This window comes from Falco rusticolus, chromosome 18 (assembly GCF_015220075.1).
Source record: "Falco rusticolus isolate bFalRus1 chromosome 18, bFalRus1.pri, whole genome shotgun sequence".
Classification (NCBI taxonomy): domain Eukaryota; kingdom Metazoa; phylum Chordata; class Aves; order Falconiformes; family Falconidae; genus Falco; species Falco rusticolus.
The window spans coordinates 3,173,079-3,238,928 of record NC_051204.1 but is presented as its reverse complement, the minus strand read 5'-3'; the positions used below and the strand labels follow the sequence as shown (position 1 = coordinate 3,238,928).

General features: G+C 61.7%; 7 protein-coding genes and 1 pseudogene across 8 annotated transcripts; 1 reads left to right on the top strand and 7 right to left on the bottom strand.

Annotated features, from left to right (window-relative positions):
• Positions 1-6,755: 6,755 nt before the first annotated feature.
• On the bottom strand, positions 6,756-11,290 carry DHX58 (DExH-box helicase 58). 2 transcript variants are annotated; one of them, XM_037411240.1, is made up of 12 exons: positions 11,078-11,290; positions 10,797-10,998; positions 10,520-10,710; positions 10,196-10,312; positions 9,807-9,933; positions 9,537-9,719; positions 9,195-9,451; positions 8,930-9,079; positions 8,520-8,681; positions 8,015-8,247; positions 7,669-7,765; positions 6,756-7,382 (listed from the first exon to the last, which is right to left on the bottom strand). In XM_037411240.1, the coding sequence occupies exons 1-12, from the start codon at positions 11,243-11,245 to the stop codon at positions 7,203-7,205; spliced, it is 2,067 nt and encodes a 688-aa protein (XP_037267137.1). In that variant the 5' UTR covers positions 11,246-11,290; the 3' UTR covers positions 6,756-7,202. The 2 variants fall into 2 exon arrangements, with proteins under 2 accessions (XP_037267137.1, XP_037267138.1); XM_037411241.1 differs by having other exon boundaries at positions 8,015-8,205; positions 11,078-11,245.
• Positions 11,291-11,613: 323 nt separating this feature from the next.
• Positions 11,614-18,926, bottom strand: KAT2A (lysine acetyltransferase 2A). The gene is made up of 18 exons (XM_037411239.1): positions 18,345-18,926; positions 17,358-17,481; positions 17,089-17,234; positions 16,626-16,715; positions 16,333-16,514; positions 15,853-16,044; positions 15,648-15,754; positions 15,396-15,503; positions 15,174-15,310; positions 14,831-15,039; positions 14,626-14,752; positions 14,233-14,343; positions 14,006-14,149; positions 13,756-13,870; positions 13,610-13,646; positions 13,423-13,486; positions 13,129-13,213; positions 11,614-12,897 (listed from the first exon to the last, which is right to left on the bottom strand). The coding sequence occupies exons 1-18, from the start codon at positions 18,582-18,584 to the stop codon at positions 12,704-12,706; spliced, it is 2,412 nt and encodes an 803-aa protein (XP_037267136.1). The 5' UTR covers positions 18,585-18,926; the 3' UTR covers positions 11,614-12,703.
• Positions 18,927-19,495: 569 nt separating this feature from the next.
• On the bottom strand, positions 19,496-20,615 carry LOC119158849 (heat shock protein 30C-like). The gene has a single exon (XM_037411242.1). The coding sequence runs from the start codon at positions 20,239-20,241 to the stop codon at positions 19,633-19,635; it is 609 nt and encodes a 202-aa protein (XP_037267139.1). The 5' UTR covers positions 20,242-20,615; the 3' UTR covers positions 19,496-19,632.
• Positions 20,616-20,967: 352 nt separating this feature from the next.
• LOC119158850 (heat shock protein beta-11-like) lies at positions 20,968-22,054 on the top strand. Its single transcript, XM_037411243.1, has one exon. The coding sequence runs from the start codon at positions 21,189-21,191 to the stop codon at positions 21,903-21,905; it is 717 nt and encodes a 238-aa protein (XP_037267140.1). The 5' UTR covers positions 20,968-21,188; the 3' UTR covers positions 21,906-22,054.
• Positions 22,055-24,011: 1,957 nt separating this feature from the next.
• Positions 24,012-38,548, bottom strand: RAB5C (RAB5C, member RAS oncogene family). The gene is made up of 6 exons (XM_037411210.1): positions 38,407-38,548; positions 28,721-28,965; positions 27,505-27,656; positions 26,489-26,611; positions 25,616-25,709; positions 24,012-25,196 (listed from the first exon to the last, which is right to left on the bottom strand). The coding sequence occupies exons 2-6, from the start codon at positions 28,884-28,886 to the stop codon at positions 25,081-25,083; spliced, it is 651 nt and encodes a 216-aa protein (XP_037267107.1). The 5' UTR covers positions 28,887-28,965; positions 38,407-38,548; the 3' UTR covers positions 24,012-25,080.
• A 95-nt stretch (positions 38,549-38,643) lies between these two features.
• KCNH4 (potassium voltage-gated channel subfamily H member 4) lies at positions 38,644-51,226 on the bottom strand. The gene is made up of 16 exons (XM_037411631.1): positions 51,057-51,226; positions 47,624-47,857; positions 47,362-47,493; positions 47,031-47,158; positions 45,778-46,021; positions 45,384-45,541; positions 43,761-43,968; positions 43,363-43,557; positions 42,899-43,098; positions 42,242-42,491; positions 41,924-42,138; positions 40,838-40,885; positions 40,357-40,724; positions 40,105-40,211; positions 39,926-40,002; positions 38,644-39,818 (listed from the first exon to the last, which is right to left on the bottom strand). The coding sequence occupies exons 1-16, from the start codon at positions 51,130-51,132 to the stop codon at positions 39,345-39,347; spliced, it is 3,114 nt and encodes a 1,037-aa protein (XP_037267528.1). The 5' UTR covers positions 51,133-51,226; the 3' UTR covers positions 38,644-39,344.
• Positions 51,227-52,060: 834 nt separating this feature from the next.
• On the bottom strand, positions 52,061-53,486 carry HCRT (hypocretin neuropeptide precursor). The gene is made up of 2 exons (XM_037411554.1): positions 53,301-53,486; positions 52,061-52,702 (listed from the first exon to the last, which is right to left on the bottom strand). Exons 1-2 carry the CDS (start codon positions 53,484-53,486, stop codon positions 52,238-52,240), a joined length of 651 nt encoding a protein of 216 aa, XP_037267451.1. The 3' UTR covers positions 52,061-52,237.
• A 1,123-nt stretch (positions 53,487-54,609) lies between these two features.
• Positions 54,610-60,639, bottom strand: LOC119158941 (annotated as a pseudogene).
• Positions 60,640-65,850: the final 5,211 nt, after the last annotated feature.

Here is a 65,850-nt window from a genome sequence, read left to right as displayed (position 1 = left end):
CTCCTGATTATCAGTGTCCCAGGGCCCCTTTCCAGTCTCTGTTTAATGCACCATTAATAATTCATTTCTCAGATAGCAAGAACGCAGCGCGAGGTTAGGGCTTTGTGACTAATAAGTACCAGAGCAACCCTCATCTCCAAGGGACAAATGAAGGGAACAAAAATAAAGCGAAAGAATCAAAGATATTGTGTTTTGTGGCCTTTAATCAAACACTGGATGAAGAGTTTGATTACTGAGGTGAAGAACACACAGGCAAACTCCTCCTTGGCAGCTGCAGGCTGCTGGGCTCCCACACCTCCCAGCACTGCTGCGGCCTCACCGGCACCGTCCCACCACCTTCCCTGGCAGCAGAGGGGGAAACTGAGGCACGCTGAGGCAAAACTCAGGTGGTCACCAAGCAAAAGCAGGGGCTATCCCATCCTGTCCCGCTCCCAGGGCAGGAGGTTTAGGTGCAAGGTGGATCTTTCCTCAAGCTGGAAGATCCCAGGCAGCCAGATCCCCCCAGCACCCAGCCCTGGTGGTCTAGAAACCAGAAAGCTTGGCTTTTTCCTGGAAACCCCTGGATGCTTCCCTGGAAGCCCTGAATGCTCCAGCCCCTCCATGGGGGCTTTGGGGATGGGTGGAAGGCACAGCCCAACCTGACCGAGGGGCTGCAACATCCCACTGCACCAGGGAGGGTACCCAACATCGAAGAACTTCCATGAACATGCACGTGGTGCCACACAGGATGGGAAGGAAAAGCAGCTTCTTGCTCTCTCCCACCACCACCACCATGCCCTGTTTGGGTAACAGCAGAGAAACTGTGAAAGGGAAACAAACCACCGAACAAAATTCATCCGCCAAAATAACCACGGCTGCAGGAGGAGAAACAGCCGGGTGCCATGCGAGGCGGGGTGTGATGGACTGGGGCACCCGGCGGTGAAAGAGGGCTGGGTAGCAGCGCTGGGGATGTCTCTGCAGTTGGCTGGGGCAACAGGCACGCCAGGATGAGGCTTTCCCAAGGCTGGGCATCCTGCGCTGCCCACCAAGGGGCAGGGAGAGGGGCAGAGCCAGCGCTGACCGCAGAGCGCGGCAAGGAGCCGCACGGCGTGTTGGCAGCTGCACATTAAGTGTGACGGGTTTCTGACAGATCCAATTATAAAGCCAGGTCTCAGCAGAATTGCAGCCCCGAGATTTAGCGCATGAAATTTTGTTTGGGAATTTTCCGATATTGCAGCTTGTGCCACGAGTCCCCGCGGGCACCAGGCTGTGCCAGCACCCATCAGGTCATCCCTGGGTCTCAAGCCCACCATGCTGCACCCCCTCCCTTCCCTGCATCCAGCCGATGCACAGCCCAAATGCAGAGAGTCATCTAAAAAATGGCAAGAATGAGAGAGGCAACACTATGGCAGCACAGAAGAGGGGGATACCCACAGCCTCCCCGAGCCTCTGCCTGACGGAGACGTGCCCTGGCCTCGGCCCCGGCTGCCACATGCCAGGATTGTCCCTGTCCCTGCCCAGCCCCAGGGACAGCGGGGCTGGGATCACACACGGGCTACAGGCTGTAAATCACTCGGGCTTCCAGTAGCTGAGGATCTGCTCAGCCTTTCGCCGCACAGCCCTAGGATGGTATTTTTAGCCTGGCTTCCTAGAAAAAGCAAGATGGGCACGTGCAGGGCAGCATCTGCCTGGGCATCAGCACCTGCCCAGGACCTTTCAGATGATTTCAGCCGATCAACCAGTCTTAGGCCCAGGGGGTTCCCTGGAGCATCCCGAAAAGCAGCGAGCCCAGAGGGGTCCCCACTGGTGAGGGGACAAGGCGGTTTGGCCGCGGGGCTGTGGCTTGGGGGAGGCAGCTGCAGGGAGAGGAGCTGAGTTGCATCTGCGCTGCTGCCAGGGAGCAGCCGTGGGGTTCTTTGAGTCCCGTCTCGAGTCGGAGAGAAGCTGGAGCCCATTGCTGGAGGAGAGAGAGATACGTGGCAAATCCATCTCAGGAATAACTCCCAACAGCATCTCCCCTCCTGGGCAGGAGAGGCCCCCGCACCAGCTCAGACCTGGAACCTCGGATGCCACAGGGGGAGATCTCTGCAGGGTTCCTTGGCCTTCTGATGAGGAATCCAATGACTGTGCCCCCCTCATTGCAGCCTCACGGCAGCCCACCCACAGCTGCTGAACCTCCCACTCTTCCCCAGGGCAATGCTTCTGCAGGCAGAGTGATGCTGCGCCCCCCGGGCACCGGCCGGCAACTGGTCCCATCCTCCTCAGCTGACTGGGGACTCGGCTGCCCTGGAAATGCTCCTCAGATGAAAGCAGCCGAATAACCTCCAGGGACCGAGGAGATTTGGGCCAAAGAGGACACGGGGATGGGAGGCTGGCAGTTCCCCTGCGGCACTTTGCTCTGAAGAGACTTCGAGTCTCTGTGCCAAGCACAGGGCTGGCTGCTCTGCCCCTGCCCCCAGAGCCGGGCGAGTTCTTTTTATCAAACACACAGCCTGGATTAGAGGGTTTGTTTTACTTTTTCTCTAGCAGCTGAGAGGGCAGCGCTGTGCCATGGTGCTGACAGAGGACCCTGTGCTCGCAGGTGGAGAGGAAGCCTGGGATGAAGGCTGGCTAGTCTGCAGCACCGCAGCCACCGGCTCAGAGCCACAGCACTGTTCCCTGACTCCAGAACCCGGGAGCTGTTGGGATGGCTCCGGAACCTGGGAGCTGTTGGGAAGACAGATTTGCTTTCACACCTGCAAAGCTGTTCCATCCTCTGCCGTCCACAGCTGAGCCCAGGCTGGCAGGAGCAGCAGGCAGGAAGGTGCTGGGGGGGCTCGGTGGCTGCCTGGGTGCTGGGAGCATCCCCCTCTCCAGCCCCAGCTTCTGTGCCCTCCGTGGGGGCATCCGATGAGCAGCTGCATCCCCTGCCCCAGCCCAGCGGATCAGCCCGGGCACACACACACACCTCACAGCTGGGCAACGGCTTGGTCTGATCCAGCACCCAGCACCCCGGGGCTGCAGCGGTTTACATGAGTGCCACCCAGCAGGGTCACCTCCCCAAGCCCCCTGGGACCAGCCCCTGGTCTTGGCATCCCCATCATGGTGCCGGTGGGGGACCATGCACGGCAGAGGCAGGGTTGCCCCCGCAATGCCCTGGGCACGTGCCTCTCTGTGCCGCTGGCACGGCTGGCATCGCCCAGCCACATGCCAGGGAGCTTTTTTAGCCTAAGCAGAATAAAACCAGAGTGATTATATTTCCTGTCTCCCTGCTCAGGGCGGGAGGGAAATTGTTTGATGCTAATCCCCTTGTTTAATCCACCAGCAACCTGACATGCTAACAGTCAAGATTAACTCCCGAATGGTTAGACATGCAGCTGTTGGTGGCGGGGACGGTGGAGCAGAACAAGACGAGGACGTCCCCATGCGCTTTTTGGGCTCCTACACGCTCCCAGCAGCAGAGGAGGGGGGGACTTAGGAGCAGCGTGGAGAGAGGGTTTTTGGTTTTCAGGATCGAGTTCCTCCGTGACGAGCAGTTTTCACCAGGCTGGAATTTCCCCTGGTACAGAAAGGGAGGCTCCAGCTGTCCCGGGAAAGGTCACCTCAGGGGCTGACTTGCTTCCAGGCTCTGGCAGAGCTACCATGCGACAGCAAGATTTTTAGATGTGCCTGGGAAGCAAAATTCAGGCCCCCATCCCCCATGATGCCACCGGCCTCATCCTGCTGCTGCCTCAGCCGGTGTCCACGCAGGGCCAGAGCTACAGGGGCAGGATGGAGCCAGCCCCCCCAGGGCAGGACCCCCAGCCCAGGGGAACTGGGATCCAGCCAGGGCATCGCTTTGAGACAGGTGCCCCAAGGATCCTGCTCCAGCTGCTCTGCGCCCTCCTTGCTGCAGACCTGTACCTGACTTGGAGTTTCAATTTGTCTGACTTGATCTCCAAGCCCTCGGTTCTTACTATTCCTCTCTCAGTTAAAGAGCCCTTTAATACCCAGCGGTTTTCTCCCTGGGAAGGTACTTGCACACTGTAATCAAGTCACATCTCAGGCTACTTTTCGATAAGCTAAACAGATTGAGCTAGAAGTCTCTGCTAAACACCCAGCCTCAGGAAAGGGCCAACCTGAGGTGCTGCCAAGCAGCCTGGAGCTTTCAGCTCTTCAGCTGGTGCATTGGAAGGTGAATTGTTGCTTTCTGATGCACAGATGAGAAATGAAATGGGCTGTATGAAAATAAGTTGTTGCGCTGCCCTTGCTTTGGTCCGTGAGCACACACGGCTGCCGGAGGCACGAGGGGTGCTGGGTCCTGGGGCTGTGCCCATCTCCACACCAAGTCCTGGCTTGGAAGCCTGTGGGAAGCTGGTGGAAAACTGAGCAGGTGGAAAACACCTTCGCCGCACTTTCGCCAACAAAACTTGCCGCAGCAGCTGTTTGCTGCGGGGCTAATGATGCCTGTCTCCACATACAGGCAGGGAGTTATGACGGCCGGGAACGTAAGTGCTTTGGGGAGCTGAGATAAGCAAAGATGCTCCAAGCCACAGGCTTAAATCCAGAGGTTATTGACAAGGGATGTGTCAGTGCACAAGAACCAGGCCAGCAGCCCGGCTACTGAAAGGGCAATTGGAGTGAAGTGGGGCTTCAGGCTTGTTTAATCCCAGGACAAGCCTGCCTGGCACTGCCTGAAGGGTCAGGTACATCTGTCTCCATCCGTGGGGGCACGGCCACGCTGTGCTGCAGGGAGGAGGGAGCGGGGTGGCACAGGGCAGGGTGCAGCCCCCTCGGGGGGACCCGGGCTGTGCAAGGAGTGGGGGGAGTAGGGGGCCCCCCAGCTGGGGGTCTGACCCACAGCAGGAGGAAGAGCGGTGCCAAGAGAAGACACTGTGCTGGGGGCGAGCCTGCCAGGAGTGGGCTGGGGCTGCGCTCGGGCAGCTCCACGACACACAGACCTGGTCAAACATGGACTTTCAGCCTCCCTGAGCCCCTGGGGCTCCAAAGCCAGTTTATCAGCACACGCCAGACCTGATCGATGCGGGAGTGACCTGAATGGCTGATCAGAGGGGAGCAGCCACTGCCTCTGCCCTGGTCTGAGGGATGCAGCGACAACACGCACTTGGAGAAGGCTGCCCTGGCAGCCAGGGTGGACTAACGGGGGTCACAGGAATGCACAGCCCTCACACACCCTCACACAGGCTGGCCTGGCCATGAGCAGCCTGGGGACTCAGCCACACGAGTCTGGCTCTGAAGGACGCTGGCTCTGAAGGACGCTGGCCAAGGTCGCAGCACTGAGAGCTGCAGCTCAGCTGCTCCCTGCCGCCAGACCCAAGGTGACCGAGCCCCCGGGAAGGAGAAGCCAGATGGGCTGGCGTTAAAGCAGGGATGCAGAGGGAGGAACAAGCAGAGGCTGGATGCAGACCCATTTGCAAAAACCCACAGAGTCCCACAGAGTGCTGTTCTCCTGGCCCTGTACCCCACAGGGTCAGGCTCAAAAATGGGCAAGTTTGGGTCAATATTGCAGAAATTCTGGTTTGGGGCACCAAAGCGGACAGCCAGGTCCATCTAGGCTGGTGAGAGGTCGCACCACCCAGTGCTGCAGGCACCCACGAGTTCACGCACAGCCTGGATTCTCCCAGCACAAACCAGGGCAATTTGAGCTTAGCAAAACGCTCTGGGGTCCCTGCAGGAGGGATCCTGCCTGGGGAGAGGTAGGAGAAGCCATCCCAGCCCGCAGAGAGCTACAAATAACTCAAACGGCCTCATTACCCAGTTTTTGATGAACAAGAGTTTGGTTGGATGTTTTCCCCGGGGGATAATCACCTGAAACTGGGCTACGCCTCATTAGGGCAGAAGATGCTGCTCCAAAGCCAGGCAGGAGTGGCAGGGGGCTCCCAGCCCAGGGTCCCCGCCGGCAGCATCCCCAGCCCCGGGCCCGGAGGCTGGTGACCCCTGTGCCCTCGCCTGCAGCCCCCGCTGCGAGCCGCCCCTCGCCCGCCGCGGGAGCTCCTGGCGCCCACCGGGAGCACGGAGGGACCGCGAACCCCCCCGCCCCGAGCCACCGCGTTGCTTACCGGAGCGGGAGACCCCCGGGCTGGCACCCACACGCGTGGCCGGGTCCCGCGGGGAGGGGGCACGCACGGAGCGGCGGGTGCGAGCGCCGCAGCCCCCCGCCCGGCACGGGCTGAGCATCCCCCCGCCCGTGGACGGCCCCCTCGGGGCCCGCTGCCCCGCGCCCCCCGCCCGCGGCTCCCCGGGCATCGCCCGTTGCCCGCAGCCGGGCCGGGGCTTCCCTCTAGCGACCGGCGGCGGGAGAGCACGGCGGGGCCGGGGCTGCAGCACCCGCGCCGGGCCGCAGGGACGCCGAGCCCCCCGCCCCGACCCCCCCGGCCCCGAGCTCTGGGGGCCCCGCCGCTCCCTCAGCATCCCCGGCTCGAAGGGGCCCGGCGAGCCCAGCGCGCCCGGGGTGGCCCCAGCTGAGCCCCGCGGGGACCCCCCAGCTGCCGGGGCAGGGACCCCCGGGCATTTCTGCCAAGGTCAAACCCACCCGCAGCTCCATGCGAGTCCTGCAGGACTGAGCCGCCCCGGAGGCGCTAGGGCTCATTCTGCGCCCCAGGGAGGTTTGGTCTCGGGTGGGTCCACTGTCTGCAGCCACCCGGGGCACCCACAGGTGCCTCCCCGGGGACCCCTGCGCTGCCACGGTGGGCGGTGGGGTCTGGCTCTCCCGCAGGCAATGGGGGGGTCGGGCTGGGTGCAAGGGCTGTCCCAGACGGAGCCCACCGGCTCTCACAAGTGAAGCTGCCGACACTTCCCCCAGCCCCAGCGCACACCCGTTTTTAATAGAGGGACATCGGGAGCACAAAGCGGACCAGAGGCTGCCGGAGAAACGCTGGGCCATGTCCTGAGCCCCTGTGAAATGGCTGGTTCTCCTGGCAGGGTTGTGGAGACACCCCCCGTGCCCCACAGTGCTGGAGGGCAGGAGGGGGAACGCAGCGCCATGGGGAGCAGCTGCCAGCAGGGAAAGATTGCCAGTGCTTTCCCATCCCAGTGTCTCATCCTGCCTGCATGGGTGCAGCAAAGCCTCCCCCTGCAGTTGCAGCTGTAGCAAGGGATGTGCTGCAGCAGATCAGTCCAGCGAGGAACAAGGGAGCACTGACTGCATGAGCCTGGAGGGAAGGTCCCACGCCGAGGGCGATGGGAAGGGTCCTGCTGTCCCAGAAAGCGGCCTGGGAATAGTCGTCTTCTGAGCAGAGTCTGTGCTACAAGAGCTGGCCGTGGATGCTAGAGCAGTACTCCACATAGTCAAACTCCTTGACGGGGAATGTCACACTGCTCCACTTCTTGTACTTCTTCTTCTCAGCCGGCGTCTCCACCACGAAGTTTTTGATGGAGAGGATGGGCAGCTTCACCTGCCGGTAGATCATCTCCATTCCCCACTCCTGTGTGGGCAGGGAGGGGACAGTCACGCAGCCTGCAGCGCAGCAGCCCCAGGCTGCAGGGCCACACAGCCCTGGGATGGAGGCAGCTCCTTGCTGCCAGGTCACATCCCCTTCGGAGACAGCTGCCCGTGTCCACGTCCTGCATGTGCAGCAGGCACGTCACACGGGCACGTGTCAAAGGGACATACAGCTCCATCCCTCAGCCAGGAGCTGGGGAACAAGGCACAGCCCCTCCTGTCCCTCCAGTTCCAACTGGGCTGCAGCCACGGGGGGTTGCCACACTCACCTGGCTGCACTCACTGCACATGATGCGACAGCCGGGCTCCCAGTCTTTGAAAGCCCGCTGGAACTGTATTTTCCCAGAGGAAACTCTGTAATACAACCTGCAAGGAACCGAAAGACACTCTAAGGACAATGGTCCAGGGGACAGAAATAGGGCAGCACATGTGCTCCCATAGTCACAAAGTCCACAAATCCCCCACGATCTCCCTGGACCACTGTCCCCAAGAAAAAGCTGGCAGCAAGCTGCTGCCACCCCCTGCCCGTCCTGGGGGGAAAGTGGGGCAGCTCATGCAAGCGATGCCTGCCAGCTGGTCTGCACTCGCTCGCCCCCGCCAGCGCCCAGCTCCTACCCGAAGTTGGGGTTGATGTTAACGTGGTGCATGCCCTCCACGGTGCGGATGTCGCTGCCGCGGCACACTGCCATGTTGCAGTTGACGCAGTAGAGGTAAACAGCGTCCGGGTCGTGCAGCTGCCTCCTCTCACTGATCCTGGCTTCCTTCATTAGCCAGCTGGCAACAGCAATTCGCTGCAGCTCGCTGATCTGCAGAGGGCCCGGAGGGGGAGGGCAGAGGTCAGGGCAGGGCTACGGGCACAGACAGATGGCAGGCATGGCAAGACACACAGCCACAGAGAGATGCACCGTCCCAGAGAGTGCAAGCTGCGTGGCAGGACAGACAGGACAGGGTGGGCACACGCTGCCCTGTGCACCTGATGCTACCCCCTCCCAGGAGCCGGTGCTGCTCCAAGGGGAGAGCAGGCAGCCAAAACCAGGGCGCAGAAGGCAGTGCCCAAGCATCAGACGCGGGCAGCAGCTGCCTGGCCCTCCTGGTGCCCAGGGCAGCACCCAGCGCTCACCTTGAGGCGGTACTCCTGCTCAGGCATGGCTTGCACTGCTCTGATGGCCCTCTCCATGAGCTCCACGAGGTCCTCGTTGAGCAGCTCACGGAAGACCTCTCTGCTGTTGGCTTTGGCGAGGACGGAGTAGACACTGTTCTCGGCACGGGCACGGCCCCGGGCCTGCAGCAGAAGTGCCAAATGCTGCAGTCAGCAGAGGAGGGACATGGCTGGCCCCCCCTGCCTCCACCGCACCACCCGTGGGGATGGATCCACCCTGTGCACTCCTCCGTGCCTTGCCAAGGAGATGCTCTGCCAGGGGCTGGGTTCACCCCCAGGGAGCTGCCAGCAGCTGTGGGATGCGACTGTGTCCCATCCTGGTGGCTTTGGGGCATCTGCGCAGAGTGGCCAGAGGGAGCCCAGGCAGGTACCTGCATCATGGCGATCTCATTGGTCATCAGCCCATAGCGAACCACGATGTTGCACTCAGGGATATCCAGGCCCTCCTCAGCCACGCTGGTGGAGAAGAGCAGGTTGAGGGCTCCCTTGCGGAACAGGTTGATCACATCCTGCTGCTCGTTCTGGGGGAAGAGGAGGGAGATGCTTCAGCAGCTGCGCAGGGCTCCGAGCCCCGGGGCAGCACCCACAAAGCGTGCGGAGAAGGGTCGGTCCAGCTCCATCCCACCCTCCACTCACCTGCGTCATGTGCCTGGTCTGGTTGCTGTAGCCGGCGCCGGTGAGGACAGCGGCCCTGATGTGCTGCCCGCAGAGCGCGGCCGTGTCCTGCAGCCAGCTGAGCAGGCTGTGGGCACTCTGCCGGGTCTTGGTGAAGACGATGCCGCGAGAAGTTCCCAGGGGTTGGAAATGTTCCTGCAGGATCTCCTCCAGCTTGCCCAGCCTGGGGTTCTCATAGCGCTGGTCCCCAGCGAGCGCCCGCAGGGTCGCCCTGTTCTCTGTGCAGGCAAGCGGGGTGTCATGGGGGCCCCCCACCCCCTGAATGCAGCCAGCACCGACCCCCCGCCCAGGCCCCTCTGTTACCCTCAAACAGTGCAGTGAGGAACTGTTCGGTGGGGTCCTTGGTGTCCCTCTCGGTGGCATAGAACTGCTGGAGGCACTGGAAGGCGTCGATCATCCGCACCGTGTCGTTGATCAGCAACGCGTCGTTGTACTTGCGCAAGTGCAGTGCACACACCCGCATCTTGCGACAAAAGGTCTCGGCGCCTGGCAAGGGCCGGGTGTGCCATGGTCACGGCATGTCCCCGTGGCTGCCAGCTCTGCCCTGCTGCACCCGCCCTGCCGCCTCCTCACCTCTCTTCTCCAGCTCCACGATGTGCTGCTCGTAAATCTGCGTGCCGAAGTCCTGAGGCAGGCCAGGCATCTCCATGTACTGCTGGATCTGCTCCATCATCTCCTTCAGCTGCTCACCAAAGGGGTCCTGGGAGCAGAGAGGGGCTCAGGACCCGAGGAACTGGAAACACTGTTCTGCATGGTCTCGGAGGCACAGCCCAGAGTGCCTGGGCTGGGGTTGGGGGCTTGTTTGCGTGGCAGCACCCAGATGGTTATTGGATCCCTCTGCACCAAAGCTCTGGATCAACCAATTCCTCGCACTGGCATGAGCTAAGCAGACAGGGGGACGCAGCCCCCCAGCTCAGCAGGGCTTGGGGGTCTCGTCTTCCAGCCCCTACAGCTGCCCTCACCTGCGCTCTCTCTTGGCACAGGTCATACTGCTTCGTGGGCTGGGGGACGTGGCTCTGCAGGTGCTGCGCCTCCTCCTGCGCCGACGCGATTTTCTCAACGTCCAGGTTAGCGCAGATCTGAGGGCGAGACCCCACTTCCAGCCCTGAGCCCGGCAGCCCAGGGTGACACGGTGCTCGCTGGCAGCCCCGTAAATTTAGGGACATCTGCCCTGGGCCACCCAGCTTATCAACACCCACCCCGAGGAACACCCTGCTACACCCAGGGGAAGCTGTGCCAGGTCGCTGTGCCCTGTCTTGGCACAGGATGGGGGGCACAGGACCCACCTGCAGGATGTGCTCTACAGCCCCCTCAAAGGAGGTTGCCCCCCCGGTGCCAGGGGATGCCGTCAGTCCCAGGACCTGTGGCAGATCCTGCTGCCCACTGAGCTTGCGCTGGAGATAATTCAGCATGATTTTGTTGTAGACGGCTTCCTTCTGCGTGTGGTGACACTCGTCTATCACCAGCAGTGAGAAATCTGCACCGGGTGAGAGAGGGGAGCGAGGTGAGCCCCCCAGCCCAGCCCAGCCGTGGGGAGAGCGTCGCCTGGGGTCCTGTGCCCACCTGTCAGCTCCACGTGCATGTCCTCCTCCTCGCTGACCAGCGCGTTGTGCAGGATCTGGGCCGTGCAGATGACAACATCGCTCTGCTTCACCATGCAGGCGAAGAAGGACTTCTGGCTGCTGTCCCCACTGATGGCCGTCACCCTGAAGGTGTCCTGCAGCGCATGGAACTCCTTCTTGGCGTGCTGGTCCACCAGATGCACCTGCGCGCAAGAGACCCCCCTGCTCAGCACCAGCCCAGCACCACAACCCAGTGATCCCCAGGGCAGGGTTGGGGGGCACCTTGTTGACCAGCACGGCCACCCTGCCGCCCACCCGGCTCTCCAGGTGCTGCTGGCAGACGTAGACGGCGGCGCGGGTCTTGCCGGCACCCGTGGGCAGCCAGATGATGGTGTTGCAGCCCCCAAGGGCCGGGGCCACCGCTTCCAGCTGGTACCCCCGCAGCTCCATCCCTGCCGGCCGCAGCTGGGAAACGAAACTGGGGGCGGCGCATCCCGCTGGAGCCCCAGCCAGGGGGGGCCCCGCCGGCCGCGCTGCCAGCCCGAGCCCAGCCGCTCGTGAACCCCCCTCCGGGAGCCCCAGCCACGGGCAGAAACCGAAACAGAAACCGGGGAGCTCCCACAGCCGCCCCACTGCAGCACCCCCCAACCCCGCTCCCCAGCCCCCCCAGTTCAGCCCAGTACGCCCAGCCCAGGGGCTCTCCACTCCGAGCTGCTCCTGTCCCTCTCCCTTGCCTCAAACACCCCCCACAACCCAGGCTGCAGGGCCAGACTCCAGGATGCAGCTAGGTCTGCACAAGGACATTTATTTAAAAAAAAAAAAGAAAAAAAAAAAAAAAGACAACGTACAACAAAAAAAAAAAACCAACCCAGAAAACAAAACAAAACCAACAGTCAAGTGGAATGGGTGGCAGAGATGTGTGGAGGGGGCTGGTCCCACCCCAGTGAGCCACAGAGCATCACCAGTGCCCACCCAGTGATGACAGCAGGGGGAGGACGGGGCAAGGCAGCAAGGGACCAAGCGAGAGTGGGGGACAAACCAATGCTGGGGCCAGGCGCTCCCCAGCCCAGCACCCAAGGGGTATGGCAACACGGCTCACGAGGCGCAAGGAGAGGGCAGGGGGGGGAAGGTGGTGGGCAGGAGCCATCCCTGCACCCCAGTGCAGAGGCTGGCTACCGGCTGGGGCAGAGCAGGGGGTGCAGGGACCACGGCAGCGCCAGGCACCCCACAGCCCCAGCAGCCAGGGCTGCCAGCACCCCCCCAACCCCTGGCCACGCAAGGGGCAGGCCTGGCTGGCAGCAGGAGCAGGCAGAGCTGCCCTCACGGGGAGGGAAGAGCTGATAGAGGCAGCAGGAGCTGGGGGGTGCAAGGGCAGAGCACCCCCTCCCAAGCAGGACCCTGGACGACAAGCAGCATCCCTGCCCCCAGCCCGGGGCGGGCAGGGCTGAGCCCTGCCGTACATTCAATACGAGGGGCAGAAGCTGCCTGTGTGTGGACGGGAGAAGAAAACCAAAGCACTTGTGTGCCCCTGCCCCATCACCGAGAGCCAGGGCAGAAGGCACGACCCTGGGGAGGAGAGAAGCGCCGGTGCTGGGCAGGGTGGGGGTCCCAGCCCCCTGGGAGAGGCAGGAACTCAACGCTGCCCCTGCCCTGGGCAGATCCTGATGAGGTGGCTCCAGCCCCGCTGCTAACAGCCCCCAGGACAGACAGCCAACAGCTCGGGGATAAGAGCACCAGGCACCCCCCAGCCCCCTCGCCCCCCCAGAAGGAAGGGCCAGCTCCCCCAGGCTGCTCAGCAGCAATAACCCCTCCAGCAGCCCCTGCCCATGCAGCAGGGCTGGGTCCCACAGGCAGCCCCGTCCCTCCCGTGGTGGGGCTGGTGGCCAAGGCAGGTCCAGGCCAGCTCCCCTACTTGTCGATGAGCCCCCCCTCCTTGAGCTTGAAGTAGAAGAACTTCTCCAGGGTGTTGGCACACTTGCAGTAGTCGCTGTCAGGCGGGTTGTACTCGCGGCAGTTGGTGATGATGCGCTGCAGGTCGGCGATGAACAGCTTCTTGGTGACGTAGTAGCGGTTCTTCAGGCGCTCTGTCATGGTCTTCAGGTCTGGGGGTGGGGAAGGGTCAGGTTCCCCAAGCCTCTGCACCCCCCCAGCCATGGAACTGGACACCAAGGGTCCTGGCTCATCCCTCTCTCTTCTGGACTGCCCCAGGGCTCCCAGCACCCCATCATCCCAACCATGACTCTCCAGCAGACCCTGTGATGGGGGGTTGGGGGGGGGTGTCGTCAGCCCTCTCCCCACCATCCTGCCCCGGGGGTCTGGGCACAACCACCTACCGATGGGGAAGCGGATGATTTCGTAGTAATCCGGCGCCTCCGACTTCTTCACAGGCTCCATGAAGGGCCACGCGCTGGGGTGGGTCTGGGGAGAGGGTGGGGGGCCGGTTACAGGAGAAAGCACACGCAGCACCTGCCTGCACCAGCACAGAGGAGTCCTGCTCCCCCTGCGCCTGGGTCACCCCCCTGCCCCCCCAAGGGCAGAGCCCAGGACAGCCTGGCCCAGGGGAAGCAGCTCCGAGAGCTGTCAGGGGGATGGGCACCGCAGAGCAGAGGGTCCCCTCCTGCCCGCACCTTGATCTGGGCCAGGAGGTTCTTCAGGGTGTTGTAGAGCTGGTCCGGGTCCTTCAGCTCTTTTCTGCAGGACAAAACCATCAGCCCAAGGGTGGGCAGCCTCTCCCCATCCCCACCTCCCCATCCCAGACCAGGAGTGAGGAGCAGCCTGAGCCGAGCCCCATCCATCCCACCACGCAGCACTCACCCCTTCTCCTTCCCCAGTGGTTTCCATCCCGTTTCTCCTAGAAGACAAGCATCAACATCACCACAGCTGCCCCAGGCCCGCGGGCGAGGGAGGACGGAGCCCTCCTGCCTGCCAGCCCCTCCCCAGCAGAAGCCGGGGGGACTCACGGATGCCGGGGACGCTCTCGATGGGGATCTGCCGCACGCCCTCCTTGAAGCAGGTCAGGCCGGGATAGACCTTGCGGATCTGCGCTTGCTTCCTCTCTATCAGCTTCTTGATGATCTGCAGTGGGAAGGGGGGGTTGGAAGCAGGGAGGTGAGCAGGGACTGCAGGATGCTCCGGACCCCTCCCCTGCCTTCGGGGGGCAGCTGGCAGGGGCCAGAGCAGGCAGAGCACCCCCCCACCCACCCACTGTACCTCCTTCTGCTTCTTGATGATGTGGGAGAGCTCAGTGTAGGGGATGCGGGGGTTCAGCTCACACTCCATCAGGGTCGCCCCCTCGTAGTCCTTGATATAGCCCAGGTAGCGGCTCTTGGGGACCTTGATGTCCTTGGAAAAGCCCTAGAAGGGAGGGGGCAGGTGGGAGGGGGCTGACAGGCGGGGGGGGGGGGGCGAGAGGAGCTGCCCTGGAGGAAGGAGCCCACCTGCTTCTTGAAGTAGCCAATGGCGTACTCATCCGCGTAGGTGAGGAAGTAGAGGATGTTGTGCTTGATGTGGTACTCCTTCAGGTGGTTCATCAGGTGCGTCCCGTAGCCCTGGGGAAGCCACTGTGAGACAGGGACCCCCCCCAACGCCCCCCAGGCAGCCCAAGTCGGCACACGTGACCCCCTCCCACCCACTGACACAGGCAGCTGCTCGGGGCTGGCCAGCGCTGAGTGGGTCCGGCTACCCAAGGGGCTGGGACACCCCTGGGTCCTCCCAGCTACAGTGAGACCATCCTGCCCCCAAGAGCCCCCACCCACCACCCTGCAGCCACGATGCTGGGCTGCCAGGGACCCCCATGGCCATGACCACCACCCACCTCCCCACACTCTCACCTTCACTTGCTCGTTGGATGTGACGGCACAGAAGACTATCTCCGTGAAGCCCTGGGTGGGGAACATGCGGAAGCAGATCCCCCCGATCACTCGGCCGTCCTTGATCAGTGCCAGGGTCTTGTGCTTCCTGCCAGAACCGTGGCCAAGGGTGAGAGGGGAGCCCCCCACACCGTGTCCCTGTCCCCCATGCCCCCCAGCCACGCACGGGTCAAAGACAAGGCGAGTGATGTACTCCTTGGGCATGCGTGGTAGCTGGTGTGAGAAGACGTTCTGCAAGCCCACCAGCCACATCAGGATCTTCTTGTTGGACTTCTGTGAGAGCGAGTTGCCGATGACATGGAACTCGATGATGCCGCGGCGCTCCTCCAGCCGAGCCGTCTCATCCCGCGCCGCGTTTGCCGACAGCAGGCTGGTCTGGGGCGGGGAGTGCAGGGGGTTTGACTGGCACATACCCACCGTGGGGGAAGCCCAGCCAGGGGCACATGAGGAAAGCAACTCTGCGGGCCCTGGAAAGCACCGATGCCACCTCAGCATCCCCCACCCCATACCTCGGGGCCCAGCATGGCAGCAGGGTCCGTGATGGTCAGCATCACCTCGTTCACCAGCTCCATGGGGATGTCTCCCATGACACGGATCCGCTTGGCATCTTCCAGTGTCAGGCTCTCGGGCAGCTTCCGCTTCTCCCCTGGGGAGCACAGCAGCACATCCAGCACCGGGAGGGACCAAGGGAGGTCCCAGTTTCCCCAGTGCCAGGCTCACACCGGCCCTACCTGGCAGGGGCTCTGGGGTGCTGGCATCCATGCTCGCAGCAGAGCTGCTGTTGCTGAGCTTCTTGCTGAAGAGTGGAGTGGTGGGCACTGTAACGGTGCTGACCGCAGCTGGAAGAGACCAGTGGTGCCCGTGACTGCCAGGAAGCAGCTCATCACGCTGCGACAGCCCAGCCACCAGCCAAGGCTCACCCACACCTCAGTCCTTCACCCTACAGCTCCCTGAAAGCTGGGGGGTGCTGCTCCCTGAGATACCTGGGCGAGACACCAGCTGGGCACCCTCTGCGGCTGGCACGGTGAAATCAGCCTCCCAGATCGGAGAGTTCTCGCCATAGATCTCCTCCTCCAGCATGGACAGGAACCTGGCAGGGGGCAGCACAGCAGCCACACTCGGTGGGCGAGTGCCCCGAGGGAGGAGAGCCTCCCCAGTGATGCAGCTATCCCCGCACTGGGTACCTACTTGGGGAAGTGGGTGAGAATCAGTGTCCGCTTCTCCGGCACCAGCTTGTCCTTCTCCACCCGGAACTTCTCCAGCAGCTGCCGGCGGGTGACCGTAAAGATGGACTTGAGGAGGCTGCGCCCAAAGACGTGGGTGGTCTCGTAGCGGGGAAGGCTGTCACAGCTCTGCGGAACATGGCAGTAGCACAGCCACCTAGGAGATAAGGATGCACTCCAGTATCAGGGCTGGGACCAGCAACCCCAGAGCATCCGCATCCCGCCTGGGACAACACTGCTGGAAGCAGAGAGGAAGAGGGCAAGCATGGGGGGGTCACGGCTGATGTTATTTGGAAGCAGTCTCCCCAGCGGACATCTGCTCTCATAACAAACCAGCAACCCAGGAGAGGTGGGGAGAGGAGAAGACCCTGGGAGTCAGGGTCAGCCCGGTGCAGGGGCGGGCAGACCCCCATGCTGTCTGGCTCAGACCCCCTCCCACTCTCACCTTGTGTAGTTGACCTTGTAGGTGGCCACATCATCGTTCTGCGAGCGCTGCCGGAACTGGGACGGTGTCTCCAGCTTCCAGTAGTTGAGGCAGAGCAGGAACATCTTGGAGAGCTCGTACATGGTTTGCCGCTCCTTGGGTGGCAAGTGGCTGAACTTGTACTGGACGAAGTTCAGGACTCCCTGGGGAGAGGAAGGGGCAATGGAGGGGCACCTGACCCTTCAGCACTGCCCCTCAAAGGGGGAGGGGGCCATACAAGAGCAGCAAAACACAGGACAAGTCAGCAGCCTCACCTGTTCGATGTTTGGTTTCTCGAAGGGGGGGCTCCCCAGGGACCCCTCGACCACAGGCTGGCTCATCTGCAGGATGCACTTCCGCAGGAGCTGCGAGACACCGTCGGACACGGTTACTGGAGTCCCAAGGACCAGGCACACAGTGAGGACCAGGTTACTGGAGTCCCGTAACCAGGCACACAGCGAGCGGTGGAGGCTGCAGAGGGCAGCCGTGGGGCTGTGCTCATTTACACAGCCAGGAAGGTGCAGGCGTCCACCTCAGCCTGTTCCTTCCCTGGAAACCTTCCTCCCAGGGGAATTCGAGGCCGGGAGAGCAGTCGCTCCCAGGACAGGGTAAGCGTTCCAGCTCTCTGGCTGGGCTGGTGGGCTGGCTGCCAGCGGAGCAGACAGAGGACGAGCAGTGGGACAGCAGCCCCTGCCCTGCAGCACTGCGGTGCAGAGACGTGCCCAGCCCCAGACGCACCTTGAACAGGTAGAAATACACCTGCTTGGTGTCCGTGTCCTCCTCCTTGTGCACCGACATAAAGAGGTTTTCCACATCCACCACCATGCCCAGCAACCGGTTGATCTCCTCCTCCGAGACGTTCTCCAGGTGGGACACATGGTCCGCTGCAGCAGAGAGACAACCACACCACAGTGAGACTGGAGGGGTCAGCATCACCACCCCTCCCTGGGGGAGGGGGGTTCCTGGGGCAGGGGGCGGTGGTCCCAGGTGCCCCATGGTGGTGTTACCCAGCGCATGGCTGCAGCTCCGGCAGGGCTCGCTCAGGTTGGTCACCGGCTGCTGCAGGTCCATGCGGGGGGCAGTGGGAGGGTTGGGGTTCTTCCAGCCGTTGCACTTGCAGGCGTCATTGGCCTGGGATGAGGGATGGCAGAGGCCGTCACGCAGCGGCCCACGCATTGCCTCATGCCAAGGCTGCCACCTTCTCTGGCCAAACAATTCCCCCCACGAGTCGCCTCTGCCTGTCCCACCCATCCCAGTTTATCCACCCCAGCTTTCCCCAGCACCCATCCTGCATAAACCTGCACCCTAACACTCTCACAGTTCCCCTGCATGCAGCCCCAGGATCCTGCATCCCAGGCTCATGGATGTCCTTGCATCTCCCTTACACAACGCAGCACTCCTCCTGCACCCCCACCCATGCACAGCCTAGCATCTCCTTCCTGTACCCCATGCACAGCTCAGCACCCCCATCCTGCACCCCCTGCACATCCTCGCACCCCACTCCTGCATCCCCCACCCATGCACATCCTCGCACCCCACTCCTGCATCCCCCACCCATGCACATCCTCGCACCCCACTCCTGTATCCCCCACCCATGCACATCCTCGCACCCCACTCCTGCATCCCCCACCCATGCACATCCTCGCACCCCACTCCTGCATCCCCCACCCATGCACATCCTCGCACCCCACTCCTGCATCCCCCACCCATGCACATCCTCGCACCCCACTCCTGCATCCCCCCACCCATGCACATCCATGCACCCCCCCGCACCCCACTCCTGCACCCTCACCCATGCACATGCTTGCACCCCCCTCCTGCGCCCTGCTCCTGCACCCCTCCACCAATGCGCACCCTCGTACCTCCCTCCTGCACCCCCACTCATACACAGCCTTGCACCCTCCTCCTGCACCCCTGCCCATGCACCCACACCCACGCACATCCTTGTACCCCCCCGCACCTCGCCCATGCAGGGCCCGGTGCCCCCAGCCCACCTTGCAGGCCGAGAAGACCCCCAGCTTCTCCAGCTTCTTGCCGCGGGGGAACCCGCGCACCTGCGCCTTGCGCTGGCTCGCCCGCTGCTGCTGGCTCAGCCCGGGCCGCGCCGGGTCGCTGGTCCCCGCTCCCCCCGCCGCCGCCCCCGCCGCTCCGCTCCCCGCCCCGCCGCTCCCCGCCGCCGCCGCCCCCGGAGCCGGCGGGGGCCGCCCGGGCTGCGCGGCCTCCGGCTCCGCCATGCCGGGCCCGGCGTGCGCCCCGCGCTCACTGCGCCTGCGCGCCAGGCACGCCGGGATCGGTAGTCCGTAGCGGCGGGGGGGGTGGGTCCGGTGCTCCCGGGGCCGGATCTAGCCGCCTGCAGCCCCGAGCGGGAGCGGAACTCCCACCGAGGCCGCGGGCGGCGTGAACCCGCCACGGAGAGATCGAGGTCCGGGCTCAACGGGGACCAACCACCCCGAGAGCCCCTCGCGGGGCCGTGCCGGCGGCGCGGGGCCATCGCTGCCTAGAGAAGTTCCCCCCTCCGGTACCGCAACCGGTACCGTGCCCGGTTCGGCGGTGCTCGGCGCGGGGAGGCGCGCCTCTCCGCCGCAGCCTCTGCCAAATATGGCGCGAGGCCCCGCCTTTTTCGCCAAATGTGGCGTGAAGCCCCGCCCAGTCCGGCACGATCACCTCCGCTGTGTGCTGTGGGCCCGCCCCCTCCTGCCCATTTATGGGAGGCCACGCCCACTTGCCGCCGAAGGGCCGCGGAGAAGAGCGCAGCGCCTGGAAGGTGCGAGCAATGGAGGGGGCGGCACGGCACGGCACGGCACGGGTACCGCACGGGAGTGTGCCAGCACCATCCCGAAAATGGGTGTCTGGGGGCCAAAGGCTGCCTCGGGAGCTCGGGGCCCCCTCAGGAGGATGCTGGGGGTCCCCTCGGGGGGATGCTCGGTGCCCCCCCGGGGGGATGCTCAGCACAGTGCATGTGCTGCAGCCCCTCAGCCAACCTCCTCTGCCACGGCTGGGCTGGGGGAGCTGCCAGGGACCTGCCCCCTGCCAGCACAGCCCGGCTCCCCGGGCTGCCATCGTCCTGCAGGGGCACAGCCAGCAGCATGGCAAGCACAGGGGGCCAGGCGAGACCAGCAAACACAGAAACCGTGCAAATAAAAGTCAGGAATATTTATTACATATCAAAAAAGCTACATATTTTGTGCAGAAACTCCCCTCACCGGGCCAGCGCGCAGCCCCGCTCTGCGGCCAGCAGCTGCCCTGGCAGCCGGGCTCAGCCCGGCCCCGTGCCGCTCCCCATCACGCCTTGGCCCGCTCGGCTCCGTCGTCGGTGCTGGCTGTCGGCTGGGCCACTGCTGGCCCCATCTGGATGGGCACGTTCCTCTCCGGGGCGGCCGGCAGGGCCAGCTTGGGGGCCTCGATGCGGAGCTGCCCCTCCTTGGACAGGGAGCAGGTCAGCGCCTCGGCGTCCACCTCCTCGGGCACGTCCCACTCCCGCTTCAGCACCTCGTACTTGTAGGAGAAGGAGCCCTTCTCATCCGTGCTCTGCGACTCCTTCTGCCCCACCAGCACCACCTTCCTGCCCACCACCTTCACCGACAGCTGCTCGGGCGTAAAGTCCTTCACGTCCTGGCAGACGGAGAAGCCCTCACTGGAGCCCTGGGTCAGGGCTGCGCTGGTGCTCGGGGCTCGCTCCGCAGCGATGCTGAGTCGGCTGGGGCTGCTCCCACTGCTCAGGAACTGCTCGAAGCTGCTCATGAACTCCCGAGCCCTCTCCATCTCCAGCCGCAGCTCCCGCTCCAGCTCAGCGAAGAGGGTGCCTGGATGTGGCCAGAGAGTGCGGATGGGTCCCAGCCATGGGAACAGCGAGCTGGACGTGGGCGGCATGAAGTGCAGGCGGCAAAGCATCTCTGCTGGTGTGTGCTCCCGGTGTGCGCTGCGGCTCTGCTCTGTGCAGGGACTGGAGCGGTGCTGAGCCGGGGCTGGGGAGCGGCAGGTTTTATCCTCCCTTGCCCAGGGGTGTGCCCCTTCCAGAACGCTCTCTCCCCACGCACCCTCCTGGAGCCATCGCCTATTTTTGAGAGACTGATCATCCACCAGCCAAAATAGCAGCGCCTGCTTCTGGGGACGCGTCACATGCCGCAAATAGGGAGCTGCGGTCACCGCTGGGAGCTCATGTTTCTGCAGAGCCACCGTGATGTAGCAACGCCTGCGGGACCCCCAGCCGGGGGTCAGCAAAGCCCTCCCTGGCCCCCGCGCCCGGGGGCTCGGCAGGCTGCAGGTCATGCTGTGCCAGCAGTGTAAGGATGGTGCCACCTTATAAACAATGTGTTCATACGTCACCCGCTGCCAGATGCCTCTCGCACTTTCCAGCCCCCCCACCCCCCCCCACCCCCCCCCACATCGCTGAGGCTGGCCGCTATCCCATCCTGGCCCGTCAGCACCTCGCCTGTGCACCCTGCCTGGGGAGGGGACCACGGGCTGGGTTCTGGTGTCCCTCCAGCAGCTGAGGGGCCTGAAAAGGGGGCAGGGGGCAGAGGGGGTCTCCTGCCTACAGGTAGGGAGGGAACAGGCCACAGGCAAGGCAGGGGAAGGCAGGGAGGAGCCCAGCCCCGCTGCCTGCCTGGGAAGCAGAAAGGCCACAGATTTTTGGCAGGGGTGTCTCAGGCATCCCGTTCGGAGCCTGAGGTGATGCTGCTAATTATAAGCCAGGAGAGCAGAGCTGCAAGACTAAGGGCGAAGGTATGCCGGGCACGACGTAAGAGGTGCCTCTCCTCATGGATGAGTAAGAAGAATGAGCTGGAACGGGCTGGAAAGAGCTGAACTCTTCGCCAGAGGATGACGTGCTGTACAGGATGAGGCCACTCCTCCCGGGAAGGGGAATAAAAGCCACAGGCGGCAGTGCCGAGGCAGAGTGTTCCCAGCTCACTGGAGACGGGACAGCAGCAGCAGCAGCAGCAGCAGCAGCAACAGCAACAGCAGCAGAGATGCTTTGCCGCATGCACCTCGCACCATTTGCCTCCAGCTCCCTGGCCAGCCGCCTGGGCACAGTGAGGACCCTCTGGCCGCACGCAGAGACCATCTTCACTGAGCTGCAGCAGGAGATGGAGAAAGCTCGGGAGTTCATGAGCAGCTTCGAGCAGCTCCTGAGCAGCCAAGGAGCCGCTGTCATGGAGCGAGCCCCGAGCACCAGCACGACCCTGACCCAGGGCTCCGGCGAGGGCTTCTCCGTCTGCCAAGACGTCAAGAACTTCGCTCCCGAGCAGCTGTCGGTGAAGGTGGTGGGCAGGAAGGTGGTGCTGGTGGGGCAGAAGGAGACGCAGAACGTCGATGAGAAGGGCTCCTTCTCCTACAAGTACGAGGTGCTGAAGCGGGAGTGGGACGTGCCCGAGGAGGTGGACGCCGAGGCGCTGACCTGCTCCCTGTCCAAGGAGGGGCAGCTCCGCATCGAGGCCCCCAAGCTGGCCCTGCCGGCCGCCCCGGAGAGGAACGTGCCCATCCAGGTCAGCCCCGCAGCCCCGCAGCCTGGACCAGCCTCCGAGGATGGAGCCGCCAACAAAGCCCGGGTGTAATGGGAAGGGAACCAACGGCCCACGGCGGGACCAGTACAGACAGCAGCAAGTCTCGGGTTTTAGCCCAAACAAGCTCCATCAGCGATGATGTCATTTTTTTCACTAAACTGGAATGTTTTTGTATTCAATAAAAATACTTTTGCATAGAACCTGCTTGTGCTCTCTTGGTGTTGACTGATGGGAAGGCTGGGCCCTGGTCTCAGCTCTTGATGCCAGAGGATCTGGATGCACAGAGAGGGAAGAACCTCCCCTGCTGCCTCAGGGCAGCACAGAATGGGGCCCACCACGGACCCAGAGGGAGGGAAGGGAACTGTGAGCACTGCTGCTTTGGGGGGGGGGGGATGCAGGAATCTGCCAAGTGGGGAGAGGCAGCCCCACTCACCTGCAGGGAGCAGAGGCAGCTCCCTCCTCATGCTGACAGCATCTGCACCAGCTCCACAGCCCCTCACTCGGTGGCCAGTGCTGCTGAATGGGAAGACAGCTTGGCTGGGTGTAGGGTGCCCCACTTCCCCCCCACCCACCCTGAAAAGGGGCTGCTGGAGCCCCCTGTGAGATCCCAGCAGCACAGAGGGTGGAAGCCCATTCCCAGGCATCGTGTAACCACCCGCGCTCAGGTCCGGGCAGGCAGCAGGTATGCAGGCAGGCACGCCTGTTTGTGCTAAAGCTGCTGGGAGCTCGGACAGCCCTTCCCCACAGCAAGGTGGCATCTGCTCCACAAAGCCCTGCTGCACACCTCTGCAGCTAGCCACAGGTCCCCAGCCACGAGCCCCCCGAGCTCAGCAGCATGAGACACCACTTAGGACATCACAGGCTCCTTCACAGCGACGGAGAGCCAGTCCTGGAAGGAGCCAGAAATGAAGCCATCAACCAAGAACCAAGGAAAAGAAGCCAGCAGATGGCAACAGCATCTTGCGTTGTGTTCACAAGATTGTTCAGATTTGGGATTAGGGAAGCGCTTCTCCAACAGGTCTGTTCCTTGCTGCCTGCAGAAACCAGCAGCACCAGTCCAAACCACACCAGAAGCAATGAGACCTGGGACGCCCCACAGAGGTCCCAAGCTCCTCTTGCACACAAGCTCCTTGCAGGCAACAGAGACAAGCAGCACCCGCTGCACACCAGGTGAGCTGATCCCACCTGAGGCCACCACAGCCCATGCTCCAGCCAGATGTCAGGAACTCAGTCACCAAACCACTCAAGCCCCTTCCTGCTTCCAGGATTTTAAGAAAATCCAGCATGAGCAAAAGGCACCAAGACCCCAGATAGAGGATGAAGCCCGCATGAGCCAAGGCTGTTCACACAGACAACTTTATTTGCAGCTACTCAGCAGAGCTTTCAGAGCCCCAACCCTGCAAGCCACGGGCAAGCCCAGCCCAGGGACAATCGCACAGCGGGCTGTAGCTGTGCCCCCCCACAGAGCTCCAGCAGCAGCCACGCAGCTGAGGAGAGGCAGCAGGCTCAAGAACCAGCACATCACAACCTTCAAGCTCTCCCAAGCACATCTGGTGCCGGCCCAGCAGCACACGTGGTAGAGCTGCAAGGGGGTGGCTCCGCATTCCACACTGACTCCAGGTCTCACCCATGGGTGTAAGGATCTAATTAGTCCATGCAGCAGTGACAGGAGAGAAGCATCTTTCAACATCATCACCCTCCAGGGACAGAGGCATTTTATTCATTAATACTTGAGCAGAGTATTCCCAAGCCTGTCCAGCCGAGCTCCTCTGCATACTGGTCCCCCAGCTCTTCCCAACCTGCACCGTAGATGGCTCCCCTAGAATATTCAGCAACAAGTAATTCCCCTATTTGCCTCAAGCTTCCTCACATGCAGCTACACAGCACACCACAAGCTTACCAAGCCACCTGCAGCATCGCTGTAAGGAGTTCCTGCCCCTTGAGGAGCTGGAGCTGCAGGACTCGGGCAGAGGGCCAAGGGCAAGCAGTTCCAGGCACCTCCCTGCCCCGGGAAGGAAGGTCACATCTCCCTGCAAAAGAGCTGGGTGTTGTACACACCACAAGCAGCCTAGCACATCTCTACCTCCGGCACCGCTGTTACATTTTGGCCCGCTCCCCTTCTGGTTTGAGCTGATTAAGAAACATGAACATTGTTGATTATGATAGGTTTATAAAAATTTTTTTTTTTTAATCACACAAAACTGAAGTCTGTGATGAAGACTAAGTTGACAGTTCCTCTTAAATACCAGTATGCATAAGACATTGCATTAGGCACTAGGCAGCAGCCAACATCAGTTAGAGTCTGGCAACAGAAGCCATTTTAATACCTCCCTTCACACTTCGTGGAATTACAGGCTTTTGCAATACATATTGTTTCCACTGACAAGTTATCCGAGGTTTCCCCCACCCCACCTCTGTACATCAGTAAACCATGTGTATTCACACTAGAGTAGGGTTAACAACATTAGTGGCATCACAACCATCAAAAAAAGGACAATTTTCTATACAAGATTTTTGCAAAAGTTGCAACAGGATTAGTGCATTACAACAGAACCAGAGATAGAAAAAAAAAAAAGAAGAGTTGGCATGCTAGAGTCCAACACAAATAAAGACAACAGGCAGCTAGTTGTATGTACTATATTGACAAGATACTGATTGGTTACATGAAGAAACATACAATACAAAATACAGAAGAAACCGGTTTTGCTTCCCTCTGCCCCACCCCAGAATACTCATAATCGATTTGGTCAATAAGTGGCTGAAAAGCCAGAGTTTGTCACTATAATGCTACAGTTTAGTGGTTGTTCTAGGCGTATCGTACTGGTATTAGCCTTAGCTTTTACACACGGGTAATTTTAAACAAGGTTGTCTAGTCTCAATATCCCTTTGTTTCCAATAGTGAACTACAGTACTGTGGGACCTGGGTGCTGCTGGCCCTCACCCACAGGAAGGGATGAGCTGGCTGGGCAGACACCAGGTCATGCATCCACCACCACCAGGAAGAGGGAAGAGCAGAAGTTCATATATTAAAAAAGTGACTTAAGACTTAGAATTGAATTAGTATTTGTACAGAAAGGTGCAGGTGGAAGAACTTCCTCCAGCCTATGATCAGAAAGGGATGGAGAAATCACAGCAGCCACCGGCAGCAGCCGCTCTACGGTAAGTGCGATTGTTAGCGTGGATTCCAGTCACGTCATTCGAGGGCTCGTCAGGTGGGAACGGCTGCTCAATTGCTGCAGCACTGGCTCCTGCTAGGCTGACTGCTCTCCTGAAGGTCAACCACCCGATTCCTACCTGGGCCACCAGGAACGTTCTGGGGTTCATTTTTTGGCAGTTTCTTGGCTAGAAAGAAACAAGACATTAGTCAGCTCCCCTGCAGAGGCCAGCCTCCTTCCCACTGCAGAGCACAGCTGGGCTCAGCCCTGCTCTGGCCCAAGCCCTCTCACCTCTTAAGGATTTTGGGATTGGACACTGCTAGCAGCACGAGTCCAGCAAACCAACCCTCTCCTACTTCTGGCTGTCATCAACCCCGCTCCTTCCTTACTCACAACCCCAGGTAAGGGGAGAGAGGGACCAGGCTTTGCAAGGCAAAAGCTCCAAACACTCAGGGAGCGACCGTACACCCCAGTGCAGCAAACTGGTCATCTGCTCCAGTAAGAGCCTCCAGACCCTGGCTGACATGGGAGCAACCATGGATTCCAGTGAGCTGCACTGCTGGTGTCAGAGCTGCTCCAGCCATCCTTCTGCACACAAGCTGTTACCTATTGCCATGAAGATTTCATTCACATTCATCGCTGTCTTTGCGGATGTCTCCATGAACAGCAAGCTGTTGTCATCTGCATATGTTTGTGCATCCTACAAACAATCACATTAGAGTGGTAAAGGCATCCTGCCAGGAGGAGGCCCAAGCAGGCTTCACGCACTTCACTTGTTGGCAAAGTAAACACTGCAGAAAAACTCTGTCCCACCTCAAGAAAATCATTCCCACCCCAATCCCTGACCCCATCTGGCCAGGACAGCTGGGAGACACACACCCCTGATAATGCTGCATGGCTGGTTGTCCCAGCAGCCGAACTGGGGTACAGCAGCACAGGCTGTTTGTGAGCCACTTCAGCCAAACGCAGACACAGCACGTCCCAAGCAGCACACCACCTTGTACTTTGGATAGCTGGGAGAGTAATACAGCCTGTAGATGCACCACAAGCAATCCTGTGCCGAGGTCTGAGATAAGAGCTTCTCCTTGAAAGCTTGCCTTAGACAAAGTAAGAGCTGTGAAGAGTAGAGAATGATGGGGAATGATCCTCCACGTGTCTTTTATCTAAACGACACCATTTCATACCCTGCTGAAGACAGCCCCAGAAGAGACTGAAGACAAAAGCCTGTGCTCTGCAGGCCTTTATTCTCCACATCTGTCATAACCGTTACCAACCAGAGCTACATGTGCTGTGAAAGGAGCGCACGGGAAAGGCAGGCTACAATTCACATTAAGTGGCATGCTGGGGTGCTCAGCAGCATAAATCTTGACTTCCACTCTCCCTCAAAGCATTTTGCACATAGCCACTACCTCCCCCACTTAAGCAAAAAACCTGCTTTCCTGACTGCTCAGGTAACAACTGATCCAGATTCCCACTCACCTGGAAGTCCACAGCTCTCTTGGTAGCAAGGTCTGCCTTGTTTCCTGCTAGTGCAATTACAATATTGGGGCTAGCCTGCCTCTGCAACTCTTTCACCCAGTTCTTGGCTCGTACAAATGTGTCCTGGAAGCAAACAGGAGGCAGCAGTCAGGAAGGGCAGCCTTTTCTAATCCACAGTGAAGATATGATTAGAACAAGTCTTTCCTGTAAGAAGTGTTCTGCCTTTACAGCACTTTGTAGCAGGATCCTTTATCAGCTTAGACAGCCTCGGTCAGAACCGAGGAAGAGGCCATTAGCAGTTTTTAAGGAACTCTGGACCTGCAGGCAGGCATCTGCAGGGACTCTGAACCCAGACACTCTCCCAGGGATCCCAGAAGCATCGACTGCAAGCACAGACACCTCCCCAGTAAACACTGACAGCCTGCCCTGGTTTCAGCTGGGATGGACTCAACTTTCTTCTCAGTAGCCAGTGCAGTGTGGGGTTTTGGCCGTGATGTGAGAACAATGCTGATAACCGCACTGATGTTTTTAGTTGTTGCTGGGTGATGTTTATACTAAATCAAGGACTTTTTGGCTCCCTGGGCCCTGCCAGCGAGAGGGCTGGAGGGAACTGGGAGGGGACACAGCCAGGACAGGTGACCCAAGGTAGCCAAAGGGATATTCCATACCATATGGCATCATGCTGGGTATATAAACTGGGGGAAGAAGGAGGAAGGGGGGGGACATCTGGCACTATGGCATTTCCCAATTAACCGTTACGTGTGACAGAGCCCTGCTGCCCTGGGGGTGGCCGAGCACCTGCTGCCCATGGGAAGCAGTGAATGAATTCCTTGCTTTGCTTTGCTTGCGTGCGCAGCTTTTGCTTTACCTGTTAAATTGCTCTTATCTCAACCCCAGAGTTTTACATTCTGATCCTCCCCCCCAACCTTCTGGGTGAGGGGCAGTGAGAGAGCAGCCACGTGGGGCTGGGTTGCCGGCCGGGGTTAAACCACAACACAGCCCTACGAAGTACTCACTGTGTTAGTGATGTCGTAGACAACAATGGCTGCCTGGGCACCTCGGTAATACATCGGTGCCAGGCTGTGGTACCGCTCTTGTCCTGCTGTGTCCCATATTTCAAACTTCACCGTTGTGTCATCCAGACAGACTGTCTGTGTTAGGAAGGCAGCTGAAAAAGAAGGTGCACATTTGCCTTACCTCCAGCTGGAGAGCCCCTGCAAGCAAGAGCCAGGAGCTTGGAGCAGCTCTGCTTTTGCACGGGAGCGAGTAGAAGCCCCAGACAGAGGCCAGTGCAGTGCCCTTTGCTGTGGAAGTCGCAGCTCTGCTGCATCATCAAGCCCCTTGCACCCAGGAACCCAAGAGCCACCACAGAGCCGACGGGAAGGTGGCCCTGAGCCCAGGCAGCAGTCAGCCACCAGAGCAGCAGCACTGCCGGTCCCTCCCACAGACATACAGTACAGCTGCAGCATCGCTGGGATTAACTTTGGAAAGCACCACAGTACCAAAGCACTGAAGTCAGCCCAGTTACACTGCACCCCCCAATTTAGTAACTGGTTATTTTCTTGTTCCAGCAAGTATAATATCATGCATTACAACTAGAATAAAGGCAAGCAGCCCTGGACACAGACTGAAGCAGAACAGCAGAGTGCCCACATAGCCCTCTGCAGCACAGCATTATGCCTTGCTTGCCCATAAGCTATATTTACAGCTATACTTACTCCTTGCATGGGTTACTATAGGGACAAATCAAGCTTTTTCTCAGTACACACCTAGTATTACTGCCCAGAGACCCAGGTGCCGACTGACCTTTGACTGGTGACACTGTGGTAACTATTTCAAGCTAAAGAACTACCAGACCTGAAAGAGCTGTGGAAGTAGTTAATAGTATCAGGCTGGAAACAGCCCCAAAATCCCAGGTCATGGTCTGAAAAGATAATTAAGGGCTATGAACTAAGCTGAAGGCCTCTGTTCTAATTAGAAGCAGGAATTCAAGCGCTGGAAGCAAAGACGCCTTAGAGGCAGAGCGCACAGTTGCCATAGCATTACTCTCTGCTGTGCTGATCTTCACACTAACAAACAACTTGTAAACCAAGAGTTGAAGCATTAGCTGCTTGACTATTTATAGCAAAAACCCCAGACCAGACTGAAACAGCCATTATTACTTCTGACACCCTGGACTGCATCAGGGAGGCCAGCACCTTCTAGCCGTAGGCATCTGGAGTTGGGACTCACCTCCAATCGTGCTCTCCTGGTACTCATGGAACTGCCCCTTCACGAAGCGCAGGACGAGGCTGGACTTCCCCACTGCCGACTCTCCCAGAAGAACAAGTTTAAACTGGCAGATTTTGTTTCCAGCAGCTGGTCCATTCGGTCGAGCAGCTCCACCTCGACCTGCCATTGTGGCCTAAGTGCAGGAGTGCCAAGAGTTAAGGATGCTGCAGGTTCTGCACTGGGATCCACCTGGAGGCAGGCTGCAACTGGAGGAAGAAGAAGTCAGAGTTAGTGACATGCTCATGGACCAGCCGTACCAGTTCCAGAGGGTGGGTTTGATCTCCAACCACCATCAGCACAGGCAGGTGGTGACTTCTTCCTACGGTGGAAAGTTATCAGCTGCATGCACCACAGCACTATTGGGCAGATTCTGTCAGTCAGCAGCTCCTTCAGCAGGACCTTAAGTCTTCTGAGCCTCCTTGGAGAAAGGATATTGGTAACACAAGGTTTCCTCCCCACCAGTGGGCCCTCCAGCACTTCCACTATGTGTGGACATTGCACACACCTTGCTAGGGTGAGGCAAGTAAAGAATACTCAGCACACCAGTTGGTGTTTTAGAGCTTTGTCTATGAACAACAATTACTGCAGTGCATGGAGGCAACAGAGATTGACCTTTAGCTCCTTCCACCTCTGAGTTCATAAGGCAGCAACTTCAGACATCAATGCAATACAGAGATGAGTGCCACACGTAAGCAGTTACGGGGTGTAGTTGTGTCAGCCCTTCAGGTCGTAAGGCATTCAGACAAAGGGAGTTTCTAGATGCAGTTAGTTTAGAAGCACTCACACCAACCCACTAAATACTGCATCTTAGAGCAGTCCCAAGGGGCACCTCTGAATTGCCACCCAGCAGCCTGTCACAGGGAGCGAAGTTATTTGGTAGCAGCCGCTCTCTGGGCACCAGCTGCCTGTTCAGAAGCTAAAAGCAACTCCCCCCCATCCCTGCTGCAAAGGGGTACTGACCCCCAACAGTCTCAACAGCTTGATCCAAACGCAGAGGCAATACCTGACACTTCCCACACCCTGCCCGGCTGCCTCAGTGCCCTTATCCCCAACCATTCCAGGTCCAGGCTACTGGCCACGTTCTTCACGACCATTCAAATCCAGCTATGCTGAGCAGCACAAACAGGGAGCATCACCCACAATCAGACCTGCCACCCCATCTCCCCAGCACCAAATCTCTAGAGTTGTGCAGAAGCACAAAACCATTGCAAGAACAGCAAGACAAGCTGGTTTACACCCATAGTTAACCACAAGTGAAGTCTCAGTGCCTTCTTAACCAGTTAGCTCAACCGCCTGCAGCAGACAACAGGAGTCCTTTCAAAGCGTGCGGTTACACAGATTTAGGCATATTTGCTGTACCCATCACAAGTCCCACTCCCTGTCAAGGAGAAATGCTACAACTGATTGCATCTGCTCTGTATCGCCACTTTTCCTTCAGCTCTCATAACTCAAGCTTCTCGTTAACAGAGACAACTGCAAAAAATCCCCTGAAAGCCAATTTCTCCTTCTTCTGCATGCATTCCCAAGGAGACTCCGGGTATGCTCCGAGTAGATCCAGCATTTACCCAGCAAAAATCAGATTCCTGAGAATAAGAAACTTAAAGCAAGTTGAAATCTGATCGGGAGTGTCCTGTGAACAAGGCTCAGGCTTGCCTGAGTACACAGGCTTACCAAAAGTGTATTGAATACCTGCTTTCCAGAGCAAAACCTGTCCAGTTGTGACTGCTGTGAGGCTACTTTAAGTAGGTCTCACATTTAAACTCAATTCCCTAGTTTGATAGGAAACCTACAGACATTCCAGTCCAAGGGCTCATCCAGAGCAGTGGCTCATTAGCTTATCAGCTGGAGAACCTCTTCAGCTTTTGAAACACAAAAGGTCTTGAGCATACTCTGACCTACAGAGACAGTCAACCTCAAATTGTTTTGTCCAGGAGGCAAGTCAGAAAGCTCCTGTTAAGCCAGCACCATTCACTGTAGGCAGGAAAGAACCCACGAGGAGTAGTTGTGAAAAAGCCACTGCTCTGAGTGGCCTGGCCAGTCCTGGGTTAAGTCAGTTCAGAGCTGGGTCCTTGCAAAGGCTAGTCAGGACTCCCACCTTCTCTTCTGAAAAAGGACACACACTGTTTTGACAGGATGAGAAAGCCTGATAGGAAGCAAATTAGCAACTTGTTTTTCTGGACAGTGAGGAAGCAGCATTTTGCAGCTCTGGCCAGGAGCTGCTTGGTTACCACCACATTTGAGAGGCCCATCAGCAGCTCTGTATCTCTACCCACCTGAAAATGTTTCCACCTTTTACAGTTTCTCCTCCAGCCAGAGTTTGGAAGGGAACAACTTTTGCTTGTTTAACCTTGCATTCATTTACCAGGGCAGTCTATCAGCAGTACGCAAGCTCTGCCACCGGTTCAGGCTAACATTCTGCACATTAAACGCCACGTGAATCACGCCTCTGAGTTATGACCTCCTGAAATATGATAGGGGTGATTCCCAGAGCAAAACAAGGAAACAAGCCTGTTGACATCCTCAAGTCTTAGCATGACCTATATTTCACAGATCTCTTTCATTTTGCCATCTGGTTGTGCTATGTGAACTCAAACTACCTAGGCAAGCACATCCCTATATCCAACTTCTCACCAAGAGCTACTGATCAGAGCAAGCACTCAAGCAGCTAGAGCCTTTGGCCACTTAATTATGGACAACCTGATCATAATCTAAAGATGGTTTGAAGTCTGGCTGCAGGATTGCATGACTTCATGTCCACCTGAGAAGCTGCCAGATCTTTGGGATACTTTGGTGGAAGTTCAGATGACTAACTCATCGCTGAGGGTCGCGGGCTAAGAACATACATGAGATCAGGACAACCAGCTTCGCAACTCAGCACATGTTCACAGCAAGACCAAATAACTGAAGCAGGTGGCTACCAAAGCTGTAGACAGTGAGAAGTCTCCTTCGAGGGATGATTACTTCGGCACCGTTTGCCAATGCCAGCATCTTTGAGGATCCCTGTCAAACAGAACTCCACTCTGAACACAGAAATAACAGCCAACTAAATTATACAGCCTGGATCTGCGCTAGATCAGCCCACACCAACCAGTGAATATCGGGTTGAGAAACAGGGAGTGCTTCATGCTGTATGAAGCAGTTTCTGATGCTCAGGGAGGCTTTCATTCCCCCCTCTTCCAGAGTGGATGGGGTAGGCACCCCTCCTGCTCCCTGTAAACACAGACCGACCAAGCTACAGCGATCTTGTGCAGAAAAGCAAAAGTTGCAGCTTGCCATACTCATTCAAGTAGTCAAGGCCATGAGAAGGAAGGGTATGATAGGGTATTCATCTAATCAAGATTAACTAGTACTAATTTTCCTACTAGCTTCTTGTAACTAGTGAAACACAGCAGCTTATAATGCCACAAGATCCATAAAAAGGGACATGCTGGTTTGTTTGCTTGCCCTATCTGCCTCCTGCTTACTGAGGCATATGCAGGAGCTCTGCATCACACAGAAAAAAATACCCATATTTTTAATTGAAAACACTTGGAACAGTCTCTGGAGATCAAAGACAAGTTTCAACACCTGTCCCTGCAACCAGGAACTCTAGGTCTATCATTTTTGCAGTTTATGCCCCTCAACACCTCACCTGCTTGCCAGGACTTGTTGTAGGGGCTTGTACACTTCCATGAATACCAAATTCAAGACTTTGAGTGGCAATTACTACCAGATGCCCATGTTAACCCCCAGATGAGACAATCGCTTCACAAGATTCCCTACCACAGGGAAGCTGCTAGGTGTCAGAAGTTACAGCATCTGATATTTTTGCCCCATGTCCACCCAGCAGCAAGAACTACTCACAGCTGGTGACATTTAGAAACCCAATCCTGAAGAATCTAGTTACCCAAGAGGGCTGCTTCTGCTCTCAGCTATGCAAGAAGCCATTTCTCTGGGGATTTGTTGGCTTAGAATCAAAATACTCAAGACAAAAGCCCAAGTATTTATCTTGTTAAATAGCTGACAGCATTACATGAATTCCTTGGCAAAGAAAGTCTGAAGTTACCGAGTGGTTCTGCTTCACCTAAGGCTGAATGGGCAGCTGGCCAGCGCCAGCAGGAACTTTGTGCTACCTTGCTCCCACCCAGAACTGGCAAGTCACCTTTAGGACCCAGATTCACAAGCAACTTCCACAAGCCTGCCCAGCAGCAAGTGCAGGACCCACCTGAACAACCCACAGGCTCCACCAGCCCAGAACAGCATAGCACGGAGCATCAGCCTGATTTTCCAACATATTAATATGATTAACAAGAGCAAACTTTAAAAGCCTTACTTGCAGCAGGGTCCATGCTGCAGAGGAAGGAGGAGCAGACCCAGCTCTTACAGATTAAATGAGCTGAGCCAAGAGACAGGCTTGAAGTCCAGACCTCAGTCCCTCAGCCCCATGGTCTGATCAGTTTTAATACTTCATCTTTCTACAGACACCATGCACTTCCCTTTACAAACAAAGAGCGCTTACTCTCTTGATCAGTAAAGCTATAATCTGGAGCTTCAGTAACAGCTCTAAATTAGGGAACTAGTCATCACGGTTGTCAGGAGCTGCGCTACAGCCTTAAAATGCAGATTCACAGACCTAAATCAGCCCAGCGAGCAGTTCCAGAAGTATTCCTATGGTTGTTACACTATCACAAGTTGGTCACAACTCTCCACAGGGTCCCATGCCCTAGCCTCCCAAAGACTTGGGCACAGTCATTTTAATTTAGAGGCAAATAGGATTTACGTTGGCAAAAAGTTAAATTACTTTTTGTTGATAGCTGCAGTCCTGACCAAGTATAGTAGAATCTTTAATACCAGCTCCTTTTCGTGCTTTTAATACACACATCTGTTTCCTGACATCTGCAGAGCCCCGGCCTCTGAAGCAGCCCCAGCAGCCGGCTGTTTTTCAAAGCAGCTTTTCAAAAACAATTCTATCTGAGATTTCAAGGCCACTACCCTGCAGTTACCACTCAATCCAGCACAGATGCTCCGTGCAGCTGAGCTAGCGGGACAGTACAACACAGTTACCCCCAGCTGGGCACACCAGCAGAAGAGGCTCTTCCATCCCTTCCCGATGCAGGCTGAAGCCTGGGCTTGGGAAGGACAGCTGCCAAGCACAGCGAGGGGAGCCACCTCCCTTCGGTCACCTCTAAAGCTGGATTAACAAAGCCTTTGAGGCAAGACAAGGAGTCGTGATGAAGACCAAGTTTCTGCTGAGCCCAAGCAGCCAAGCCAGAGATCCAGACAGGCAGTGCTGTACTTGCACAAGATCATCTGAAGTTCAGATCAACTCAGAACGCTTCTGTATACAGCCCAAGACTAAATCTCATTTGCTAGATGACATCTGCCTGAGCTAGGGCAAGTCAGCTCTAAGGCCATTAGGAAACTATCAAGGCAGGAACACTCGTGCATCCTGCAAAGCTGATCGGACTCTGGAAGACTAGCTAAAAAGCACAGCCTGCACGACTGAGTCGAGAAGTGCAGAACTTTGGTCAGAGGAAGTGATCAAGCTCCCTCAAGCTTTTTTCTAGCCAGTTTAACCCCATACTACTCCCCTCAAAAGGGCTTCCTAGGTTTAAGTGGTTATTCTTTACCAGGAATTCTTAAAAACACCTCATGAGGTAAAAAGACACCACACTTACTGACGCTACCTTGGGGCTACGGTTTTTTAATACTCAAAAGACAGCTGACTAGGTATCAGCAACAAGAGTTATTACCACATTGGTCACACAGGCAGCAGAAGGAAGTTCCATGCCTAATCCAGTGGCAGTTTTAATTCTGCAGAACAGCATGACTAATTGCTTTTAAAACTGCAGTTAGCATCCTACTAGATCACCACAGCTGAACACAGACAGTGAGACAAAGCTGAGGTGTAGTGCTTCTGCCTGGTCCTCGTGTATCAAGAACGCAACAGGGATAACACCAGAACTCACATTCTAACAAGGGCCACCAAACCTCTACTTGTGTTGACATCATGGCAAGAACTCACACCAGATCCGAGTGATGAAGACCCATGAACGCAAGCTTTCAGTACTGCTTCAGTCAAGCTCTACTTTAACCACGTTATGGAGACAATACATTTGCAAAGATTGCTTTAAAAAGAGCAGAATGAGAAGCAGCAGCTTTCTACCAAGTATTATCAAGGCATGAATTGCAGCAAAAGACTTCTGTGGAAGAGTTTTGTATCACCTTCATTTCATTAAGTGTCTCACTAGCTGGAGGGAGCATCCATATTCCCAGTCCTCACACTAACTCCTTCCTGGGGGGTCTTACCTACTTTCAATTATCCTTGATACTGCAAGAACGTAGCCCTATTTCACAGAAGATGAGGCACAGCTAGGCTGAAGGGGTAAGTCATGAGTGCAGTCTGGTCCAACTAACTATAAACTGAACAAAACCATCAAGTTTTTAATTCTGCAAGCAAGGCTCTTAACTCCTGTTCTTGACATTTTCCACTGCTCAGCATGCCCTCAAAAGACACAGCTTAATTCTGACCAGAAGTCCAGCAACACGTGCCTTTAGATTGCACCTACTCTTCATGAAGAAGGTATGATCATTAAACGATGCAAAGCAGAAAACTGCCATCTTTGCTGCAAAAGAATCAGTGACCTTCATAATATCTTTTCCAGGCTGCACAAAGATCTCTTGCCTCCAGTAGCTCTTTATTTGGAGTTCCACCAAACAAAAGCAAACATGAAAACCAGTGTTTTCTTATCTGTTTATGTAGAACTACTCCAGCAGTTCATTCCTGTGCTCCAGGGGAGGAAAGCATTCCTTTTAGGATTTAGATGAAGCTTTATTCTTCCCCACACTGTCACTTCCAGGAGGGTTCATTGTTTCTGGCTAGCATTTGGAGTGTTTTAGTAGAGTTACTCTAATGACGTAACAGAACTTGCATAAGAGGACTTCAAACTTCATACCCCAAGGGAAGAAAACGCTGACTCCACCATTTCTACATTCTACCCTCTTTTAAGTATGCTGACCGAAATACTTTGGGCTACACCCACTTCATTAGAAGCGTTCCCATTTCATTTCCTGTATCTAGAAGTACTTGGCATTCTTTCCCCCTCCCTTTTCAGGGAAATGCCATGACCACCTATCCACTAAACATGCAGCAGTTTCAGAAGTTATGGTGATTTGTAGAAGAATGACTAGCAGGACCTAGAGCAATTCCAGAGCTGATCCCTCTTTAGATGCAGAAGAGCTTTGCTGTGAGGGAGATAATTGTCATCACAACAATTAAGTTTGGCCAAGCACACAAAGCATGAATACATTACTAGTATGTTTTGTTTCAGACGCTGCCCAGCCCCCTCTTGGCTTCACTAGTAAAGCAAACGGGCCTAAACCCAACTTGCTTCATAGTAAAGCTAAACAAGTGTTTTATTTTACTATATTCATATCCACACATCACACTAGCCTTCCCCTTACTGCTCTCTGATAATTTAAACCCTTCTTCAGGAGTCCCACTTCATCTTGCCCGCGTTGCTCCCTCACCTGAAGGGGTATCAGCACAGACTTAAACAGCCTCGAGGGACCTACACTGCCTGGCACTATCTTAAAGCCAATGTCATCTAAATTAGCCAGTGTATCTTAGAGGGAAAGATTGCCTCTAGAGGTAGATTTTTGCTATGAGTAGTTGAGTGTTCAGACATACTGTTGAGATTCAAGAATTCTTAAATCTGAGATTATTTGAGCACCGAGTCCCAGTTACTGAATCTAAGCATTGCTTTTCTTAACCTTAGAGGTCTCTATAGACTCATGCTTTACCTGCTCTCCTCACTCCAAGAACGCATTCAGGCCAACATTGTCTTGGATCTGCCTACACACACTATTCTGAACTCCTCACCCTTTCCAGTCACAGTTCTTTCATCTTATTATCCAGTTAAGCTGAAAAAATAGAAAAGACTTTTCAAGTCAAGGCAGTAGCGAATATCTAAGAGGATATTCCAAGAAAGTTCACTCAGACAGCATGGCGTGTCAAGCTAATATGAATCAGAAGCATCTTTCTTTTTTTGGTCTCCACCAAGCTCCAGAGTCCTGCCTTCAGTGTAGGCTCAGGAGTCCTAACTTAGTGCCAAGCATGACATCAGTTCCGCTATAACCAGGGCAGCTCAAATATACGTTGACCCACCACACACAAAAACCTAAGAATAGTAGATGCGAGTCGTTCCACCTAAGACTTAAAATAGTACCTTGGTGTACTCTCTTCCCTCCGATTTCCTTACATGCCTGGAAACAGTCAAGGTCAGAACTCTGACAGCCACGTACAAAAGCAACAAGCTAAAAGGTCAGCTGAGATCAGGTCACCACTTTATTTAGTCTCGCTGGCAGACCAGTTTACTGCAAGAGTCATGGTTAGTTAGCAGAGGGCAACTACAACTGTCACTGCTCCTCACAGCCTCCTATCCAGCCCCAGGAGTTTTAGCAGCACCTTGAGCACTACCAGAAACAAGGGTCGAGCAACTTCCACAGGATTTAGCACAACAAACCTGTCGCTCACACTTACATCTGCACTGTTAGCCTCTGCAGGATCACATACCAACTACAGTCTCAGCTTACATGCAGTGGTCTCTCCCCCCGTGCTGAAGATCCGAGGGTGGCCTTGCATCTGAACGCAGCTAGGTTTCCTTCCAGACAAGCTACAAAACTTCCTTGCAGACTTTAAGCCTCACTCAAGAGCCTGCAGCACAACATTTCACTTCACAAGCGCCCCTTGGGGAGGCACAGGGGCTGCGTTTGTCACCAGCAGCAATCCAGAATAGCCTCCATTCCACTAGAAACTATTTTCAGCAGATAAAGTCACATCCTTCATTTAGACAGTTCTCTACTCAGGAACCTGGCCGGGCTTTCAGACTTCTAGAGTTTCTATTCCCACCTCAGCAGCTGACTAGCTACGACAGAACATTACACCACCGCTGCCCTTACAGGTGCCACACCTTCCCCAAATTCCATTTAACTTTCAGTCGGCGCTACAAGAGAGACAAAGGAGTTGGGAAACAGCAGCCGGGCAGACACAGCGCACCGACAGCGGGCACTTGCTACCGAGTCCTTCCGACGTACGGGGAGCAGCAGCCCGGAGGGGTGCAGGACTGAGCCCTCACCGGGCAGGCACGGCGCTCCCCTCGAGTTAGAGACCGTCACCTTCGCCGCGGGCTCCCTTCCCCGGGTACGGCTCCCTGTGAAGTCAGTGCCACGCTCCGCCTGGCCGGACCGCCGGTGCACGGCGGCAGCGCCGCTCCCCCGCCTCGCCAGGACACCCGGCGGGTCCGGCTCGCCCAGGACCCGGCGAGGGGGCGTTATTTCGGGCAGCCACGGAGGCCGGAGTCCCCCGTCCCGCTGACGGCAGCACCAGCTCGCTCCAGAGCCCGGCTCACGCAACCTCACGGCGCAGCCGGGGCGCGGCAGCCTCGCCTCACCCGGTACAGCGGCGCCCCCAAGCCGCTCCCACCGCGGGGCCCCCGCGGCCGCCTGCCCCAGCCGGCCAGGCTCCCGGGGAGCCGGCTCTGCGGCACACGGCCCCGGAGGCAGCTGGGTCCGCAGGCCAGGCCCCACCCGGAGCAGGGCTCGGCACCGAGCCGCGCCAGGCCCCACCGCAGAGATGTGGGATGAACCACCCCGCCGGCCCCACTCACCGCCTGGAGCGCCGCTCCCCCCACCGCAGGTGAGTCTCGCAGGCCCCGGCCCTTACTTCCGCCTTTACCCGTTCCGCTTCCGGATCCGCCCACCCCTTCCGCTCCCAGCCCGCCGGCCACAGGCAGCGACACCTGCCAATCAGACGGGCCCCGCCCCGCTGGAGCCACGTCCCCTCGCCGACGCACGGCCTCACGTGAGGCGCGCCTGCCGCGGGGGCCGTTGGGAGCTGCAGTCCCGCCGCCCCCGGCGGGGCCCGGGCACGGGGGTCCCGGGGCGGCGGCGGGAGGGCGCCGGGGGCGGCGGCGGGGACAGACTCAGCCGGAGCCGGGGTTGGAAAAATAGAGCCTTTATTTCCCGTTGGGGCGGGAGGGGCGGGGCTGGGCCGGCCGTCACCGCACAAACCGCAGCCGCCGGAGGCCCGGGAGCCGCCCAGCCGAGCGGGAGCCACCGTGTCCCCCCCGGGGCACCCCCCAGAGACACCCCCCGGACCCTCCGAACCGGCCCCGAGCACAGACCCCACCGCCAGCCCCTCCCGCCCCCGGGAGGCAGTGCTGCCCAGCCCCAGCCCCACGGCCCTGGGCATGGCGCCGGGGGGGGTCCCGGGGGTCTGTCGGGCCTGGCCTGGTTTTAAAAAAGCCCCCGTGGGCAAAGAGTATAAAATCGTATCAAAATCCCTGCTGGTGTCGGGCCGGGGCGAGCGCTGCCCCCGGGGTGGGGGTCCTGCGGGAGCGGGGTGGTGGGTGCAGGGGACCCCCCCGCTGCTGCCCCGCTCCCGGTGGCTGCCCCCCGGGGGGCTGGGGCTGCCGGGGTGGGACCTGGTGAGCTGGCGTGTCACGGGCACAGCAGGGCGGCGGGCCGGGGTCCCAAGGGTGAGGGGCCCCCAGGGTGAGGGTCCCCGGGGGCGAGGGGCCTGACCGCCACCCCGGTGCCCGTGGGGTCAGTGGGAGCTGGCGGAGCTGGAGCGGGGCTGCGGGTGGGCGCGGGGCCGACCCCCGGCCGAGCAGCCGGGGAAGGAGCGGGCAGAGCGGGGCGGCAGCGAGAGGGGCTGCGAGGCCAAGGCCTTGCGGGGGTCGGGGCTGGGGGGGTCCACCCGCGGTGGGCATGGCCCCTCGGTGCCCACCCAGGGGTGCATGGGGGAGCCGGCGGCGGCGTGGGCCGAGCGGCTGCGGACGGGGCAGCGTTTGACCCGCGGGCTGGTAGAGGGGGAGCTGCGGGAGCTGGGGGGCACGGGTGGGGGCGAGGGGGGCACCGGGGCAGAGGGTGGGGAGGGCCGGGGGGGCGGGGAGGCGGTGGGGGGCAGGCGGTAGGGGCAGGTGGGGGGCTGCAGAGTCCCCAGACGACCCTGGAGCAGCTCCATCATGCACTGCAGCTCCCGGCTGAGGTGGGAAACCTCCTGGTTGAGGTGGTTGATCTGGAAGGGGAGGGAGAGCAGTGAGTGAGCACCGGCCGCTGCCCCCCGCCCAGCCCCCCACCCACGTTCCCGGGGCTCTTGGGATGTGCCCCCAGCCCCCGCCGCACCTCCTGGTTGAGCCTGCTGATGTTCTGCTTTATCTCCTCTGCTTCCATCGCCAGGGCTGGGCCACCAGCATCAGTCCCTGCCAGGGAAGACATGCCCAGTGGTGGACGGCCCCCTGAGCCCCCCAGTGTCGCGGCCAGCCCCCCTGGCCTGGCCCTGGCCCTGCAGCTGCTGGAGGTACCTGACGTGGGGGAGTCCCTCGCCGCACTCTGCAGCGGGGGGTCCACGTTGAAGCAGAAGGCTTGTGGCTCTGATAGCCCCCCGTTGTCTTCAATCCCATCCACAACTCTAGGGCGGGGAGGGGGTGAGGGCTGGCCCTCGTCACCTCCTCGCCCCTCTGCCACCATGCCCAGTGGCCTCCGGGGACCTCACATAGCCCGGCCTGCACAAACCCACACCAGCAGGACGAGCCACCGGTATGTCCCAGCCTTACCTGGGGCTGAGGTCCGGGGAACCGTAGGTGTGCAGGGAGGGGATGAGGAGCTTGGCCGGCCTCCTGCCAGCACCACCATCCCGCTCCGGGAGCCGGGTGTCCCTCCGGCACCGCGGAGAGGGGCTGCGGCCCCGGCTGCAGCGGGCCGGGGAGCGGCAGTTGCGTCGCAGGGCTGAGATCTGGCACAGCTCATCACCCAGGAGGCTGCTCAGGGAGCCGTGCCGAGCCGGGCTGTTCAGCTGGGGCAGCAGCAGCTTGCGGCTGGTGATGGTGGCCGGTGACTGCTGGAAGACCTCGTCAGGCTCCTCCTCGTCTTCCAGGATGGAGGGAAGGGGCTTCTCCGGGGCAGCACCGCTCTCCGGATGAGGCTGCGGGTGGGTGCAGGCAGGATCTCAGGGCTGGTCCCTGTGTAGGTGCCACAGCTGGGCACAGCCACCACTGCCCCATCCTCCCCTTTGCCCACCCCCAGCGCGGCACAAACCTGCTGTGCCTGCGACAGCCGTGGGGACCGGGAGTAGCGGCAGAGCCCCTGCGGGGAGAGCAGATGGCACTGGCTCAGCGGCACCCAGGACCCCACATGGCTCGGTGGGGACTGGCCACAGGCAGACACAGTGCTGGGCACGCACCCACCCACTCCCCACCTCAGCCCAGAGCCCACCCAGCCTCCCAGTGCCCCTCTGGACGGCCAAACCTCCCCTGGGCCCATGTATCAGCCCCAGCACCAGCATCTGCAGCCCCTTGCCCACTCTCCTTCCTCTGCTGCCATCATCACTCATGAACTGCCCAACCTTGGCCTGTGTGTCCCGAGCTGGAGGCGAGGCTGCACCCTAAATCCCAGCCCTGGCTCGGCCATCAGAGCATCAGCTCCCCCGGGAGCATGCCACCAGCCAGGGAGGGTGCTCAGGGCTTCTGCAGGACCGAGCAAGCTCTGTTGGCATCCTCACCCTCAGTTTATTTATACCTCTCCTGGGCGATGGACACGTTGGGTTTTGGTAGGGCTAGCTGGGATCTAGAGGGCGACCTCCTACTCCACCTCTACAGGGCCTGGGGCGGTGGGTACTGGGGAGTGATGCTCTGGAGGAGCCCCCAGCCACTTGGTGCCAGTGCAGAACCAGCAGCAGAGACGGGGGAGGAAAGCACTGCAGAGCTATTTCTGCACCAGAACATCCCCCCAGCTGCCAGAGTCAGCAGCGTGACTAAACCTGGCAGTCCCCAGCGCTGCCTCCTGTGCACGGGGCGGGGGGGCTGTGCCCCAGCTGCCTGTCCCACAGTGAGCCCCCAGTCCCCTCTACCCCCCATTTCCAAGCCTTCCATCCGCCTCAGCCTCCTGCATTGCAAATGCTCTTGCTTCCAGTTGCCTGGGTTGTGCAAAGCCGAGAGGAGCCAGGATGGGACATACCTGCACGGATATGGTGGCACAGCCACAGCCCCTGCCCCAGCCTCGGAGCCTGGGGACTGGGAGCAGGGAGCAAACTCCCCTCCCGTGGCCGTGCAGAGCCCCAGCCCTGCCCTGGTCTCTGGGGCCGCAAGGACGGGAAGGGGTCTGTGAGGGAGGACACGCACCCACCTCCATCTCGCTGCCCTCCCGCAGGTTGAAGGTCAGGTCCTGGTGGATGTCCACCGTGAACTTGCTGGCGTACTCGGGGTAGAGCTGCAGCACCTCGCAGAGCCCCCGCAGCCCGATGTACTGCAGGTCGCAGTAGGTCAGCGCCTTCACGTCCGCGTTGGTCTTGATCACCCGGTCCGTGCTGCACAGGTCGGCTCCGATCAAATCCCCTTTGCCTGCAGGAGGGGACCGGGGTGGGCTAGCAGCGCCAGCCTGGGGCCCCTCACCCAGCCGGGCAGCAGAAGGGGCTGGGGGAGAGCCCACGCCACCTGCCCTCACCCAGGATGGCCAGGACCACGTTGTCCTTCAGCACCTCGAGGGAGCCGGAGCAGACGAAGTAGTTGGCCTGCAGCGCATCGCCCTGGCGCAGCAGGTACTCCCCCGGGGCGCAGAACGACGTCTTGATATGGAGCGAGAGGGAGCGGAGGCAGCCCCGGCTGGCCGTCTCGAAGATGGGCAGCTGCAGGATGTCCTTGTTGAGGTGCATGGCCACGTCCGCGCGCAGCTCATCGGGGAAGTCATGCAGCAGCTGGGGAGAGTGGGGCCGGGGTGCTGGGGTGCGGGTGGCGGGGAGCAGCCTCCCCCACAGTCCGACAGCCCCAGGGGACAGATCCCCCTCTGGAGCGGAGCATCTCGCAGAGCCCAGCAGTCCCAGCTGGCAAACGTGGGACAGCTGTGGCTGTGGTGGTGGGCTGCCTCTGCTCCACGTCCCGCTGCCCATGCTGGCAGGAATCTGCCCCAGACCTGGCACGCAGCTCTGGTCCCTCCAGCAACACAGCACGCACATGTGCACATCTGCACACGCACACAATTGCACACACGTACACGCACACGCTTGCGCTCTCATAGCTGGCCCTGCCAGCCCCGTCACCCCCAGGCTGGGTGCAGCATTGGGGGGTGGAGGGGGGCTGGCCCGGCCCAGCCAACACCTCCTACCTCGTTAGCATCGATGCCATTGTTCACCGACCAGGTGGTCTGGAAGTACTCTAGCATCCTCTGCTTGAGCTGCTGGGGCAGGCGGTGGACGCGGATGAAGTCCTTGAGGTCCTTCATGCGGGTGTGGTAGAGTGAGCGGCGGGAGTACATGCGCTGGATGATGGCGGTGACGTTGCCGAAGACGACGGCGTGCATCAGCGCTGGGGGCCGGGAGGGCAGCGTCAGGCCCACCATGGGGCCGTCTGGAGCGTAGGGACACCCAGGCAGGGTCTGGGCTCTGCCCCCACCAGCAACGCGGGGCTGAGGCGTGCAGCATGGGGGGCTTCTCCCCTAACCCCAGCCCCAGGGCTGTCCCACAGCTGTTCATCGCCTCCCCCCAGCAACCTGCCTGGGTACCTGCCGCACCCGCTGCTCCTGCAGCTGGAGACGAAGCCCCCCAAGCCCTGCCCCGCTCCCTGCCTCACCCCCAATAAGCATGGTGCAGATGGAGAAGATCTTCTCAGCGTCGGTGTTGGCGCAGACGTTGCCGAAGCCCACGCTGGTCAGGCTGCTGAGGGTGAAGTAGAGGGAGGCGATGTAGGCGCTGCGGATGGAGGGGCCCCCCACTGAGTTGTTGATGTAGGGAGCCTCCAGCCTCTTGCCCAGCTCGTGCAGCCAGCCTGCCAAGCACAGCCAGGGGTTAGCGCTCACCGAGGGTCCCTGCCCCAGCCAGAGGGGCTGTAGCCCCCGCTGCTGCCCACCCCACGGGACTGCCCTCTGCTTGCTCCCTCCCGCCAGCGGCATGCTGCAGCACGGGGGAGGCCGGGTGTCCCCAGCATGCCCCCACCCCACGCAGCCCCCACATGCAGGCAGCCCCACTCACCGATGTCCCAGGTCTGGGGGTCGTTGCTCTCCATCTCCTTGCGGCCGATGACGTACCAGATGCATGCCATCCAGTGGGCCAGCAGCGCGAACATGGACATGAGCAGGGTGAGCACCATGGCGCTGTACTGCGAGTAGCGGTCCAGCTTCTGCAGCAGCCGCAGCAGCCGCAGCAGCCGCACTGTCTTCAGCAGGTGAACCAGAGAGGTCTGGGGAGCGGGGCAGGCGGGTGAACCCAGCGGAGCGGCAGTCAGGGGCAAGCAAGGATCCCCCCCCAGCTCCCCCCGGGGCAGGGAGCCTTCACCACCACCATCACCCATCCACCACAAAGGTCGTGGGCTATGGGGGCAGCTGGGAAGAGCTGGCCCCCAGGCAGCCTTCAGCTGGGGTCACAGCTTGGGAGAGATGTGGGGTGCTGGGGAGGGGCAGGGGGGTGGGAGGGGGGGCAGGCAGCAGTGGCTTTGCATTCGGAGGCTGCATTTGGTGAAGCTGTGCTGGCAGAGAGCTGATCTGATCTGCTTGTGAGGAGAGGGCTCAGCAAGATGCTGTGCCTTGCCCACAGAGATCCTGGACAAAGGGAGCCAGAGATGCCCGGGGCAGGTGGCTTTGGATGCGCAGCGATGCTGAGCGCCCCAGGGCCTCCCACCTCCCACAAAGCTCCCACATCATCCTTCTCCCACTGCCAGCACCTCACACCTCACAGGAGCCCAGGGCCATGGGCTGGGCAGGGGCATGGGGCAGGGGCTGTGCCAGAGCAGATGCCGGGGTCAGACCCCACCAAGGTGGGTCAGGATGGAGCCAGTCCTGGGTGGCTCAGCTCCCCACTGCCCAGAGGGTCCCTGCCAGGGCTGCCCAGCCAGCCAGCCACAGTGTGCGCCCCTGGCATGCCCAGCCTCGGCAGAGGCAGTGATGGCCCATGCGGCCACAGCCCCAGGAACATGCCCCTGCCTTGGTCGCCGTTGTTGTCCTGCTGGGCAACACCGCCAGGGTGTGAGTGGAGCTGAGTTTGGCTCAGGGGGGCACTTCCAGCCCCAAGTGCCCTTGTCCTCCCCACACGCTGCTCTGCCTCCAATAAGCGTAATTACAGCCTCTGCGCTTGCCTCCCTCCTCTCCTCCCTGCCCCAACTGGCAGAGGATGGGAAGGGGCTGATGCCAGCAGTGCACTTGCGCAGCCCATTGCACCCGCGGCGCTGCGGGACCCCTTGGGACCCCAGTGAGGTGCAGGCTGGGACCTGCCTTCATCACTGGCGTGTGCCTCGTGCGCATGCTCACCCCCTGCAGAGCAGGACACGTGCAAGTGCCCCTCGCTGCGACGGGGTGTGTGCGCACAAGGTGTTTGCATGCAGACACAGAGCTGCCCTGTTCCCCAGACAGAGCACAGGGGTGCTGGGTGCAGGGCGGGCGTCTGCCTGCAGCTCCTGGAGGGGCGTCTTGGCAGTTACTGTCGTTTGTGGCAGCCTCTGGTTAAATTAAGGTGCGTGGGAGGCTTCCTGCTGTAGCTGCCATTGCTGCTTCCCCTCGCTGCCTGCGCTGCTCCCAGACAGGCGTGCGAGGAGCGGATCCCTGGGAAAGGGCCACCTCCCCCCCCTCTGCTGCCCCTGCCCACGGCGCAAGCGGCACTCACCACGGTCACGTTGAAGATGTAGAGCAGATCGAAGGGCAGAGCAGCAATCAGATCCACGAAGAACCAGGTGGCCACGTAATGGATGCAGATGGAGCGGGGGTCGTACACCACCTGGCCCGACTGGCTCACATATGTCGTCCGGAAATTCAGGATGATGTCTGCCCCGGGGAGAGCAGGACCAGCCCTCACCACCCCCGCCATGGCTGGGAGAACTGGGCTGGGGTCTGCGGACAACCCAGGTCCACTCCTGGGGTGCTCAGCACCAGCAGCAGGGGCAAAGCAGCACCAGCTTCGCTCTCCGCCACCCCTCAGGTCCTCTTCTCTGGCCGCATCCCTGCCCTGCCCAGCCATGTCCCCATCCCAGATGGGTGTTTGGCTCCAGGCACGGACCTACCCAGGATGAAGAGCATCTCCACAGCGATGTCGCTGACGATGGTGCTGCGGGCAGCTGACAGGCTGTCCTCCATGCTCGTGAAGCAGACGTTGTAGGGGACAGTGATGGCCACATAGAAGGTGGCCAGGAGGATCAGCCAGTCCCAGAGGGCCTTGAAGATGCTGTAGTGGAGCAGGATGAAGCGGGACTTTTGCACTGAGGCCACTTTGTACTCAGGGATGGACGTCTTGTTCTCAAACACATTCTGGGGGAGCAAGCAACAGGGTGGCACACCGTGCAGGGGCTGTCCCACGCGAGGGTGGGAGGCCACCACAGCCCCCCCTTCTCCTGAGTCCTGCTAGCCTGGCTGACACTCCCTGATACCATGGTGATGGATGCCCTTTTCCAACAGGCTGCACTGAGGTCACCCTCAGAGATGGGCACAGAATGCCTGCTTACGGCACATGAATTAACGCTATGCTAATGCTATTAACAGTAATCCACTGCTGCTGCTGCCAGCTGCGGCCCAGAACCATCTCAGGTGCCAATTCGCGCCCTGGGGCAGAGCCATCCCCCCCTGCAGGGACGCGGCACTACTGGGGGGCAGCAAGAGCCCAACCTGGGTAAGGGGAGAGCCAGGTCTATCCCACACAATCCCCCAAAGTTCAAGACTGGCACACGCAAACCCTTTGCCTGTTTTCCAGCACGGACCCCCGGCTGTCTCTGCTGGTGACAGACCCCCACCCTGGCCCCACGTCTGTAGGTGATGCCCATCGCTGTGGCCATGCCTGGGGACCCTGCGCTGGGGCATTGCAGCCACGCGAATGGGCTGGCACAGAAACAACACACGGGTCCCTGCTGTGGCTGGGAGCCCCAGTGCTCATGGCTGCTGCAGCCTGGTAACGGTGCTCCCCAGGGCTGGCACAGCTGTGCTGCAAGCAAGCGGCTGGGTTTTCCTGACAGCTAATGTGTGAGGAGAGACACAGCCCTGCAAGAGCTGCCAGATCTGTTCTCCCCACGGCAAGCTCCGGGCAACCTGCTGTTCTCTCTCCCGCTGCCAACGAACCATATTTACAACCTGGACCACGGTGCAAGCTGCTGGGGATGGAGGGCATTTCAGTGCCTGGGGAGGCCAGTGAGGTGCGTGCATGGGAACAGCATCCTGCAGTCTTGGCTGCGGGGCTGGTCCTGGGGGAGCTGCAGCACTGCCAGCCTACCCGCAGCCCCAGCCCGGGAGGCACTGGGCAAAGCTGAGGGCTCCCCCAGGTCCTTACACGGTTGATTTTCATCTCGCCACGGTCCCTCCGGGCAAACTGGCTGCTGAGCCGGTGCAGCACCGTCTGGCCCTGCCTCCGTGCTGCCCGTAGATGTGAGCTCCCGGGCCTCTTGCTCTTCTGCTTCTCTGCGGCAGACAAGACACGCTGGGTTAGCGGGAGCACTGTGCTGCTGCTGGTGCAACGGTGCAAGGGCTGCTGCAGGGAGCCCTCCTTGCACAGGTGCACAGAGGCGGGCAGAACCCCGCAGGGAAACGGGAGCCCCTTTGCCACATGTCCACTGTGCACACTGCTCCCCAAATCCCCTCCCCATCCCACAGCTGTGGCTCACCCTCCTTCTTATCACTCGGGTGGCTCCTGCCCCGGCTCTCTGTGATGTCTTTGAAGGAGAAGAGGAAGAGCACCACCTCCCCCTTCTCGTTCTTGATGGGCATGATGTCCAGCAGGCACCAGAAGGCAGTTCCTGGGTGGAGGAGAGGGGTGGTGAAGGCAGGACAGCCCCCCTGCTGCTTGGCAGCTTCACCCCGGAGCCAGCACGGGGCCGAGTCCCAGCCGGAGCTGTGGGCAAGGACCCAGCCCCATGCACCACTCACCACCCTTCTTGTAGAAGCAGACCTCGGTCTGGTACTCCTGCCTGCCGTCCAGCACCTTCTCGATGCGCTGCAGGACGGGCTCGCTGGTCTCGGCCCCGTAGAGGAAGCGGCAGCTGCAGTTCTTCTGCATGACCTCGGTGCGGGCGAAGCCAGTGAGGTCGCAGAAACCGTCGGAACAGTAGACGATGGGGAAGCCGCGGCGGACCTGCGCGTTGGCCAGGATGAAGTTGCTGTCTGAAAGGAGACACAGCCACCCCTGAGGGCTCCGGGCCACCCTGGGGGTGTGTGAAGGGGAGCCCAGCCCTCCCAGCCCCCCACGGGTCCCACTGGGAAGAAAAGGCAGGTCTCCATCCAGCTGTGGGCTGTCCCCAGCTGCTCCCAGAGCTCATTCATCCCCTGCCTGATCCTGAGGCCCTGATCCAGGCAGAACCCCATCCCCATGCACTGGAAGGGGAAGGAGCCCAGATCCAGCTCCCATCGCCAGAGACGCGATTCCGAGCGAGGCGATTCATGCCTCCCCCTCACCATCTGCCGCTCCCACCTCCCGCCGGGGCTCAGGCAGCTTAGCAGGAGCAGTGGCAAACCCAGCTGGGTGCTGCCAGCCCAGAGGTGCTGGGCTGCGGTGCTGGGACCTCCATCCCCAGGCACAGCACCGCGGGGACACCCGTTGAGAGGGTGGGAGAAAAGCCACAAGCCTGGGGTGAGTCGAGGGCCTGTGCTGAGCTGGCACAAGCCGGAGGTGAAGGGGAAATGCAGTGTCCTTGGTCTGTCACAGCACCACGGAGCCTCCCCAGCACCACGCCTGCCCCGGCAGAGAGGTGGCACCAGGCAGAGGAAAGCCCTTGGCAGCCCCCTGCTCTGCCCAGCTGCAGAGCAGCCTCTTTCACCCCACAGCCCCCCCAGCTGTGGGCCAGGCAGGGGCTCTGCCCCCGGGGCCGCAGCAGCTCCTTGCTGCAGGCTCTGCGCCAGCGGGACAGATGGCCTCGTGCTAAAAGGATGCCAAGGAGCTGGGATGCGTGGCCAGCATGGGCTGTATTTGCACCCGGCAAGGGCAGACTGGGGTACCCCCAGCTCTGACACGGTCTCCAGCCCGGGGGTTCCCAGCACCCCTGCACCCCCCCAGCCCAGGCACCAGGAGCAGCAGATGTGTCCTGCTCCTTCTCACAGCAAAGGAGGGGAGCCCGCAGCAGATTACAGCACCCGGGCACCGACAGCAGAGCCGTGCCAGGGCAGGGCAAGGGCAGAGGAGGTTGCAGGAAGGAGGGGATGGCAGCCACAGGCAGCCCTAGCGCGATGGGGGTGCAGCGGGGCCACCACAGCACAGCTCAGCCCAGGATTAGCTTGGAGAATCAAAAATAGCTTGAAGCTGTGACTAAGGCCAGATTTTGGCTCTGGGGAGCCAGGATTACAGTGTTGTCCAGGATGTGTTATTAGAAAAGAAAAAAGGGCTTGCATTTGGGAGCAGCTCTGCTGAGCAGGGGGACGCAGCCCTGGGGGGGCTCGGCAGTCCCCTGCTGTGGTAGCCAGCTTGTCTGGACACACAGCCTCGGGCCCAGTGGGCAGTGGCTGCCTGGGAGAAGCAGGGTTAACTCACACGGTGTATCACTTCAGCTAAAGCCCCTCTCCATGGCAGATAAAGCCGATAAGAGACACAGCAAACCCACAAAGCCTGACACTGTTTAAAAGTGCCTGGAAGGCAGGTTGGCCCAGCCAAGGCAGGATGCTGCCAGGGTGCTGTGGGGCAAATCCTGTCCCCCCCCGGGCAAATTCCCAGGACTTTGTGTCAGGGTGTGGCAGGCAGCTCCCCTGGGGACCCTTCTCCTCAGAGAGCCAGATCCAGCCCTGGGGAGCGACTGTCAAAGGATCACCAGCTCGAGGCACATGCAGCTCTGCCCTGGCACCTCTGGGCGCAGCTGGGTCTGGGCTGGGGAAGGCTCAGGGTGCTGGTGGCCTCGTTACACATTGCAGTCTCACAGGTAACATCCCAACTGAGAGTTCCGATGGGCAAATGACGACACCCTGTGTCATCTGGGATGCTCCACATCACACCAGGCCAGGAGCCAGCCCAGCATCCCCCCCAACACATGCCCCAGGGGTGCTCCCGGTGCCCTGATGGTGCTGTGGGAGGCGGCTGCAGGTTCTCAGTGCCATCTTCATGCCAGTTCCTCCCAGCAAGTTGGGAGATGTCCAGCCCTGCAGGCGGCTGGCTGGGGAGACCCTGCTCCAGGTGATTTGGGGGAAACCTGGGATCAACCCTGAACACAGCCTGTCCCTGGGTGGCTGCATGGTGCCAGCAGTGCCAGCAGCTGGCTTGTGGCAGCCCAACATGATCCCAGTGTGCTGGGGCTTTAATCCACCCTGGCCCCAGCACATAGACATGGACATGGACATGGAGGAGACCCCAGCTCCTGGGGACACACCAGCAACACCTCCAGCTGTGGGAAATGACCCCAAAATGGATGGTGCTGGGACAACACAGGCCCCACTGCCTGCCCCTGCCCAAACACACCGTTACTGGGATCCACCTTTTCCCGGGATGTAACCCCAAGCAAGCGGGCACTTTGCTAACTGGGGCTCGGGGCTGGCCTGTGCAGCACCGGGGCTCCCCACGGGCCCCGCCACGTCCGTGGCCGCAGGGCTGTGTGACACAGAGGTGACAGGCACAGGCTGTGCCCCACGGCTGCCCCACAGCTCCGAGGGCTCCCTGGGGCAGCACCCCGAGCCCCGCGGGGGCAGGCACAACCCGCACGTGTGTCCCTGCCCGGGACTGGCCACGGCTCGGGCAGGGGACGGGGCGGGGACGGGCCCCTGGGGGCTCCCGGAGCGGGGTGAGCCCGGCCGGCTTCTCCCCGGGTCCCCCCCGCGCCCCCCGGTTCCCCCCCGCGCCCCCCCGGGCCTCCCCGCCCGGCCCCTCCCGCCGCGCCCGGGCTCTGTCCCTGGTGCTGAGCGCGGCCCGGCCGCGGGGACAGCAGCGCGGGGGCTGCCCGGGGCCCGGGGGGCCCGGGGCACCGAGCCCGGACAGGACACGGGGGGCCCGGGGCACCGAGCCCGGACAGGACACGGGGCGTCCCGGAGCACCGAGCCCGGACACGGGGAGCCCGGAGCACCGAGCCCGGACGCGGGGGGATCCCGGAGCATCGAACTCGGGGGATCCCGGAGCACCGAACCCGGACACGGACACGGGGGATCCCGGAGCACAGAGTCCGGTCATGGGGTCCCGAGCACCGAGCCCTGACACGGACACGGGGGAGGGGGGTCCCCGGGACGTGCAGAGCGCGTGGACCCTCACGTCGTGCCGAGCCGCGGGCTGGGGGCCGGGCCGAGCCCCGGTTCCCCCCGCCACTCGCCGGGAGGCAGCGCCTCCCCCATGCCCGGACCCCCCCGTGCCCAGCGCGGCCGCTCCCCGCTCCCCGCCACCCGGTCCCGGCCCTACGTGTGCCATCGAAGCGGGTGGCGATGGTGTCCAGGAAGGTGTTCTGCGGCGCCAGCAGCCCCTTCATCACCGGCATGGTCCCGCCGGGGCGCCGCCGCGGGGCTGCGGCCGGGGGCTGGGCTCCGCCGCCGCCCCGGGCCCCTCCGCAGGTGCGGCCCCGGCGCCGCGGGCTGATCCCGGCTCGGCTCGGCCCGGCCCGGCCCGCCCGGGGCTCCCGCCCCGCCCCCGCCCCGCCCCGCCCCGGGCCCTGCGCGCCGCCGGCACCGGGAGGGGCCTCGGCACCGGCGGGCACCGGCACCCGCCCGGGGGCAGGGCGCTGGGGCCCGGGGGACAACGGGTCGGTAGAATCGGGACCTGCTCGGCACCGGGACCTGCTCAGCACCGGGATCTTCCCGGCACCGGGATGTGCTTGGCACCGGGACCCACTGCACCGGGATCTGCTCGGCACTGGGATGTGCTTGGCACCGGGACCCACTCGGTGCCGCGACCTACTGCACCGGAATCTGCCCGGCACCAGGACCAGCTCGGTCCCATGGAGGCTGCGGAAGGGGCAGGTCCCGGTGGGTACGGGGGTACCTGCTGTGGGACATCAGCCCCAGCCCCACCGCTTGGGGCTCAGCCGGGGGGCTGCAGGGCGAGGCCGTGGCCCATGGGACCCCCAGAGGGGCACCCAGGGGTGACAGGACCCAGCAGGAGTCCTGCGTGGGGACAGGGTGGTGGGGATGGGGATCAGGGACTTGTGGCCACGAGAAGGTCACCAGAGGCTTCCTGCTGCTGTGGCATCCCGGGGGATGCTCCAAGCCCTTTATGGGGGCTTCACAAACACCCCCCACTCCTGGGCAGCCAGCTCGAGGCTCGGTTCACCCCAGTTCTGCCCCGGCATCCACCCAGCTGGGCCCGCGGGTGCCCCAGCGCAGGCACCACGGACGAGCCCATGGCCAGACACCGCAGAGGAACAAAGCAGCAGCCCCCCCGGCGCCACCCCAGAGAGAAGCAGAGCCGGGTCACATCGGGCTACCATTTATTGTAAAAGCCCAGCGGTGCCTGCGGCGCCCTGAGCAGGCTCGGCCAGGGCCAGGAGGAGGTACGTAAAAGTGCTATTTACACCCAGCTCCAGGCGTGTGTCCCAGGGGTCCGTCCCGCCACAGATCCCCTCTCTTCTGCCACTGCCCACACCCCTCTCAGTTAAAGCTGTTTGCCGCTCCTGGGGCCTGGCTCTTGGTCAGGTCCTTCCCTGAGTGTTCCTGGCATTCCCTGGGGCTGGCAGGGCTGGCATCGGCGCCCTGCAGCACCAGCATCGGCTGGGCGTCCGTGCCTATGGGGCAGCCCGATGCATTGTGGCACGCCATGCCAGGGTGCTCCCCACGCTTGCCCATGGTGAGGATGCCCGCAGCGTGGTTGCCGGAGCCGTGCAGCAGGCGGTAGAGCCGGCTCTGGAAGGCCGGGGGGATGCTCTTCCTCTTGCCCAGCGTGAGGATGCCGGCGGCGTGGTTGCCCATGCCGTACAGGAGGTCATAGATGCGGCAGGAGCAGGTCTTCTGCCGGCAGCACTCCGGCAGACTCTGCCGGGCAGCAGCCAGGGAGCAGAGCAGGAGCAGGAGCAAGAGGCAGGCAGCTCGCTGGAGCTGCCGGAGCAATGGGCAGCGTTAGTGCGGTGCAGCCAGCAGTGCCAGAGGTGGGGGGCTGCACAGCCCCAGAACTGCCCCCCAGTCCTGCCGGTGTCTCAGCTCCCATCTGCCTGGGTTGCTGCCACGCTGCTCATCCCCACTGCCTCGGGGACCCCACACCCGGGGTGCACCCAGAGCATCACCCTTCGGCACCGTGGGGCACAGCCAGCACCACATCCCTGAGGGGAGCTGAGAGTGCTGCTCCCCACAGCCCCCCCAGCCCCAGAAACCACAGCCCCCACCCATGCTCTGACCAGCAGCCAGCTGCAGGTGCCCTCATCAGCACGCCTGCCCTGCTCTGGCACAAGGCAGTCGTGGCAAACACCCTCCCCTTGCTGCTGAGCGCCACGGGACAAGGCACAAGCACCCACATTCCACACCACAGGCACCGCACGCCCAGCTCCATCCTGAGGAGCCCACACGGTGCTGAGCCTCCACCCCGATCGGCTGCTGGCCACGGTCAGGGAGCCCTGGGGAGGAGCTGGGCGCTCAGGGCTTCCTGAGGAACCAGCTAGACCCTCCCGCACCCCCAGACCCCCATTCGGACCCCCCCGCATCGCTGCCCTGCTGGCCCCACCTTGGTGTTGGGCACCTCCATCCTTCCTGGGATCTTCAGGCGGCCGAGCGGCACCGGGGCATGTCCCGCCGGGCAGCCCTGCGCCGCCCGCTGCAGCCGCCACTTTATAGGGCCCGGCACAATAGTGCTGCCAAAAATACCGCCAGGGCCAGGCGGGAGCAGCCGGTCTCTGGGAGACGCGGGCATGCGGTGGCCGGTAGCTCGGAGACCGGCCAGGCCTTTCCCCTCATTTGCAGCTCCTCATTGTGCGGGTGCTCGCCGGCTGGGCACAGTGGCCAGGCAGCGTGGCACTAATGAGGCCGTAATTGCCCGCGGGTCCCATGGCCGGGCCGGCACAAAGGGGCTGAAGGTCAGTGCTGGGGAGGCACTGGCCTGCTCCCGTCCGCTCCTCGTGGCCCCATTAGGCTAATTACCTCCCTGAACAAAGGGGTGCCGGGCAGCCGCATGGATCCTTGACATGGGGAGCCGTCACCCTGCGCTCGGCTGGTGCGGGGAGAGGGATGGTGCTGCCAGGCATCCTGGATCCAGTGCCACCCTCCATCCCTTTTGATGACCTCATCCCGCCTTGGCACGTGGAGGGAGCAGCAGGGCACCAGGGTGGGTCTCGCACTCTTTATAATGCTCCACAGCCACGGTCCGACCACCAGACCGCCCCCCACCCACGGCTTGCACCGGGACCCCCTCACCCTGAGAGGGGAGCCCCAATGTTTCCCTGATGCCAAAAGCCACATCTGCTGCGCAGGCCAGTCTGCAGTGAGCCCCCGGCCCCCTGTACCCCACATCCTCCCAGCCCCTCTGCGCAGTGAGGTCCCCAGGGAGGGGAAGGAACCCGCTGCCCCGTGAAGAGGGGATGAGGACCAGTCAGAACCCTTCCCATCAGGCAGGTTTTCCCTGGGGCTGGCAAGGGCAAAACCTGCAGCGCTGGCCAGGGACAGGCGTCTGGCACAGCAGGCTGCGGGTACATGCACACAGGAGCCGAGGTGCCAGCATCCCTGCCATCCCTGCAGCAGGGTGCTTGCTCTGGAAGCAGATGGAGGAGATGGATGAAGCCTGGGAGCTCAGAGGGGGGCAAGCAGGAGTGGGAACACCCCTCCCCATCCTCCTCTCTGCCTCCCCACCCTCCCCTTTGGACCCCACTGCAGCCCCTCGGCACAGCAGAGCACAGCACCCAGCCCCACAGGCACCCCACCCCGCACACCGAGCCTGCGGGCAGGCAGCTGCCCGTCTGTCAGCAGGCTGGGGGTCCCTGGTCCTGGCCCCTGCAGCCGGGGGGGTGCTTAGTCCGGGCCTCCCAAGCCCCAGGCCAGGGTCAGCAGGATGCTGTGTCACCACCTCCTTCCGTCTCAGGGATGGGCTCCAGCGGGGCGCGCAGGCGGGAGGGCTCCGGTGAGGCCGAGCCGTTCCTGCCGATGCCGCACGACTGTCCGCGTTGTGGATCTGCCACAGGTTGTCCAGCGCCTCTGCCTTGGCGTGCTTGAGGAGGTCAGCCTGGCCCTGTGTGGGGACACGGCATCAGGGGCTTCCCCACGGCCGCGCCACGTGGGCTGGCCGGACCCATGTGCACAGCATGGGCTGCTCCGCCAGCCACCCCTCCCGAGGGGGGCTCGCTGGGTGCCAGGACCCCCCTGAAGGGGCCTGTGCCATGCCCAGCTCTCATGGAGCATCCCCTGAGGAGGCAGGGAGGGGGTGGCAGAGTGGGGGCCGCACAGCCCTTGCCCCTCACCTTCAGGACGGTGATGTTCCAGGCGAAGCTCTCCAGTGCCTTCTGCAGCTTGCGGCCCCGCAGCCCCTCCTTGGCCTCGATGCGGTGCAGCTCCTTGTGGAAGTCCATGCCTGCGCCGACAGGACCGTCACTAAGCCGCTGCGGGGCCACCAGCACGGGGACGGCCACGGCCCACCATGGACGGGGACTGAGCCAGAAGGATGCCCTTTGCCTGGCATGGGGGTGCAGGCTGGGTGGGCTCCCCACTGCCCCAGCATCCCGGGAACAATGGGCGCCCCCAGCACCACACTCGGCCCCAGCCCCAGGTGGTTGTGGGGTCCCGAAGGTCCCAGAGCTGTGGGGTCCGGCAGGGCAGCGACCACCCCAGGCAGAGGCACGGCTCTTGCACCCCACAGCTCACCTGGGGGGCTCAGAGTGGGGCCGCTACCCCCCCCCCCCCCCGCAGCCCCGCCAGAGCGCAGGCCCCCGTGCCGTGCAGCGCGTGACGTCCTCGTGAGCGGGCGCTATATTTACCCCTCCTGACGCAGCACCGGCTCCGGGCCCACACAAGGACTCCCACGCAAGCCTGCTCGCCCACACGCTGTCAATCAGCACGCCCCCAGCCCCGCCACCTAGCACCCCCCTGGACCCCGCAGCACCCGCCAGCTGGGCACAACCCGGGCCGGCTCCACAGCAGCTTGGTCCGTGGCACAGCCAGGGCGAAGGCAGGGACAGGCAGCACCGGCGGGCAGGGGGGGGGGGGTGGCAGCCCCCAAACCGCTGCCTGCCACCGCCTCGAGAGGCTGGGCAGAGGCAGCAGCAGCGGCCGCACCCCCCAGAGCCCCTCTGCCCGACACCCCCCAGCACAGCAGCAGGGCTCCCATAGCCAGAGCGGCACAGGAGGGTGCAGAGCCCACCCATGCCCCCAGCCGCCAGCCCACAGCCTGCGGCCCACCTCCCAGCACCGCTCCCCCCAGAGCTGGCAGCAGCGGCAGAGCCGAAAGCCAAGAGCTCGGGGAGGTTTCCGGGCTGCCGCGCAGGCAGGGAACAAACAGGGCTGCTGGCAGCGAGGCTGGTACCGGCCGCGCGTGGCACAGAGGGGCCCCATCCTTCCTCCCCAGCCCCTCCAGCTCCTGGCAGCCCTCCCAGCCCCGCAGGGAGCTCACATGAGCCCCCAGCCTGGCAGCCCCCTGTGCACCCAGGGCTGGCTGGGGTGCCCGCACAGCCCCAGCCTGCCGAGGGGCTGCACAGCCATGGGTGCCTGGAGCGGGGCTGGGGGTCCCCAGGATGGGGGGGAGGACTGGGGCAGACAGCCGGCAGCACCTGCCTGTGTGGGTTCATCCATGTGTCTTGGAAGTCGTAACATTCAGTTGCCACTTCTACCGTCAGCCCCAGCCTGTTATTTCTGGTGCTAATTATATTCTGGTGTTTGGCAGCTAATGACTCTTCCCCACTTCCTCATCAGCCTCCTCCGCTCCCCTCCCTCCCACACAGCCCCTGCAGCCCACCTGCCCAGCACCCTGCCCTGGCACAGGCAGCCCTGCATCCCAGCACGCCGGCAGCACCCGGCACTGGGCAGCTCAACCCGTGCTGCCGGGACATGGGAAAACCACAGAGCTGAGTTTGGGGTCACCCCAGCTGGAAATCCCCCTCCCATGGCCGGCCAGCCCTGGCTGCTCTGCCGCTGAGCCCCAGCCCCGGCACGCACCCACCGGGGTGCAGACATGCACCTCTTGTCCTTTGCCACGCACCGCAGGTGTGCAAGTGACGGCCAAAAATGCCGGCACGCTGGGCTGTGCCTGTGCTCAGGTCTGGAGCCTGCCAGACACGTGCCCCCCGCCCAGCACCAAGGCATGGCGCCCCTGTGCCCGGCCCCCCACGGATGTGCCCAGACCTGTGCCAGGGCTGCGCCTGCCCACCCAGGACCCACCTGCCTGCTGCGCCTGGATGAGCTTGCCGTACACCCCATCGGCGGACTCGATCAGCGTCCGGCTGGTCTGGATCATCTGGGAAGAGGGGTGGCGTGAGGAGCTGGGCAGCCCCCAGCCCCACACACCCCCTCGGCAGAGCAGATGGGGAGAAGGGGCTGAGGCAGGGGCTGCCCCTCGCCCCAGCACGGTGGCCAGGGTCTAGCCCTCCTCGCCCCACCACGTGCAGCCAGGTGCGGTGTGACCAGCGCCTGGCCGGCAGCCAGGTCCCCCTCCAACACAAAGGAAGGAAGCGGCTCCGGCTGCAGCTATTAATGGGATTTCTCCCGCCAGGCAGGACCGCAGGATGCCCTGCCAGCCAGCCCTGGCACAGGGTGCAGGCGGCACAGGCAGGGGGACAGGGACTGCGAGGTCCCAGGGCTTGTACCAAGCTGGGTGAGCCTGTGCCTTGACAAGACTCCTCCCTGGGCAGCCCCTGACAGTCCCCACCAGCCTCCCCCTGCACCGGGAGCGGTGCAGTGCGTTTGGGGACCCCCACCCTGCGCAGGGCGGTGGTCCTGGTGGTCCTGATGCCATCGGCCCTGCAGGGCATCCCCGCAAGGAGCCAAGCCCCGGCGGGACAGCACTTACCGTCTCGTAGGCGGTGAGGACCTTGCGCAGCAGGTCTGGGATGGGGCCCTGGGCTTCCATGGGGGGGTACTGCTCTGCCAAGTTGAGGGTGACGCTGGGCGCGCTGTCACTGTGTAGCAGCCACGTGGCCACTGTCAGGATGCATTGCTTCATGTTGGCGGCGGGCGTCAGCCCACACAGCTCCTTGAAGGAGACCAGCGCATTCTGCGGGCAGAGACCGGCATCAGGGGCGCAGCCTGGAAGAGCCCCCCAAGAGCCCCCCTGCCGGGTACAATCCCATTTCCCCTGGCTCTCTGCTCCAGACGAGGCTTCTCGCCCGCATCCCCCAGGGGGAGGGGGGACGCCTGGGCTCCCCACTGCTCACGGTCCAGCCCCGTCCTCCCCTGCAGAAACCAGGTTCCCCAGCGCCTCTGCAGGGTCCGTACCTGCACGTTCTCCCGCAGGTCAGTGGCCTCCCGCAGTGGCTGGGTGGCTGTCCGAAAGACCTCATCGATGGCCTTGATGCCAGTGGCCTTGGTGGAGGTATATTCCCGCACTCGGCGGCCCCGGCGCCCTGCCAGCCCCCGGCGGTGCCCCTTGCCCCCACCGCGGCGGTCAGTGATGGCCACGTGCACAAAGAGGGTGGCGTGGGGCAGGGGCTCCCCAGCCAAGGACTGGAGGGGGACGTGCCGGTAGCCGGGCTGCAGGCACTCGAAGGGGATGGTGTACTGGGCAATGAACTCGTCTCCGATGTAGTCGTCATCCAGCACGACAAAGCGCAGGACGGCCAGCTCCGGCAGGTGATCTGGAATCCAGGCTCTCGTCGAAGACGGGGTTGTCCCCGCTCTGCAGGGCCGTCTTGGTGCGGTGCTCGGCGCAGTCAGCTGGGATGGCCATGGATCTCGGCGCAGGACATAGGCGCTCCACCACCTCCCCCTTGGCGCCTGAGCCCTTGGGCTTGGGCAGGTTCTGCCCACTGATGACCTTGAGGTGCAGGAGCTGGGCAGGCACCCCGGGCAAGGAGTCCTTGGCATTGGCACTGAAGTAGGAGACCTCCTCCCGCATGATGGCGGGGCGGAGGACGTAGCCGCACGCCCCGTTCTGCCGGAACCAGCCCGCGTTCAGGTCCATCATGAGCCCCGGCGTCTGGTAGTTCATGGCCACCATCTGGCAGCCGCACTTCCAGAAGTCCCTGGGGGTTCATGTTGCTGGCGTCAATGCGCATGGGGCCTGGGATAGACACGGGAGAGGAACCGCTTGTTGTAGCTCACCAGCTCGGCCGGGCACTTCGTTGGCGAAGCGCCCTGCCTCCACCTCGCTGAAGGAGCACATCTCCCAGTAGCGCTGCCACGCAGCCGCGAGCTCTCGAAGTCCTGGAAGGGGGACAGCCTGGCAGAGCTTACCAGCTCCGAGAGCTCCGGCTGAGGCGCACCCGCCGCGGGCCACCTCCTCCGGCACCTCCCGGTCCTCTGGCCCAGCCGCCGTGGCCAGCTCCCAGCCTTCCTCCTCATCCGACACCTCCCCCTCGAGTCTCACAGCCGGGTGGCAGCTTCTTGCCCTTGATGAGGATGCGGCCCTTGAGCTGCTCTGGGGAGGGCAGGTAGGACGCGGCGGGGTTGGGGGGGCTCCAGGTACAGCTTCTCCCCCAGTGTCTTGCGCAGGCACTGGGCGGCGAGGCGCTGCTGGGGGGCTGAGCAGCGCACCACCAGGCAGAGGATGAGGGGATAGGCGGAGGCGGTGAAGGCGTGCTGGTCGATCAGCCCCACCACGGCACGGAAGGGCACGCAGGAGGCGGCCGAGGGGCTGGTGTAGACCACGGGCTCGCCCTCGGGGCCATCCCACAGCACCAGCTCGATGCTGCGGCAGCCCAGGCCCAGGGCGCTGATGTAGCCACTGATGTCCGAGCGGCCCCAGAAGTTGTCCTCCAGCAGGCAGGCACTGTGGGCAGAGCTGATGTAGTAGTGGGAGAGGGGCTGCGCCATGTCCTGGCACACCTTGCGGTGGTGCGGGTCGAAGATGGAGCAGTCAGCGGAGAGCAGGTAGCGCGTGAAGCCATCGATGGCCAGGTAGCCCTTCTCCCGGCCCTCCTTGGAGGGCTCGTACTTGCCGACGATCTCCAAGCACTTCTCCTCCGTCACCCCCTCCATGCCCTGCTCCACTTCCAGGAACATGAGCAGGTCCTTCAGACCCAGGTACTCCTTGTTGCTGGAGAACTGCACCAGCAGGAAGAAGATCTCGGGGCGGGTGCAGAGCTCACAGTACGCCTCCACAAAGAGGTCGCAGGCCACCTCCGCACCGGGACGCTCGCTGGCCTTCTGCAGCTCCTTGAACTTCAGCTCGATGGTGGACGTCTTCATGCCTGGGTTGAGCGCTTTGATCAGCTGCACAGCCCGGGACACAGGGATGCGGCCAGATTTCTCCAGGTCGGCAAGGTCAAAGACAGAGGAGATCCAGGAGGTTCGGAGGCTGGGGTGGCCGGTCCGGGTGCCTCGGGAGTGTGCTTCCCATAGGACACCAGGTACCGGAGTCCCATCACCCAGCACGCTCACCACGTCAGCCGAGCTGGCCACCAGGTCAGGGACTCATAGTTGTCCTCCGTAGATGATGGAGAAGGCGCCACTCATCTGGGAACTGGTCGGAGAGGCCATTGCTGCGCAGGACGGGTGTCTTCTTGCCCACACGCACCTCTTTGACCGACTTGATCTCGATCTTGGCTTTCTCCGAGTCCTTCTTGGAGGGCTCCCAACGTACGGAGCGCATGTCAGCATCCAGCACAAAGAAGCGGCTGTACATGCGGGAGTTGGAGCGCACCTTCTTCAGCTCACAGCCCTCCAGCATGAAGGAGATGCAGGCGGCCGTGCTGGTGATCTTGCGGTCATTGGGCATGGTGCTAGAAGGACAACCGTTTCTTCTTCTGCGGCGGCCGCTGCCGGGAGCCATCTGCAGGGGGGGAAGAAGGGGGCAGAGCCATAAGGGATGGGACAGGCAGCTCACACCCTCCTGCCATGCTCTCCCCACGCCAACCCTGACGCATAGCACAGCACCCCAGGGTGCCCAGCATCATGCAAAGCCCAGTCCACCCAGTCCAACCCTCTCCCCGGTGGCTGGGAGCTGGCTCCAGCCCGGCCTCCCCCACGGCTCACTGCCTGGCTTATTTACACTCCGCTTTCCTTCCTTCCTTCCTGCCTCCCGGCCCTGAGCCGGATCCTTCCCCACTGCTCACTCACCTCGGAGGACAGCCCGCACAGGCAGCCCGGCAGGGTCCCATGTCCCCAGCCTGGGGCCACCGAGGGAAAAAGGGGGCCCGGCAGGACCAGCCTGTGCCCCCAGCATCCCCATCGCCGCAGAGGGGCACACACCATGGCCCCCCCACACCTACCCCTGCACCCCAGGCGCTGACCCCAGGCACCATGGGCAGCAGTGGGGTGCAAGGATGCCTGAGGCACCCCAAGGTGACACACCGACAGAGCTGCTCCTGGGGAGCCCAGCCAGTAACCCCCCCACCTCCAGGAGCGGTGCAGGACAAGCCACCTGCAAGTGCCACACGCTGGGGACAAGCGCAGCATGGCTACAGCTGCTGCCTGTACGGGTCACAGCGGGTACGGGCTGTTGGCTGCCTGCACCCCTGCACCAGCCCTGCCCTCAGTGGGGACAGGAGACCCTGCTGCCAAGGGTCTGGAGAGGGCAGGGAGATGAGGGGGAACAGCAGGGGCTGGGCACATATTATGGGATGGATTTCATTAAGTGCTGCAGTAGGAAGAGATTTAATCACTTCTTCAAGATTATGGTGAGTCACCTCTAATCTGGTGGTGTTTCCAGCCGAGGGCAGCTCCTACCCAGCTGCCCAGGTTGGGGATGAGGGGGTATCCCCCTCCAGCACCCCAAAAGCTTCCCCACCTCCTCCCCAGGGCTGCCGCAGGGCTGGCCAGCAGCCTGGGCAAGCACGTCCCCCCCCGCTGTGGTGCCTGAGCCTGAAGAGTCTGGATCTGCCCCTGTTGGCCCAAGGGCAACCGGGATGGGTCGCGGAGGTGGCTGGCCAGCTCCCCCCCGGGGATGCCTGGGACACAATGTCCTTGGAAAAGGGGAACCGGCCCCAGCCCTCAGCAGCATGTCAGAGCTGGCCGGATCCTGCTGTCCCGGAGGGAAATGCCTTCCTGGGCAGCGGGCACCGGCAGGCAGCAGCGCCATTCCACTGCAGCCGCCCTGCTCACCCGCGAAGGCCGACCACACTCAGCCTGGCGATGGGGCTACATCCCCCCGCTGGGATGCAGGAGCTGTTTGCATCCTCTCGCTGCCAGATTGCTCCGAGGAGCCAGCTGAGCGCCAGGACCCTGCCTCCGTGCCAGCCGGCTCCCAGGGCAGGGATGTCCCCTGCTCAGCTGGCTCTTGGCCCCCCTGGCCAGCGGCAGCTGCCCCCTCTCTCTGCAGCAGGCAGCAGGGTGGTGATGCACAGCATCCCCACAGCCCCACCATCCACCTGGGACAACCGCCCCCAGGGCTGAACAGGGGACCCCGCTGTGGGTGCCGGACACCGGGTGCTGGTGGGGGCTCAGCGGCAGGTCACGCCATCGGGTGGGGAAGGACTGGGTGCCCGCAGGTCACACCGTCGGCCAGCCCCGTGGGGAAGGACTGGGTGCCCGCAGAGCCGCCGGGACGCTTCCTGCGAGCAGCAATCTGAGCGCCGCACTGCTGGGGCCCTTGCCCCCGCCATGGGTGATGGTCAGTACCGAGAGCGGCACCCTCCTGCCCCAGGCAGGACCCCTGCACTTCTACAGCCCCACTCTCCGCCCCGGCACACCCCACCCCGGGCGGCTCTGCACCGGGCCCCACAGCCGAAAACAGGAAATCCATCCGGAAAGGAAACACGGGTGGGGGGCCTGCATGCACCCAGCGCCCAGGGACCTGCTGCAGTTGTGCCCACCGCAGGCACCTAGACCCACCCCTCCGGCGGCAGCCCTGCCAGGCCCTGGGCCACCCCTGGCTCAGGGCAAAAACCCGAACGCCCTCCCTGCAACCCCTCAGCCCCCCAGGCTTGGGAAGGGGAGGGGGTGCTGCTGCAGCACTTTGGGGTGCTGATGCATGGCACGGAGTTGAGTGCCCCACAGCACATGGGCTCTGCCCTCCCTGCCTGCACAGAACTATAGGAGTTCCCAGCATTTACTGCTGTCAAATGCATTTGCAGCCAGTGAGGCAGTGGCAGCAGCCATGTGGGGCCTCCCACCATGCCGGCTTCTCAGTCTGGCCTGGGGACCGGCAGGGAAAAGCCACTGCTCCCCGGCAGCCCCTTACACCGGTGCTTTCCAGGTGGGCTTCAACCCTGGGGCCACCCCTCTAAGCACTCCACAAGGCATGGGCAGGAGCGGTGCAGGCAGCAGCGGAGGCAGGAGGATGTGGCACCCACGGCCACGGGGGCACAGAGCATCCCCGGTCACAGGGCAAGGGCTCCGGCAGGAGCAGAATGTCCTGCTCGCTGTGCCGTGAAGCTGGCAGCGAGCAGGCAGGGCTTCTGCCAGTGCTGCCATACACACTGCACGCACACAGCCCAGCTCTGCAGGAGGAACATGTGCTGACCATGATGCCAACTTTGATGCCAATGGTGAGCACGGGCATCTGGCTAGGCACAGAGGGCACGTCCAAGCCCAGCTGCCCATGCCCTGCCCAGCTCTGCAGCATGTGCTAAGCATCTCTTTGGCCAATTACCTCCTGCTATTACTGCCCTGGCAAGTGCAGCAGCCCTAATCTCAGCTGCTACGTGACCGCCATCATTACCCGGCCAAGCAACCCGCTCCCAAGCGGAGGGATGGGGAAGAGCCCACCAGCCACCCCTCCCTTCCCGTTGTCCCCCAAGGCCCAGCCAGGGCAGTCCCCGCGGCGCAGCAGCTCATGATGGGGCAGGAGAGAGGAACCGACAGCATCTGGGGCTGAGGCATCCCGGCCCAGCTGTGGCTCTGCTGCCCAGCCAGGAGCACGACTGCTGCTGCCCCGGCAGCAGGACCCCTCTCCCAGCCATGGGGTATGTGGTGGGGATGCGTTTCACCCGGGGGACAGGGCTGTTCCCTGGCCACGACACGACTCATCTGCAACTGGTTTCCCCAGATCCCGGTTCTTCCCACTGGCCCCATCCCAAGCTGGGCAGCGTGAGCAGGGGTGCAGGCAGGCAGCGACAGCCGGCAGCACCAGAGCGGAGGCAGTGGGAGGCCAGGCACAGCCAGGGCTTTTCTACCATCGTTTGTTCCCTGCCAAGAAGATAGGGAGTGACACATCCACTCCCCGCGGCACCAGCTGCCGCTACCCAGCGAGGGGCTGTGGGAGCAGAGGTACCGCACGGCTCCTGGGGCTGGTGCGGGATAGGGAAGAGGCACAGGGGACAGGGCAGCGGGGTGCTGGGGAAGGGTCACCTCCTGCAGCAGGGAGGAACAGATCCATGACCCCCTCCCATCCCTCTCCAGCATCCTCCCAGCCACCAGATCTCCAGCCCCCTCCACTTCCAGCCTGGGAAGAAAGCAGGGAGCAGGTCCTCCAGCCAGGGCATGGGGATGCTGCATGGGGCCAGCTCTGGGCTGCCCAGCACAGCTGGCTCCGGGCTCCCCCTGCCCCAGCACAGCCCGTGATTCTCACTTTCAGATTCACTCCTCCAGCCTTTTCTGGAAATCCCAAAAAATAACCGAGGTGGCAGCTCTTCCCACATGTGCCTCCACTTCATCAGCAGCCAGCCCGCTGCCCCATTGCTTGTTTGTGCCTTCGCTCCAAGCTGTAGCCAGACTTTGTGTGCTGGGCCCCCTCCCTGCCCCACAGCTCCCGTACTGGCTCTGCAGCTGAGCAGTGGGTGCAGTCCCTGACGCCCACCCACCACCGTGCAGGGTGGGCAGCGAAGTTGCCACAGACCCCACAGCACAGGAACTGCCTCAGCATCCCCCAGGGATTCAGGGTTGGGCACTGGCGCTAGCTGGGACCCAGACCTGCCAGAGGGTCGCCACAGACCCTCTCCCCAGCCAGTGTGCTGAGCTGGTCCGAGCCACTCCACCGGCTGGGGAGAGCCCAGACAGGGAGGGGTCTGAGCTGGTGGCAGTGGAGGGGCTGGCAGAGGACACGCTGTGTCCCCTGTGGACAGGAGAGCTGTGCTGGGGAAGCAGCAGGAGTGGTGCCCCCAGACAGGTGAGGGCAGCAGCGCAGTGCAGGTAGCCAGTGCCAGCACAGTCCCATGAGCAGCAAGCCTGCCCACTGTCCCTTGCCTGCCAGACTCAGCCCGTGGAGGGGCTCAGCACCGTCAGGGTCCTGAGGCACAGGCAGGCTCAGCCAGGGAAACTCACAGCGGTGGGGTTTGGGACCTGCGGCACCTGGGCAGGATCAGGCTCCAGATGGACTCGGAGATGCATGATGGACCCGCGCAGGCTGGGGACGCCATCTGGGTCTGACCTCCTCCAGCGCCAGCACCCTCCCCCACCAGTGCTGGCCCGGGGCCACCCGACCTTCACGTGAGGCCAAATCCCACGGTAGCGCATGGCAATGACAGGGGACAGTCCGGGGACAAGCCAGAGGTTCATCTGCAGCCCACAGCACCCGCAGCCGGTCCCTGGGTGAGGAGCGGCAGGGACGGATGCTGCCCAGCCCCGGCAGGAGCGGGAGACCCTGGCAAGGTCCCCAGGGAAACCGGGCACCAACACCGGTCTCTGGCTGCACCGGAGCACCGGGAGGTCTCCTCGCCATCACCGTGTGGGGCACAGCCTGGTTGCTCCTGCAACAGTTTGCAGCGGGAGCCGAGACGGGCACAGGCAGGGGTGCGGGGTCCCTCCGGCCGCCTGGACAAAGGGCTGACGCTGCTGCCCAGGGAAGCGGGTCCAGGGGGCAGAAGGCCGGGGCTGGGCTGGCATCACCCAACAGCCCCCACACAAGGTATTAATAGCACCGGAGCAATCCCAGCTTAAAATAGGCTGCCAGGAGTGGGGAGGCGGACGCGACCTATTGTGTCAGTGAGCACCGCCGGCATAAGCACAATTAGTGGGCTCATTTAGGAAAGCACACATGTGACCCATTGCCCACCCACGTGGGAGACCCCCAGAGACCCTCCCTGGCCCACAGCTCTGCCGGTGACCTCACCGGCCACCGCACGGCTCCGGGAGGCGTCGGGAGCTGGCCAGGCCAGGCCCCAGGCTCAGCGCCTTTGCAGGAGGGAGCACGGGAGAGCAGAAGGTGCTCGGGAGCCAGGAGCAGGCTCGCTGGCACCCATGGGTGCAGGATGGGGTGATGCTGCAGCGTGGCTCCCATGGCAGCAGCAGCGTGGCCGTGCAGAGGACCAGCGTGCCCGGCCGGG

What these genes read in the sequence shown, in the direction of transcription:
- KAT2A (XM_037411239.1), bottom strand. Translation starts at nt 18,584, where the DNA reads ATGGCGGAGCCGGAGGCCGCGCAGCCCGGGCGGCCCCCGCCGGCTCCG. An exon ending in AGAAACCAAACATCGAACAG is followed by an intron (nt 16,515 to 16,625) that starts GTGAGGCTGCTG and finishes TCCTCTCCCCAG; the next exon opens with GGAGTCCTGAACTTCGTCCA. An exon ending in ATTCTCACCCACTTCCCCAA is followed by an intron (nt 15,755 to 15,852) that starts GTAGGTACCCAG and finishes GCCCCCTGCCAG; the next exon opens with GTTCCTGTCCATGCTGGAGG.
- DHX58 (XM_037411240.1), bottom strand. Translation starts at nt 11,245, where the DNA reads ATGGAGCTGCGGGGGTACCAGCTGGAAGCGGTGGCCCCGGCCCTTGGG. An exon ending in CTGTAGAGCACATCCTGCAG is followed by an intron (nt 10,313 to 10,519) that starts GTGGGTCCTGTG and finishes TCTCGCCCTCAG; the next exon opens with ATCTGCGCTAACCTGGACGT. An exon ending in ATGAGATCGCCATGATGCAG is followed by an intron (nt 8,682 to 8,929) that starts GTACCTGCCTGG and finishes CTTCTGCTGCAG; the next exon opens with GCCCGGGGCCGTGCCCGTGC.
- LOC119158850 (XM_037411243.1), top strand. Translation starts at nt 21,189, where the DNA reads ATGAGGCCACTCCTCCCGGGAAGGGGAATAAAAGCCACAGGCGGCAGT.
- HCRT (XM_037411554.1), bottom strand. Translation starts at nt 53,486, where the DNA reads ATGCCCGCGTCTCCCAGAGACCGGCTGCTCCCGCCTGGCCCTGGCGGT. An exon ending in TGGAGGTGCCCAACACCAAG is followed by an intron (nt 52,703 to 53,300) that starts GTGGGGCCAGCA and finishes GCACCGCACTAA; the next exon opens with CGCTGCCCATTGCTCCGGCA.
- RAB5C (XM_037411210.1), bottom strand. Translation starts at nt 28,886, where the DNA reads ATGGCAGGTCGAGGTGGAGCTGCTCGACCGAATGGACCAGCTGCTGGA. An exon ending in CCAGGAGAGCACGATTGGAG is followed by an intron (nt 27,657 to 28,720) that starts GTGAGTCCCAAC and finishes CTTCTTTTTCAG; the next exon opens with CTGCCTTCCTAACACAGACA. An exon ending in AGAGAGCTGTGGACTTCCAG is followed by an intron (nt 25,710 to 26,488) that starts GTGAGTGGGAAT and finishes GATTGTTTGTAG; the next exon opens with GATGCACAAACATATGCAGA.
- LOC119158849 (XM_037411242.1), bottom strand. Translation starts at nt 20,241, where the DNA reads ATGCTTTGCCGCCTGCACTTCATGCCGCCCACGTCCAGCTCGCTGTTC.
- KCNH4 (XM_037411631.1), bottom strand. Translation starts at nt 51,132, where the DNA reads ATGCCGGTGATGAAGGGGCTGCTGGCGCCGCAGAACACCTTCCTGGAC. An exon ending in CCCCCAGACCTGGGACATCG is followed by an intron (nt 43,558 to 43,760) that starts GTGAGTGGGGCT and finishes TGTGCTTGGCAG; the next exon opens with GCTGGCTGCACGAGCTGGGC. An exon ending in TCCCCGGACCTCAGCCCCAG is followed by an intron (nt 40,212 to 40,356) that starts GTAAGGCTGGGA and finishes TCCCCGCCCTAG; the next exon opens with AGTTGTGGATGGGATTGAAG.